The sequence below is a fragment of the Benincasa hispida genome, chromosome 2, assembly GCF_027475165.1.
Source record: "Benincasa hispida cultivar pf3 chromosome 2, pf3_genome.v1.1, whole genome shotgun sequence".
In the NCBI taxonomy this organism is placed as follows: Eukaryota; Viridiplantae; Streptophyta; class Magnoliopsida; order Cucurbitales; family Cucurbitaceae; genus Benincasa; species Benincasa hispida.
The window spans coordinates 9,133,204-9,205,292 of NC_143479.1; the positions used below are offsets into that span (position 1 = coordinate 9,133,204).

Genomic DNA, 72,089 nt, shown 5'->3' on the forward strand with positions numbered 1-72,089 from the left:
GTCCTTCTCCTACATAGCCAATGCATGGGGCTCAATTTGCATGCCCTCATGTGCAACCACCTCGTTTGCTTAAGGCTTAAGGTTTCCTCCCAAGAAGCCACATGTTTGATGATGTCTTCCATATGAGCTCATCCTTTATATGTGTCCACAACCCTTAGATGTTCAATGCATAGTATGCCATCAACACATACTAGGTCATCAATGCATAGTAACCCAACTCAGTCACCGCAAGTCTTAACCATCGCAAGAGCCATCCATCACCAATGCATAGAATGGCCGCTCGTCCTCGACACACAGCTCGCTCGGCATCACCGCAAGGCTCGCTCGGCATCAGCACTAGTCACCGACGCATGGGAGTGTGGCATGGGCTCATGGTAGGGGCGTTTGGCATGGGCGCTCGACGCATGGGCATTGTGCATCGACGCATGCCACCCTCCAGCGCATGCCTTGCCCACATCCTCGCCTACCCTTGCGTCTGCATGCCTTTTGCATCGCCGACCCTCATGCCATCCAACCTTCCAACGCATCACTTTAACTTTCTTCCTTCAGCCGCATACCACCCTTCCAACGCATCCATCACAACCCTTCCAACGCATCCATCGCAACCCTTCCAACGCATCCACCACATAGTTTTATACTTTTTTCCAAGTTTTTTCTCAAAAGTCAAGCTTCCAAATTTCCTCTTTTCTTCTAATTTTTCACCATTTTCTCTACCATTACACACTAGTTTCCACATCAACCTACTCACCATACTGGTCTAGGGAACATATTTAAGTAGAGAAATTAGGATTCAGGGTTCACATTTACCTCCCCCTTATGAAAATTTCGTCCTCGAAATTTTGCTACAAGTCCGTCAATTAAACAACTGCGGATACTTGTTTCTGATTTGCTCTTCGGCTTCCCACGTTGATTCTTTCGTGCTATGGTTTCGCCATAGTACCTTTACCAATGGGATTGTCTTATTCCTTAAAACTTATTCCTTTCTGTCAAGAATCTCCACTGGTTCTTCTTCGTAAGACAAATTTTCTCTCAATTGTACTGGTTGCTCAGGCAACACATGGGTAGGATCTGGTACATACTTTCTAAGCATTACCACATGAAATACGTCATGAATACGAGATAATTCTGGAGGTAAATCTAATCTATATGCCATTGGGCCAACTTTTTCTATTATCTCGTAAGGTCCAATATATCTCGGGCTTAATTTCCCTTTCCTACCAAACCTAAGTATTCCTTTCCACGGAGATAACTTAAGAAATACTTTATCACCAACTTCAAACTCCAATTATCTTCTCCGCTTATTGGCATAACTCTTTTTCCTGTCTCGAGCCATCTTAAGATTATCTCTTATAATCTTAATACTGTATGATGTTTGTTGCACAAGTTCTAGACCTAGTAATTTTCTCTCACCGACTTCATTCCAATATATCGGAGTTCTACATGGCCCTCCGTATAGTGCCTCATACGGTGCCATTCCGATACTCGAATGGTAACTGTTGTATATGCAAATTCAATCAACGATAGATGCGTATCCCAACTACCTTTGAATTGCAATACACGTGCTCTCAACATGTCTTCTAATGTCTGGATTGTTCGCTCAGACTGACCATCCATCTGTGGATGAAAAGAGGTACTAAAATATAACTTGGTTCCCATAGCTTTCTGCAAACTAGGCCAAAACTTCGATGTAAACTTGGAGTCTCGATCCTTCTTTTAATAGCACTTTGTCCGTTCTTAGTTGGTAGTCCATCCCCAATCCTTTACCTAATTCTTCAGCTAACTTCTGAAGATCGGAATCCTTTAATTGTTCACGTAGGATATCTTCTACGAGAGTAGGACGCACTTAGAATGAAGCTAGTAAACCACATGTTTCCCAACTGATAATGCTGCCCTAGCATTATACAACTCATGAATCAATGCACCTTTCACTGAATTGATACTAGCTCTAACTAATCTGGTTTTTCGACTTAAAGCATCAGCTACCACATTTGCTTTACCTGGGTGATAATCAATTGTACAGTCATAATCTTTGATCAACTCTATCCATCTTCTCTGTCTCAAGTTCAACTTCTTTTGATCAAAGATATACTTCAAACTTTTATGATCCGTGAATATATGACAATGCTCACCAAACAGATAATGTCTCCACAACTTTAGAGCTAACACAACTGCTGCTAACTTTAAATCGTGCGTAGGGTAGTTACATTCATGCTTCTTTAACTGTCGAGATGCATAAGCTATACCTTTCCTTCCCGCATCAGCACACATCCTAACCCTTGTTGGGATGCATCACAATAAACCTCAAACTCTTTACCTGGTGTAGGTAGAGTTAATACTGGTGCTGACATTAACTTCTGTTTCAACACTTGAAAACTGTGCTTGCATTCTGGCGACCACTCAAACTTTGCATCTTTTCTGGTCAGGTTTGTCAACGGCAAAGCTATCTTAGAAAAACCCTCCATGAATCTCCTATAATAACCTGCCAAACCCAAAAAACTGCGTACCTCTATTACATTCAGGGGTCATTCCCAGTTGACGATTGCTTCTATCTTTTGGGAATCTACGCTAACTCTGTCAGCTGAAACTATATGCCCAAGGAATACGACTTGGTTTAACCAAAAATCACACTTACTAAAATTGGCATATAACTTCTTTTCCCTTAGCATCTGCAACACCATCCTTAGATGTTCTTTGTGCTTCTCTGCACTACTAGAATATACTAGTATATCATCCATCAAAGCTATCACAAACTGATCTAGATAAAGATGAAATATCTGCCCGCCGGAAAGTTCGCGAACAAAAATTGGGCCGTGGGGCACCCCCGCCGGGCTCGATAGCCGTTTGGGACACCAAACGAGCTTCGTTCCCAAAATCGTCTGCACGCACAACTTTTTCTCATCGTTCTAAACCCCTGGGTCCGTTTTCAAATTTTTGCCAGCTGAAAAGTTCGCGCACAAAAATTGGAACCTAAGGCACCCCCGTCGGGACCGATAGCTGTTTGAGGCACCAAACGAGCTCCGTTTTAAAAATCGTCTGCACACACGGCTTTTTCTCATCGTTTTGAACCCCTGGGTCCGTTTTTAGATTTTCACCCGGCAAAAAGTTCGCGCACAAAAATTGGGCCTCGGGGCACCTCAGTCGGGCTCGATAGCCGTTTCGGGCACCAAACGAGCTTCGTTCCCAAAATCTTCTGCACAACAACTTTTTCTCTTCGTTCTAAACCCCTGCGTTTTCATATTTTCGCCCGCCAAAAAGTTCGCGCATGGCTTTTTCTCATCGTTCTGAACCCCTAGGTTCATTTTTAGATTTTCGCCTGCTGGAAAGTTCGCGCATAAAAATTGGGCCTTGAGGCACCCCGGCCGAGCCCGATAGCCATTTGGGGTACCAAACGAGCTCTATTCCTAAAACCGTCTGCGCACACGACTTTTTCTCATCGTTTTGGACCCCTAGGTCCGTTTTCAAATTTTCGCCCGCCGGAAAGTTCGCGCACAAAAATTGGGCCCTAGGGCACCTTGCTGGGCTCGATAGCCATTTGGGCACCAAACGAGCTCCATTCCCAAAACCGTTTGCACGCATGATTTTTTCTCATTTTTCTGAACCTTTGGTCCATTTTCATATTTTCGCCAGCCGGAAAGTTCGCGCACAAAAATTGGTCCCCGGAGCACCCTCGTCGGGCCCTATAGCGGTTTCGGGCACCAAACGAGCTCCGTTCCAAAAATCGTCTACACGCACGACTTTTTCTCATCGTTCTGAACCCCTGGGTCCATTTTCATATTTTCGCTCGCCGGAAAGTTCGCGCACAAAAATTGGTCCCCGGGCACCCCTATCGGGCCCGACAGCCGTTTGAGGTACCAAACGAGCTCTGTTCCCAAAATCGTCTGCGCAACGGCTTTTTCTTTTCGTTCTAAACCCTTGAGTTCGTTTTCAGATTTTCATCCGCCAAAAAGTTTGCACACAAAAATTGGGCTCCAGGGCACCCCCGTCAGACCCAATAACCATTTGGGACACCAAACGAGCTCTGTTCCTAAAACTATTTCCGATGCACCCGGGTGATAATATCGCATCAGTGAGCTCTAATTTTTCAAATTTGTGCCAAATCAATTATGGTTGCTATTTCCTTGGTCAAAGTTGTTATTCCATGCCTAAAATGATGAGCAAACAGTCAACCATGGTTTTAGGTCATCCTTCAACCAATTTTGGCCTATATAAAGGAGGGAAGTCTCTTATTTCATCGTTCAACTCTTCATCCATAAATCCATCATAACTTACTCTTATTTTATGTCATTTTCATCATTTTCCCTTGGGTTTCTTCTCAAATTCTCAAGTCAGTAGCCTTAAGAACAAAAGTTTCTCTAAGGCGTAGCGGTTCTAGGTCATCTTATCCCGTGGAAGCATGTGGTGATAGGAATCAACCTAGGGAAAGTCTGAGAGTTTGAGAAATTGTCCCAAGGCATCTTTGAATTGTATTTATTTAATTTATTTCCCTGTAATTCTATATTTTATTTGTTTACCCATTGAACATCATATTGTAGCTATGATTTTTGTTTTTATAAAGTTCATTATTTTATCATTTATCATGAGTTAAATTCTCTAAGGGATTTAGTTATGTGAATACCCTAGGGTTTTGTGGCTTGAGCAATGCTTATGCTTCATACATCTTTGACTTTTGCATTTTCTTTGTTGAGTTTATGGATAAATATTGTTAAGTTAAAATGATCACTTAATTTAGCAATCTAGTGGAGTTCTAATACTAAGAAGGTTAAGATATAAACTGATGTCACAAAGGAATATGGGACTAAGAGCCTAGGAATCGGAGAACTAGTCGCCTTAGGAATAAAAGACACCGTAGGATAAAGAATCGAAACATGAATTAGTTTAGGATTCAGCTAATCATGGGAACATTAGGCATTAGTTGCTTAAATCTCCTAAAGGAACTAAACAATAGATCGAATAGGAGTAGTTTTCTGTTCATGCATATTTCACTGCCTTTGTGTGATGCGGTCGCATCACTTTTGGCATAGAACCCAAAAGGTTGAAACGTAACTGTATGCCTTTTCAACATTCCTAGTTATTACTTTTATAAATACTAAACCTCAAATCAATCATTTAATGGTTACCCTTGGTTTGCATAAAAAAAACTCTTTCTTATAAAGATTGAATTGCATAAATAGTCTGTGGGATTTGACTCTTAGAATACTTCAAGATTTATTACTTCATCGATAGTAAATGCACTTAAACCATATTTATTCTCATTTTATCATTCGTACACATGTGGTCAGTTTCTGTCGCCGTTTCCGGAAACTATTTCAAATTCTTTTTCTTTCTTTTTTTTTAAGAAATTGTGATTAGATGGCAACCACATTGTCTCTTTCTCTTAAAATATTAACTTGGCTTGCTTTTATTTTGTAGGTTGAGCTTAGTACATAAGAAAATAGCTTATCATTTTTTAATTAGATTTATTGTTCAAAATGATCCATAATGGATTCATATTTCATTCCAACGTTGACTGTACAATTTGCAGAATTGACCAACATGTTTAAAAATCTATATAGGAGAAAGAATACCTCCATTGCTTTTAAATACAAACTTTCTGACAATTTTTGTTTTGATTGTTGCGAAGATCATGGTGGAAGATGTCTATATTTATCTATGTCTTACGTTTATTGTAGAGGAAAACATGTATTTGACGATTGTCCTTATAATCTCAAATCTTTGTTTTATGTAAGGCAAGAAGGTAGTCAAAGCATGTTGAATCCTTTTCCGAATGAGCATAAGTAAGGATGGAGGGAGTACCCTAAGACTTCATGAGAACCCCAACTAGATGTTGATAGCTTTGAATCAATGCTTAAATTGCATCATAAATATGTCCCGCAAGAGGCACAAGTTTCAACAAGTATTGAAGATATTTGTAAGGAATATAAGGCAAATATGGGTGTCAAGATTGAAAGTGAAGCAACATCTCAATAAAATTTGGAGAGCCAAACAAAAGATTGTGCAAATGAATTGAAGATCAACCCACAAGGAACCTTGCTCAACAACATAGAAATTTTGCATGAAGAAGAAAAAGAGCAAGGTGAAGTGATGACTAAAATTAGGTGAATGCAATACATGTCTTAAGTTATGCGTTGGTTCTCATGCGTCTGTGGTCATTCATTGGGATAGAATGTATGCGTTAATCTTATATGCAATGACCATGCGCTCCTGTCACAATTTTTCTTGCGCTCTCGCCAAGTATAACGAGAACGCAAGTTTCTCGGGTGATCCGAGGTCGAACTCAGGGACTTGTAGCTAAAGGGTATGTGGTAATGTGTTTACGGTGGATAAATAAAAGAATGATGGGGGTTATAAGCTATAAACTACTCCTAATCCTAACTAACAGATTAAGTTGTGGGAATATGACTGAGAGGTAGAGACACGACAACTGTTGACGCGTAATAAAATGCATGAAAAAAATAGACAAAAAGGCGAGGATGTCCTCATCGCAACCCTAAGCTTGACCGTAAGGGTAACCCCAGCCAATGCTAACTTATGTGATCATGCTACACACACCTGAGGAAGACGCACACGATGTGTAATAGCAAATAAAACTTATTCCTAAGTCTCCATTCTTGCTTATGCGATCTTAATCTAGCTCTCTCAAGCCTCGATTCTAACCTAGCTCTCTCAAGTCTTAGGTTCTTTCTTTAGACTCTCTCTCAACTAGCTCTAAAGGTAATTACATAAGCCTAGCTGACGTAAGATTATTCCTATCTCTAGTGAACACTTGTTTACATTGCTTAATGCGATCAACTACTTACCCTCTCGGGCAGTTAGTTGCTGCTGATTCTACTCATAGACGAGCATTGCATCCGCTTATAAACAAGCATTGCTACAGCTTCACACTAAGCAAATAAGATTTTCTCATAACACTCGTGCAACGCACACCTCCCGGTGGTTTGCTACATGCTTCATATCCCTAATCTGCATGATTAAGTATGTGATACTCTAGAAATCTTACTAAGTGATGCAATGAAAGTAAAGGATACTAAGTAAATGAAGATGGAGATGGAATCGAAGGAAATATAGAAATGCATTGATCACAAAATCTATTAATTCCTTAAGCCAAAATGTAATGCAATACAAGGAAAGAAGAGAAATGGAAGGACTAGCTGAAAGCAATGTCTTGCTTCTAGCAGATGTGTGTCAAGGTTGCCGGTGGTGCCATGGATGGGCGGTGGAGCAGACTCTCTCGAGCTCTAACTCCAGCGAAGGCTCCGGTCGTCACTCGAAATGATTGAAGAAGATGAAGAACTCTCAAGCTATCTTCTCACGCTTTGGTAGATCACAAGGATCTGCCCTAAGGCAGAGAACCTCAAGTGGAAAACCCTAGATGATTTGAAATTCTGCTCATCGGCTTCTATTTATAGAGCTTGTTTTCCGACAGCATTAATGGATCTGCTCTGAATCTGACACTCGCGGCGTGATGGTCCTTTTCTGAATCTCTACTGCTAAAGGCGTGGTAGGTGAAATGTCAACATCACCTTTTGATAATCCTAATGTATGTGTTCATGCTTTCATTCCACCAATCTTGTGATCTCCCTTCTATTATGGTTATCATTATGTAGCCGCAATCTCTCTGCGATGACCGCATTCGCTTGACGGCCGCAACTTCTATGTGATGGATGTATTCGGATGATGGCCGCAACATCTATGCGATGGACGCATGCGGTTGATGGCCGCAACATCCATGCGTCAAACGTATGAAATAGCACATGTGATCGTCTCCGCGATAACCTGGATCCCGCGTATGCGATCAATTTCTACGTTGCTATAAAAAATAAACAATTGAACGCATAATAATGCATAATAGTGGGTTAGCCGAGATTCGTAATGCCGATAGGCGCAAACTCGTTTTCTCATGAATTTCTAACATATTCACCGCATATTCTACTTAACAACCCTCATAATTCTAAATAAAAGGCTTATAATGACGTGCATTTTTTCCCGTCATCATGAAGCAATCAATTAAAAGTAGATTAGAAAAGGAATCTATAGTGCTCTTAGATGATGTAAGAAGTGCTTTGACAATTGGCAGCATTAAGAATCTAGAGGAAAAAGAATAGATTATAGAAAACTCACCAAGAAAAACAAATAAAGAGAAGGAACAAGAAATAAAGTTGCAGTGGGCCATGCGGTTGTAACTTCACAGTAAGCAACATTCGATGTGCCCTTGGCATCAAAATACCCTGAGGGAAGGAGAGAATATTATGTTTGTAGACTAATTAATACTTTTACTTATGGCTTGCAGGAAACATTGAAAAGACTCAGAGAAGGAGTATAAAAGACAGTCATGGAGGATGAGCATACACAATATGAAACTACGAAGCCTTCCATGATTAAAGCACCTCAACTAAGACTTAAATCACATCCATCATTAAAGCCTAGGTACAAAATGGAGGAACAAAACCTCTGTCTCGCTACTGGAATTCTAATAAGTTAACATTCTTAAAAAAGAAAATAAAAAACAGAAAAATGAAAAAAATGAAAATGAAAAAAAAAATAGAGAACTCAATAGTTTTTGTATATCAACTAGCAATATAATGCAAAGGAACTCTATCTAGGTTGGTTCTGACTAAAAGGTATTTAAGCTGACCAGTGGAAACATCTCGACCTAAGAGCCTACCTGGGAGTTGAAGTAATTAGATTTCTAAAACTGATACAAAATAGAGAAAAAAAAAACTTTGCTTATGGAATATCTGAACTTTTTAACCATTTACTCTAAGTTTTTATGTACAAAAGAGAAGCAAGGAAAAATAACACACCGGAGGTTCCTATTTTAGTGGGTAAAAACCATTACCTCCACAACCCAATCTAGCACCAAGGGATGCAACTAAGTCAGAGTCGCAATATAACCTACTGAAGCTATGTTGAAGTCAACAATAAGGCATTCAAGAGGATTGGACGCTCGATGCGTCTTGGATATTACCCAATCGTGCTTCCTTCCCCAAATCATATCCTTCGTGACCCTCCTGCTGATGAAGATAATGAAGTTTCCAAAGCTCATAAGGGAGTTATCTGCTCTTTTTTATCCCTTTCATTATATTTTTGCATATGTTTTTTTCTTTTTCTTTTTCTTTTTCTTTTTCTTTTTCTTTTCTTTTTGTTTTTCTTTTTGTTTTGTTTTTTATTTTTTTATTTTTTTTTTATTTTTTTTTTATTTTGTTTTTAGGTTAGAGTTAGGTAGATTTAAAGTGCTTTTAATTCGAGAGTCTGGAAAAGGGAAACAATCAAATAAAAATGTAGATGAGCATGCTAGTCTTTTATTTTGAAAAGTAGTCTTTGATGATGATAATTAGACCATATCTCATTCCAACATGACTTGCTTTCAATCCTAAAGTGTACAAAACTAGGAGCATCATTTGTCTTTATGTGCAAAACCTCCTTAGACTAGTCTTCCACACGTTTACACAATTTAGGACACTAGGAGTACCTAGTCCTTTGTTTTGTAGTCTATCTAAAGTTACTACCTTGTCTTTGTACTCTTTCTCATATTATAGTCAATGAGAACATTGCCTTCCTTAAGTTTGGGGGGAGAGCTTACCCATTTCAACTTTTATTATCAGTTTTGTGGATGTTATCCATGAAATGTTATGTAAATGTGCTAAACCTTGAAAAAGAAATGAAAAAAATGAAAAAAAAAATAAGTGAGGATGATACTCTTCCTTTTTTGAGTTGACCAAAGTAGCCAGAGGTGAGCATGACACGTGCTTTCTTCTGTAGCAAAACAGTTAATGAGGGAAATGAGTGTTTGCCTCAAGTGTGGACCTTGCTCGTAGTCAGATGTCTCGCATGATACTCGTGTGGGCAAGCTGGAATGAAGGTGAGGGTGACAATAAGGATCTTTCCTAGGAAAAAGCAAGAAAAGAAAAGAAAAGTATAAATGCTTGTAAAATGTGAGCCTTAAAGCCTAACAAAAGCATAAGTTTGTGAGGGATGCACTTCATATTTAAGTATCGAGCTATGGTGAACCTGTAACTCATCAGGGATTTCACTAGGTTCCATGACTGATAGCTAGGTTAGTTTCGCATGTTGGTTAGATAGTTGAGGGAAGTTGAGCCTATTCTGAAACTCTAGTAAGGGCCTTTTTGAAATTGAACAAGTAAGGCATCAAGATTGAGACCTCTTCTGAAAGACGTCTACTTTGCATTTACTTTTGACTAAGCATGTTAATTCACTTTTACTATCTAATATATTTTTTGTTTGCTTGAGGATAGGCAAAGATTTAAGTTTGGGGATGTGATTGATGTCAAAATGTGCATGTTTTTACCATCTATTTTAGTTTTTTTTATAGTAAAAAGACATTTTTTGTGATATTTTGATCTCGGGATGCCTTAAATTAGATAAAATAAGCAAATACATGTGTTTGAATTGTTTAAAGTTGATTTGGAATGATTTAGACTGGTTTTATAAGCTTTTACTAAGGTTTTTGGCTATTTTACAAAAATTTGTCTTGACGCGACCGTAGTGACTTGGGTGATGCGCCCGGGTGATGCAGCCGCATCAGTGAGCTCTAATTTTCATATTCATGTCCAGTCAATTTTGGTTGCTATTTCCTCGGTCAAGCTGTTATTCCACACCTAAAACGATGGAAAAATAGCCAGGCATGATTTTAGGCCATCCCTCAACCAATCCTGGCCTATATAAAGGATGGGAAGCCTCCCATTTCATCATTCAACTCTCCGTCCACAAATCCATCACAATTTACTCTCATTTTCTTCCATTTTCATCATTCCGCTTGGGCTTCTTCTCAAATTCTCAAGTTAGTAGCCTTAAGAATGGAGGTTCCTCAAAGTCGTAGAGGTTCTAGGCCATCTCATCCTGGTGAGAGGAATCAACCTAGGGAAAGACTAAGAATTTGAGAAATTGCTCCAAGACATCTTTGAGTTGTATTTATTTAATTTATTTTCTTATAATTCTATCTTTTCTTTGTTTACCCGTTGAACATTGTATTCTAGTCATGATTCTTCCTTTAATAAAGCTTATTATTTTATCATTTATCATAAGTTAAATTCTCTAAGGAGTTCAGGTATGTAAATACCCTAGAGTTTTATAGCTTGAGCAATTCTTATGCTTCATACATCGTTGACTTTTGCATTCTTTTTATTGAGTTTATGGATAAATATTGTTAAGTTAAACTACTCACTTAATTTAGCAATCTAGTGGAGTCTTAGTACTGAGAATTTTAGGATATAAACAGATGTCACAAAGGAATACGAGACTAGGAGCCTAGGAATAGGATTGTCAGACGCCTTAGGAATAAAAGACACTATAGGATAAAGAATTTGAACTTGAATTAATCTAGTATTCAACTAACCATGGGAACATTAGGCATTAGCTGCTTAGATCTTCTAAAGGAACTGGATACCAGATCAAATAGGAGTAGTTTTCTATTCATTCATATTTTATTATCCTAGTGTGATGCGGCCGCATCACTTTTGGTATAGAACTTGAAATGTTGAAACATAATTGTATCCCTTTTCAACATTCCTATTTACTGCTTTTATAAAGATTAAACCTCAAAATAACTTATTTACTGGTTACCCTTTGGTTTGCATCGAAAAAACTATTTCTTATAAAGATTGAATTGCATAAATAGTCTCGTAGGATTCAATTCTTGGAATACTTCAAAATTTATTACTTCATCGACATTGTATGCTTGCACTTAGACCATATTTATTCTCATCTTATCATTCATACACATTTGATTGATCACTTTCCCCTGATCTCCCTTATTCTTCTTCCACTTTCTGGTGCCAAAAGAAGATGGTACACACTTAGTTCTAGAGGTCAAGCTTGTGAAGAATTTCTTTAAGGATAAGGCAACATTTGCCTCTCCCTTCTACTCCTTGACTTTCATCAAGGACTGTTAAGTATGTAATTCATTTAGGAGGGTGGTCAGGTTATAGTCAAACTTTTTCATAATATCATTGCTATGGAATTTGAGGACACTCTCAGGTAAAGTCTCTAGAATGAACTTAACCTGACTGGCTTCGTAATGACAGATCCATTCATCTCAACTACGTTAAAATGGACCATCATATTGAGGACATGTTCTCAAACAGCGGCTCCTTATTTCATAGGACATTGAAGATGTATATCAAAGAGTCATGTTGGAGTTGTGTGGACGGTTGTCCAAACATCTCCCTCAACGAATCCATGATCTCGTGTGCAGTGACCATGTTTCGTGCTTCTTGGCCAAGCCTTCAGATAAGCTTGCCAAATGTACGTTCAAGCCTTTTCTTTTACTTGACCCATCTATCATATGCATCTTGAATATTTTGAGATGCTCCAGTAGTAAATACTTGAGGACATTCCTCAAAAAGGAAAAACCTCAAGTCATTGATTATAAGCACAATGTTTATCGTGTCTTTTTAACTAGTATAATTGTCGCCATTCAGTTTGTCAGCACTTAGTAGGTTTAATGTAGCGCTAGTCATTTTCGAAGATTGATCAAACTACAAATTATTATTTCTATCAATTATTAAAGCATTACCCATGAAGCACCAATAAAATTTAGCAAAATTCTAATGAATCCTATGTGACATCTAATTTTGCAATGATGCTTCAGTGAGTCAGGATAAAAGTCACCATAAGATAGTCAGTTACTCCTTCACTGAATTGAGACAATCTCAACCAATCATTATACAAGAATAACTCTTATCGCTATAATGATTAGTTACCATTGATTGGTCTAAAAATTATTAACTTACTTAACAATTTCTTTGTAAATGTAACTCTTCATTTTAGACTCTAGAGTTCCGCTCCAATGAGCTAACCATAGAGAAATACCGATTGGGGCAAAAACTAAAATAATCCTATCCATTTATGGAGTTTGAGTAAATTTTCATGCAAATACCATCCGTAGGGGTATACAAGAAAAGGTGTCTCAAGGCTGAGCATGAAATTTTACTACAAACTAATGAAGGAGACCATGGTATGTGTTGACACACGTCTCTCTCCCATTTACTATAAACACTCTCTCCATTTACCGTGGTATTAACCTATGCAAACACCATCCGTAGGGGGCACAAGCAAAGGTGCCTTGAGGCCAAGCATGGTTCTTACGGTGTGAACTATTTAGGGGGAAACATGAAAGGAAATTGACATATCATATACATCATTTTTCTCCCACTAAGTGTTTTAAACCTAGGGTTTATTAACTTAGAAAAATCTAATTAATAATCTAACTAAGCGATTGTTAAATTTTCCCAATATAACTCTTATATTGGATAGTTTAACAATAATGATTCTTATTTAATAAGCACTTAATAAACCTAATCATTTATTATATACTTATAATATATTTGTCTAATTCACCTTCCAGGTAGGGGTTTTCCATTTCCTTCAACTTAAACATCCCAGCCTAGACAGAACTTTCTTCAGACAAAGGTCCCTACATACAATTATGTTATAAATCTGATATTTTATTTAATCCAATTCAATCATATTAAAAGGGAATTAAAAGACTAAACCTATTTCTAACCACACTAGAAATATTATTAACAAAGGTCTAGGTGAAATCAATTTTAAACCATTTAAAATTAATTTAACTTATGTTTGCATGCAACTCTTAATTATAGATTTCAATTCTAATTTCATTATCTTATAACACTTATTAAGAATAATGAAATAATTAAAACCTATACAAGCATCTAACGACATACTTAAAAAATATTTTCTAAAGTAATATCATGCTTCATGCATCTCCATTTTTATTACCTAACATAACATTTATATTATAAAGTAATTAAAATAATAACGTACATCCATTATCTAAACTATATATTATAATGATTATGATATAAAATGATGCATAGACATGTTATAAATACATGCAATCATATAATCTAACAATTATATTAAATATGATGCATGAGCATGCTTAATTAAATCATGTAACTATATAATATAACAATTATATTAAAAAAAAATTATACATGTATAATATTTATTCTATGGTGGAATTTTATACTGTGTGGCATACATTATGCAATATAATAAATTAAACTATACATCATATGTATAAAATAATAAAAACAAGATTGGACCAAAAATTGGCATCCTAAATAATTAATTAAATCAATATAACTCTTACATTAATCTAATTAAGTAAAAAAAATTTAATATTAATTAATATTATAAATTAACACAAAAATTAGCAGCTCGATCCCACGTTTTCGAACTGCCTGACACACGCTTTAACCATCATTGGAGCAGAACGATACTTGGCGCCAGTGTCGTTACGCTGGCTTTTACTTTATCATAGTATAGCCTTACGCTCCATGCAATGATGCTACGCTCCGCATCACGTTGCAATGTTGTTGTTGAGCATAGCTACGATGGGCATTCTATCTTACAGCATAACGCGCAGCGTAATTACGCTGTGCCATATGCTCCAAGGCAGAATACTCTACTCTGCTTCGATCTCCAGACTGTTCTTGCTCCAATGGCCACCAAACTCTTCAGCAACCCTAGAAAATACATAGATATGGACTTACAAACTCGATAGCAAAAAATAAATGCCCAAAACATCGGGCCTTTACAACTTTAAACTCTTTAAAAACAGTAAATCTATGCCAATTTCGAAACATCTATGTGCAAACCATCATACCTTCACAATGCAGAATGAACAAAATAACCACTAGTAACTCTGAAATTAAGTTAGAAAATGAATTTCAAAGGCACAACTTGACTCTGATACCAATTGAAGGGATTGAAATTCCCAGAATGAAAGCAAACAATGCCTTGTGTCTCAAATTTCATTTCACAAAACTTGAAATTACAAAGGCGACAAAAAAAAGTATAAACAAAAAATTTCTAAAGCATGCTTCTACCACAAAATTAGAGAGGAAAGGAAAACCAAAACTAACCCTTGGAGAACTAATTTTTTGTGTTTCCTCTCCGGTGAGTAGATCATGAACCGATCTGTCACTTCTCCAGTTCTCAGCACCATGAACAAAGAAACACAATAGGAACTCAAACACCATAATGAGGATACCATCATAATGTCTTCCTCGCTATTCTTAAGGAGAGAATCATAGAGAGTTATAAACTTCTGTGGATTAATTTTGGTATTAAGAAAGGAGTGAGATTTTCTTTGAGAGCAATGCAGAAGAGGAGAAGATTGAGTGCTGAGAGGTCACCCTGTGAAAACCAATTTCACGTTATACAATCAATCCCTCTACCATAAACATATGAGAGATTAGGGAAAATAACTCCCCACTTGAAATATAACTCCCAATGAGTTATAAATTTGATTTCAAAATTCAAATTAAATTAAATTATATTAAACTAATTTAATATAACTAAATGCATACTATATATTATATCTCATATAACATATAATCTATAGTTTATTATATTGCATATAATATAACCTATAGTATTAATATGAATCTTATTCATATTAATTTTAATCTATAGTTTTTATATGAATCAAATTCATATAATTAAATTTGAATCATATTCAAATATTTAGTTCTCTCATTAAAACTTTATGTTATAATGTATCACATAAGATATTAATTGCATCATATATAATTAATTCTCTTTAATTAATTTGAACAAGTCAAATTAATCCAAATTTAATTTGATTCTCATTAATCTTTATTGAGCTAACAAGGGGGCCTTGTGGACCTATAGATTGAAACTCTAATGATACGAGATTAATTAATTAAATTCTTTAATTAAATTAATCTCCTTTCATTAACTGTCAGTCACTTTAATAAAGAACCACAGCTACACTCTTCGTATTGTGATATATTTCTATGTCCATTGGATATAACCAACTAACAATGCGTTGACTCTTCACAAATTGCTCGTAAGTCAGCTGGGTCAAAATTACCGTTTTGCCTCTATAGTTACATCTAAATCCTTAAGTACCATTTATCCATCTAATGAACAATCAGTCATAGTCCATCTATAACTGAACCCCTCTTGGGCCAAGAGAAGGTGTGATGCCACATTGTTCAAAACCCGGAATCAGTTCTTAAGGGAGCAATTTATCTACTTATCCCAACATTCAAGAATGAGCAAATTCCTTCTTATGTAACTGTGTTCCTAGCTCCCCACTCGGACAAATTCCTAAAATGGTAGGCATATTGAGTCAGCAAATCTGGTCACTCTCACCCATGCAGATAAAAGGACCATCCTCATAGGCAAGAGTTCACAACTCACTTGGATTAAGATCAAGTCACCTATGGTCATCCTGGTGAAATATAAGTTTTTTCTAGCAGCAATGTTATAAAGAGAGACTATTCATTTCGTGGTCCGGTCTTATACAAACTCTTTGTATAAGATACTCCGCTCACATGTCTCCATATGAATGATCAGGACCAGATCATTTGTAACACTTTACAACAATTCTAACAATTACAAAACGGGTCGTATCTGTAGTGTCACTAGGATAAGGTACCCAGCCTTATCCATCTATTGCAGACTGTTCAGGTTGTTACTAAAACATGATCCACTTGTATATCTCCACATATATGTTTAAGTTTCATCAAATAACCTTGGATCTTAGTTTACTGATTTTGGGTTAATGCAACTAAATGTCTAATAAAATAACACTTATTTTATTAAATAAATAATTTGTTTGTACGAATATAGTTTACAAACTACAAGACCACGAGATTTAGGACATCAACCTCAAAAAGTGGGTGAAGGTAAATTTAATTATATCATCTGACACTCCCTTCCACTTGTGGGCTTGAAATATGTAGAAGAGCCAAACAAGTGAAAATCAAATTAATCGGGGAGGAATAAACAATGCAGGGGTTTGAACACAGAATCTCCTGAACCAACCTGCCCTGATACCATCTTAAATCATTAAGTGACCCAAAAGCTTAAGCCAATAGGTGAAGGTAGATTTAATCACATAATAAAAAATAAAAATATAATTGAGTAACCAGGTTCACAACTATGGAGGATGAGGAGGGAGAACAACAACATTTAGCAACTATTTAACTAATTTGGAATTTTTAAATATAATTAGGGGTTTTTTTTGGTAGTTTCTCTCGTATATTTGGGTCTTGGATAGAGAAACGGGAGAACAAGAGAAAAAAAAGAAGAGAGAAAGAAAAGAAGGAAAAAATAAAAATATAATTTTTGCCAAGTCATGTTGCCACATCAACCTATCTAGTCAACTTTTTTAAAACATTTAATAATTCTTTAACTAGAAGGACCTTTTAAACCTTCTTGAAAACTCTTGGACTAAAATGATTAATTTGAAACATAAAAAACCAAATGCATTTATGCTTCAAAACTTACGAACCAAAGATGTATCTTTTCCATTGATTTATTATCAACTGTGAATCCAAATATTGGGATCTATGCTTTAAAGCCTCATAATTTATTAAATAATCAAATTAATTATCAAGATTAGTTTATCCATTAGCTGAAAAAATCCAAGATTATTATATGTAGTCTTGAACAGTATGTAGCTGACATACAAGATAGATCATGCTCAATAAATAACTTAAAGGTCTATAGTATATGGATAAGGTTGGGTGTCTTATCCCTGTAACACTATGGATACGACTCACTTTATAATAGTTACAAATGGTTTGATCCAAACCGTTCATGTGAAGACATGTGAGTGGAGGCATCCTATACAATGAGTTTGTATAAGATCGGACCGTGAGATATTTAATCTCTCATTGTAAATCCGTTAATTGATGATATTAATATTTCATAGGATGATCATGGAGATCTTAATCCTGAGTGATGTATGAACTCCCATCTGTGAGGTCAGTCCTTTGATTTGCACGAGTGAGAGTGTCCCAAGTTGTTGACTCAATAAGCCTACCATTTTGGGGACTTGACTAAATGGGGAGCTGGGAACATAACTTCATAAGATGGAATACACTCCTTCTCGCATAGAGTAAGTAGATGAGTAGTTCCCCTAAGTGTTGATTTTGAGTCTTGAACAAAGAACACTACCCTCTCACTAGCCTAACAGGGACTTATTTTATGGTTGGATCATAAACAAATTGTTCATTAGAGGAACCAGTGATACTTAAGAAAAAGATGTAATTACAAGGGTAAAACGGATATTTGGCCCAATTGTAATTATGAACAACTCGTGAAAGATCGTTTTGCCTATACTGATTATATCCATGGACACAACTTGTCCTATAGTGCATAAGAGTTCAACCATGGATCTATAGTGATTTGCCCTATAGTTAATGAATGAAGGTTAATTTAATTAATTAATCTTGGATCTTTGGAGCTTATAATCTATAGGTCCATAAGGTCCCCTTGCTAGTTTACCACATACCAACAAGGATCAACTATGTTGGAAAAAAAATTGAAATGTTCAAATTTATGAGGGAAAATATTAATTGTATTAGATACAATTGATTACATGATTTATTATAAAGTTTATTTGAATGAGATTCGAATTATAACTTTATAATATGGAGAATTATAATATCTGAATATGATTCAAATAGTTAATTATTTATTTAAATGAGATCTATATAAATAAATAAATGATTTAATTTGAATAAGATTCAAATTAAATAGATAATGGAAGAATTAATTTATTTGAATTAGATTCAAATAATTAATTATTTATTTGGATGAGATCCATATAAATAGGTTATTTAATTTAAATAAAAATTGAACTAAATAATTAGATGGAGAATTAAATAATATATTTAAATTAGATTCAAAAAATTAATTATTTGATTTGGATGAAATTTAAATTAAAGATCCTGCAAGAGATAAATATTTGAATATGATTTAAATATTTCAAACTATTTAATATGAGATATAATTTGGGCAGATATTTATTAATATTTGATAATATTAAATATTTAATTCAAAAACTCTTGCATGATGGTTATTTTAATAGGATTGGGAGTAACCATAGAGTTCTGTAAATTAGACCCTTGGGAGCCCTTATAGAATACACTCTCTACAAGATTAATCTCTATGATTACTCTAAACCTCTTCCTCTAATATTTCTCCCAATTTTCTTAGAAAAGTTTTAAGAAAATTCTTCTTCCCATTCTCTTTATTCTTTTAAGAAGCGATTCTCATAAATTGGATCCTTACGAGAGTCATAGCAAGGAAAATCTTGTGGAATTTGAAGAATTCAAGGAGACAACCAATTTCAAGAGGCGATTTTGCTGCAATTGTGGATCGACAAAGGTATGGTGCTTAACTTTCTTCACGCTTTTTATTTTTAATTCTTTCGAGAAATCAAAGAACGCGATCACATGCTTCAGTCGGGATTCAATTCCCTTAACAAATTGGATTTATTATCAACAAACAGGTCAATCATAAAATCGTGAGAGTGCTCAACTGTGGTTGGGGGGAAATGGGGTTTGACTTTCTTTATTTTTTTTATTTTATCATTCCCTGAATCTTAGAAAAATGCTCAACCTTGGTTTTTTTTTTTTTTTTTTATGACAACATCTCGCAGGTATCTTCCAACATCCAAACTTGATATGTCTAATTTCAAATCATTTTTTATATGTATTTTAGGTGATTTAGGGTAGATAAGTACATAGATGTTTTTTAGGTGATGTTTTTTTAGCTCGCAACTATTTCGCATTTCACAACATCTCACAAATAGCTTCCAACATCCAAACTTGAAATTTCTAATTTCAAATCACTTTATGCATATTTTAGGTGATTTAGAGTAGGTAAGTACATGTTTTAGAATGCTTTTTAGATACTGTTTATTATCTTGCAAAGATCTCGCAACTATCTCGCAATTTCCTAACTTCAAATGTGACCCCAAATAAAATTTATATTTGTTTTAGGTGATTTATAAGTGATGTAGGGTGGTTTTGCATATATTTTAGCAAGTATCTTGCAACCATCTCGTAATTATCTCATAACATTTTGCAACATCTCACAATTATCTCACAACTATCTTTCAACTCTCAAACTTGAAACGACTAACTCTAAAAAAAAAAACATACTTGTTTTAAGTGATTTAGGGTGAGAAGAAACATGTTTTAGCAAGCTTTTTAGCTACTGTCTTTTTTATCTCGCATCCATCTCACAATTATTTTCCAACTTCTAAACTTAAAAGATCCAACACCAAATCATTTTTATACTAGTTTTTAAGTCATAAAAGGTAGCTAGGAACATATTTTAGCAAGTTTTTTTTTTATCTCGCAACAATCTCGGAATTATCTCACAACATCTCGCAAGTATCTTCCAAATTATTATTGAATTCTTCAAATAATATATACATAAATTAAAAGTCTCAATACATCGAGCTATTGGTCATATTTTTTTCCTCTCATCCCATACTCCACCATAATATAGATTGTCCTTAATTATCGAGAAGTTCTTATTTCTAGCAAAATTTAAAAGAAAAAAAATAAATTTGGGTTCCGAAATAATTGCAAGATAATAATAATGATTAAAAAAAACAAGACCTAAGAAACATGCTGAAACATGTGTAAAATCATCCTAAATCGCCTTTAAATCACCTATGACCAATATAAAATTGATTTGCGGTTAGAAATTTCAAGTTTGGAAGTTGTGAGATGTTTGTGAGATTAAAAAAAATAATACCTAAAAACATGCTAAAACATGTGTAAAACCACCATAAATCACCTCTAAATTAGCTCAAACAAGTAAAAAATCAATTTGGGTTAGATATTTTAAGTTTGGAAGTTTTGAGATGGTTGCGAGATAAAAAATAATAGCTAAAAAACTCTCTAAAACATGTGCAAAATCACCTTAAATCACCTAAAACAAGTATATAATTGATCTGGGATTGAGTATTTGAAATTTGGGAGTTGCCAGATGTTTACGAGATGTTTGTAAAGATGTTGCAAAATAAAAAACAGTAGCTAAAAAATTCTCTAAAGCATAGGTAAAACCACCATAAAACACCTAAAACAAGTATTTAATTGATTAGGGATTGGGCAATTGCAGTTTGGGAGTTGAGAGATGTTTGCAAGATGTTCCGAGTTAAAAAATAGTAGCTAAAAAAAGTACCTAAAATATGTGTAAAACCACCCTAAATCACCTAAAACAAGTATATAATTGGTTTGAAATTGGAAAATTGAAGTTTGGGAGTTGTGAGACGTTTGTGAGATGTTGCAAGATAAAAAACATAAGCTAAAAAAATACCTAAAACATGTGTAAAATCACCCAAAACAAGTATATAAATGATTTAGGATTGGACATTTGAAGTCGGGAAGATGCGAAATGTTTTGCAAAATGTTGTGAGATAAAAAAAGTAAATAAAAAAAATGACTAAAATATGTGCAAAACCACCTTAAATCACTTAAAACAAGTATAAAATTATGTTGGGGTTATATGTTTCAGGATTGGAAGTTGCACCAAGAGAAGAAAAAAATTAACCTAACTCAACCCAACATCAATGTAAACATAAAAGTAAAGGACCAAGAAATCTATAACAATAATAAAAAAAAAATCATAAAGTTAACTTACCACAAATATATTGAAAGTTGAGACAATGTTCAAAAGTGGCTCCTAGCCCATTGCAAGGAAACTTGAGGGAAAAGAAGTTAGAGAGAAGTTAGAGAAAAATGAGAGAAAATGTGGGAGAAGAAGACTAAAATAACTTAATTTAGTAAAAAATGGGATAAGATGATTTTTTTTTTTTCATTTAAGTATAATGTGGTCAATTTGTTGAGGTTGATGCCCTAAAGTCTCGTGTCCTATAGTTTGTAAATAGTTTGTATGAATGCTTGTGATGTATAATATATGATATTTACTTCACTTCTTGATTTTGCTCATCTGAGTGTTTTATTTTCTTTACCACAAACTAATAAACTAAAATCCCTGGTTATCTTTATGTAACTTAAGCATGTATGTGGTGACATACAAATGGATCATGTCTTAAGTGATAACCAAAATGATCTATAGTATATGGATATAGGAGGGAAACCTTATCCTGGTAACACTACGGATGCAGCCCGCTTTGTGAAATAGTTACAAATGTTGTGACTTATCACAGATGGTCTGATCAGGATCATTCGTGTAGGGGACATGCGAGCGGGGGCGTCCTATACAAAGAGTTAGTATAAGACCTGACCACGAAGTGTTAACGTCTCATTATATAACACCGTTCGTGACAGAGACTTCACTTCACTAAAATGACCATAGGTAACATGATCTCATTCCGGAGTGAGTTGGAAACTTCTGCCATTGAGGGCGGTCCTTTGATTTTCTTGGGTGCGAGTGGTCAGGCCACCGATTCCAACTTACCACTTTGGGATTCGTCTGATTTGGGAACTAGGAACTCAGCTACACAAGATGGAATTCACTTCTTCCCCGAAGTAGGGGCAAGTAGATAGGTGGCTCCCTTAAGGGTTAATTCCAGGGCTTGAACGATGTAGCGCCACATACCTTCTCATGGCCTGAGAAGTGTTCACACATACTTGGTCTATGTTGTATTGTTCATTAGAGGGATCAGTAGTACTTAAGCAGTGAGATGTAACTACAGGGGCAAAACGGTAAATTGGCTCAATTGTACTTACGAGCATCTGTGAAGGGTTATCGTACTCATGATTGGTTATATCTGATGGACACATAAATATATCTGTGGTAAGAAGAATTCAGCTGTTGGACTTTAGTGGAATGCCTGTCAGTTAACAGATGGTGGATCTCGTGGTAAAAGAGTTTAGTTAGCTATTTACGTACCGTTAGAGCTTCGAGCCATAGGTCCATAAGTGATACGCTGAAAATGGTCTTTAAGCATGTGATAACAGTGGAATGTGGATGAATGAACAAGTCCATGTTGCCATAAACTTGGTGACATAAAAATGGAATGTTATGTTGTGTTATTGCTTATGCACACTACTTCTAAATATGTGTTGTTAATGCTATGTTTGTAGTATGCGATAGAGTAATGCGTGTCACAAATTTCCTTGCGCTAAAACCAAGTATAATTCCAATGCAAGTTTCTCAGAAGAATCCTAGGTCGAACACAGGGATTGTTTTCATTAATGCATTACTTTTGTGATACATGCGACCGATTTTTTACAATTAATAAAGAATTGGGTTTGTACAGGAATCTAAAGTGCGATAAAATAAATTACGTTGATAAAGTAAAATTGCGTTGAAAATAAAATCCTAAACTAATATGATACAAGATACAAGTGACATGATATACGATACTGAGTTTAAAACTAACTGTGAAGTTATACAAAGGATCGTGGTATGCAATGGCAAGTCTTTATGGATGAATCAAAAATAGAAGGAATAATTAGTAAAAACATCGCCAATTTGTTAATAGGGTTAAAGATATAACTAAGGTTCCGCTTTCCTTTGGCGTACACCTCTCAGTGATCGGCTGCATTCCCATATCTCTATGGTGAAACAGGAATGAACGTGATGAAAGCAAGGTTGCTTCCATCTCTAGAAGTACTTCTCACTTTAGTTAACACATTCTTCCAACCCTCTCTCGATAGGTGAAATAGCATCTTCACTTCTGTTCTCACAGGTGAAGATGCCATTGAGCATGCTTTGACTAAACATAATTATTTCCTTAACACAAATTAATTTACTTGCTTAATTCTTGCTAATTACCCAAGGAATTAGGAAAACATCGTGGAGAAAGTGAATTATGGATGAATGGAAGTAGACAGAGAGATGATAATGGAAATTATCATAACATTTAATACTAAGATTAAGTGTACGATACATGGTGTGAATGAAAGATTAAGAAGATGATTACATATGATGAAAAAGAGATAGAAACAAATACAGAAAAGTGTCGACGTCTTGACACAGATCCTGGACGGAGGTTTTGCTTGCCGATGTGTGGTAGTGATGGAGAGGAGAGCTTCCCTCTCAGGCTTGCTCTTCTAGTAGAAGTGACCTTCGTACAGAGCTTCAACAGTGGGGATTGAAAGGATTCTTTGCCCGGAGACTCACCTCTCAGCCTTGTCTCTTGGTTCTTCCCGGATCTACTCTGAAAGTCGCTCAGACCAGTCTCTCTCTCTCATATTAGTATATACACGTTTCTATGTATTCAAGTATATCTTTCAGTGATTTTTCATAAGCTATTTATAAACGAACCTCGACTCTCTAACTTGTGGTCCCCATTTTATTGTTAAGGCAGTTCCTGAGATGGCGGAGTAAATATTCCTTCTATTACACAATCATTCCGTGAGAAATGCACAACGATCAGCTGTACACTTGTCAGACTTCTCCGCAAATGCGTTGCTCTTTACATCCTTGATCGTTCACCCGCATGCGGTGTTGTTTTTTTATTACCACATGCGGTTGAATTTGCGTTGATCGCTAAGTTCTTGATCGATTTTCGCATGCACCATCATTACGTTGATCATCTCTTCATTCCTGAATGATGGGTGCAATGCGACGTAGATGCGTTGTTCATTTTATCTTTTAGCCATGAATGTATGCGGTGACTGATTTCCTGCAAAACAGAAGCAGAAACATTCTATTCTACATCGCAATAGTGTTAGTGGGTGTATTGACGACAATTTATAATTCTCGCATTTCTTAGCCAATTTCTATACTATCAACGCAACTTTTCTTTCTTTTAGCCGCAATATATAAATAGAACAGTATAAATAACTTGTATTTCTACAAGTTATCACACCCCAAATTTAGATATATGCTTGTCCTCAAGCATATCTTCTACTAAGGCAATACTGCTCAATTTCTACCCTTATTTTGTGTCGATTGACTACTCCGAATGCTCCACCCTAGCAACATTACTTAACAACGCAATTTCCTTCTATCCTTCATAATTTATAACAAGGTCCTACTTTATTCTTCTATACAACAAATCTCTGCTAAAAAATTCCCTTCTAGTTTAAAAAAGAATGCTTACCTCTTCTTGCAAAACAACTTGATGCATCCGGATGCGGTGGTCTGATTTGCGTTGTTTTATTAGAGACTGTTGATCATGGTTACACCCTTCGTTTTGGCTTGTTCCCATGGGTGTCATGCGAACATCCAACTACAGTTGTGTGCCAATTTCATCTTCAACTCTTGATGTTCAGCTAAGTTTAACTTTTGCTGGTCAGAGGAGTTGTCTCTCATATTCTTTTTTTTTCCTTTCATTTTTTTCTTTTATTTTTCATATTGCGTTGTTCTTGGAAACCCACCTTTGTTTTGGCTTGCTCCCACGGGTATCATACGAACATCCAACTACGAGCAGGTTCCTTTCACAACTTAACTCTTATCAAGTTGGGATTGTTTTTTAGTTTTCCCTTACGCTGACATTGGAGTTTATATTATTATTATTATTTTTTTTAAAATGAATGCATTTTTCTTAATAACCGCATCATTTGCTCGCATCTGCTCAAACCTTCCCCACCCTGAAATTTAGAGATGCACAAGGTCCTCATTGCATTGTTTTGGACAGAATAGACAAACACTTAGTTAAAATTTTGAAAAGAAGGTTTGAGCAGAATTTTGAAGAATAAAAGGTAAAGCAGTGCTATTATTATGAATTATCTAAGTGTTAGTCATAAAATATAGAGTGTGGGAAATGTTACTAAGTGTGTGCATATAAGTCATCATGGCAGTGCAATAAATAATGCAAAGGAAAAGATAAAGAACATCACAATAATTGACAAAGGATGATAAAGAAGAGGATATCGCATATGAAAGGAATTGTTACTCAGTTGTATTAAAAATTAATCAAGTATACAAGGAATTACAAATAACACAATACAAAATTTGGCATGTATAAAGAATCAAGTAATTAGCTTCTATACATAGAAAAATAAAGAATGAAGTAAAAATAAAAGAATGACCGCAATAAAAAAGTGTAAAGTTATTGAGGAGGAGGTTCGGGAGGAGGGTTCTGATGAGAGACTCGAGAAGCTTCTTTGAAATTCAGATTCTGCTCCAAATGCGGAGACACTATGGAACCATGAAGATATGTTGTCAAGAAGTTGAAGTACTCATGGTTGCGCTCTGTTAATTGCCTTTGGTTCAGGTGGATCGTGTAAATATTGCGTTAAATATTGATCATCACCTGCCTTGTCATAGCAGCACTGCGTTGTAAATCTTCTACTCGCTCGTTTACCTCATTTATTCTCTGGCAAAAAAATTCATATTGGTGAGAAAGAAGAGATCGCATATCGGCAAGTTCAACAGCTAAGGAGACAATGGTAGGTTGTGCCTGCGATGTTTCGCCATCAACATTTTGGGGTTGGGCAGAAGTGCCTTCACCCAAATCACGTGGGTCATCAACATGCGGCGATGGAGGGGAAAATTGCGGTGATGATGATGAAGAGGAGGATGGAGCTACTGGATATGCGGTGGGGGAATCAGAAGTAAGGAGAAGGTTGGTAAAATGTTCGGGGAGTGGGGAAAAAGGTTCTGCAGGAGGGCTTGGAGGGCAAATTATCAAAGGTAAAGGGTTCAAAGGTTCTTGATCTTGCAGTGATAATTCTTGGACTTTTTCCTTTCCTTTGTCGTCCTTGCGCTGTTTCTTTGGCTTTGGTTGTTGCGGCGCATTTAAATCGATGATGGGCCTCTTCAATGGGAGCTCGGGGCAGTGTGGGGAATCTTTGAAGAGCATCCTCAAAATCTTGATGTTTATGAGGCCATGAACTTCTGGCATTGGTTCTTCCTCAATACCTACACCCAATGATAGGCATAAGCTTGAAACAGTCCAAGGGAAGAAATATTGACCTCTTATATGCCCCACCAAAGCTCGAAGTTGTCTTGCGATCAACTGGCCCACATTGATTGGAATGTCGCGTGCGATGCAATATGCGGCCATGACTCTATCCCTTGAGACTGTTTTGTAATGGGAAGTTAAGATGAGTCGCCGTTTAACCAAATATACCCAAAGCCGCGCCTCTGGAAGCAGTGTCTTGGATGCTAGGGTTCTGATGCCTTTTAAGGAGACCGACACCAAGTGCCCGATTGCGTTAATGTCTTTAGCGCATCTTCCATCTACTCTTCTATGGAATCATCAATGATTTTATTACCCGGTGCATCTAGGATGTCCTTCATCTGATACAATTTATTGATGTCCTTTGTGCTGAACGACACCACTTCCCCTTTCATGGTCATCGTATCTTTGGTGCCATAGAGTCATCCATTGTAGAAGTCTCGCACTACCGAAGGGATGGCGATGGATGGGCACTGACAAAATGTTTCCCATCCATGTTCTAGGACAACACTTGTGATCAGATCCGGTAGTGGCGTTGGCACAGGGAAGAATCCCATCTCCATCATCATATCGTCATTTTCTTTCTTCCTTGATGGACGTTCCTTGGCCAACGTGGACTCACTACTTTCCACTACTGCTTTTCCCTTCTCTTTCTTCAACGCAAGCCGGGATTTTTGCTTTTGTTTCCTTTCCCTTTCCTTGTGTTGTTCTTCCTTCTCCCACTCGGAAATTTCCTTGCCCTTCTTCTCTTTTATGCGCTGAACATTTGTTCGACGCCTCTTCTCCTTCTCTTTCTTCTTCTTCTTCATTTCTTCCTCTTTCTCTTCTCTTATTTCTCTTTCGAATTATTTTTCAAACTACTCTAAGGTCAGCAAAATGCGTTGTTCTTCCTCGAGCCTTATTCTTTCTTCTTCTGCCGAAATTGCGTTGTTGCGAGCGCATCTCCTCATCTTGTAATTTTCTTCTTCGACTACCTTCTGCGATGCTTAGTTGTGCCCACAACATTTTCTCTTGCTTTTCTTCCTCCTCTTTTCTTCTAACGCGTCTTGCAAAATTGGCGGGTCGATTGACCCTTGCGGTGCATTCTCCTTACGACATCGCATCAAAGGGGTGATATCTGCATCTTCTCCATCAACAGTCGCAACCAATTGCATTGTTTCCTCTTCAGATTGCGCTGATTCCCTCAGTTGCACTGACACCCCCTTATCCCCCCTTACGGAGGTGGATTCTCCGTCCAGTTTTGGGCTCTCAACCCTTCTTCTCTTCTCTTTCTTCTTCTTTAGGTGTCTCTCCTCCCACCTGCATTCCCTTTTCTCACTCGTCCTCCTTTATTTCTTCTTGATTGGATGGGCTTCCTCATCTTCTTCCGCCCTCTTCTCTTTGATCTTCTTCTTCTTCTTCTTCTCCTCAGCCCCTTCAAGCTGCTTCTCCGCCACTACTTCCTCAAAAGAAACCCTGGAAGGTCCCTCATAGGATTCTACGTGAGTAGTTTCTTAGGATCCAAGATTGCCAGAGCACTTCTTCTTGATGCTTCCTCCATCTCCTCCTCCGAAGGCAATGGCTGGTTCAGAACCCCAGCTTCGGGCAGTCCTCTTTCTTTCTCCATGTTACTGAGTATACTCCCAAACACCTCTCTATCGTCCCTTTTCTTCTTTTCACTTTCAGAGGACAATGTTGAGAGTGGGGCACTCTCCGAGCTCTGCCCCCTTTTAAACTGGAGTGGTCTGACTGCTAAGGGCTTTCGCTGAGGTTTTCCAGTGACTCGGGGGATGGATTGTGACTGGGCGGCGAGACGGTGGCTTGTCGCAAGGATTGCCACCTCTCATGCGGTGATTTGGGCTAACGAGGGTGATGAGGGTAAAGAAGATGGTTGGGAAGACTGGTCGGCCATGGATGAACTTAGTGAAAAAGTCGGGAAACTCTTTAGGGTTTAGGAAGAAGAAAGTCTAGTATGCAGAGGCGATGCTACGGTTTCTGTTTGCAAAAGATTCAAATAGGCTCTCAGACGGAGGAAGTGAAAATTTATAGGTTGGGCCTTGATGGGCCCAACACAAATTCCGTGGTGGCAGGCCTCGTGGTACTCAAAAAGCCTGCCACCACGCTCCTCTCATTTATGAATTTGCAGAGACGTATGTCCTTTCAACTGTGGATTCATCATGTCTTTGGAAGCTGAAGCGATTGGACTACTCAATTTGAAAAAAGAATTTGTCTTTGGTGTTTTATTCGGATGGGCGCAAGGTTAAGAATTAACACAATGAATCCCTCAATGCAAATGCATCTTTGCAGAGGATGGGCAACAACGCATGTATCATCGCAACACACCCCTTAACTCAACGCATTTCTGGAGGACGGGCGCACTGTATTTCTACTGACGCAACACTACCTCAACATAGTGCATTTTTGCAAAGGACGGGCGAAAAATACATATGAGCGCAACACACCCCTCAGCGCAATGCATTTGGGTCGGATGAACGCAAAGTGTATCTTGTTATCATAAGATGCACCCATCATCGCAATGCATACGGGCTGTGTTTTATTATTATTAAAAAAATCTTTTTTTTTTCCATCAACGCAAGTCACTAGGACTTGCGGTAATCAATTTCTGTTAACTAATCATTCACCAAAATTTAGGAATAATGCATTTAATACAGAAAAGTAAGGAAATTAAAGAGAGCATGGAAATTAACGCAAGTGAATTAAATGAGAAATAATTTCATAAAGCATTAAAAGCAAGTTTAAGGAATCAATAAATAACAAAATTCATGAAGCAATAAATACGGTAATTAAGAAAGCAGGTAAACATAGAATTTAGAGATATGGACCGGAAGACAATTTTCTCATGATGAACGCAATCCACACCTCCGCAGGCGATCAAACTTGCCTGCACAATACCATCACGGAAATTGCTCCTTCCCTTGAGATCCAGGGGCTTCGGAATTGTTTGGCAGTGTTCCAGGTGTTCTATTGTGGAGTTCAACTATCAGCTGCCCTACTTGAATCTCCAAGTTTCTCTAGGGACATCTAGAGTTGATCGTGGTTCTTGAGAGTCAACCTCCTTTTTTACCTTTTTCACCTCTTCAGGTGTAAACTTTTCTGGCTTCTTTTTTTTTTCGACAGTCAGGGCATTCAGTTCTTCCTGTAATTAGATTCTAAGTTAGTGACTATGGTGTTTTAAGTGTGTCAATATTTGATAATCAGTTGTACCTTGTTTTGAGTGACCTCTTCTTTGTTTCCAACCGTTCAACATCAGCTCGTAACTCAATGGGAGAAGTCAGGTCGAAGTGGGTCCACACACTGAATGGTTGTTCAGGAAGTTGACATTGATGAACTATCGGTCCAATTGATGGTTCGTTAAGGATCTGTGCAACTGAGGGTTCATCAACTTTACGTTCTTTGGTTGTCATACTTTCAACAACTATGGATGGTTCATCAATGGTTTATCCCAATTGATGGTTTATCGACCGTACGTTCTTCATCAATTGTTTGGCCCTCAACAACTACGTTCATGTGCATTGGTTGCATCGACGGTTTAATAGGAATGGATTGATCGTGAAGGGGGGGAGGGGTTATCCAATATCTCCACCATCAGTTGTTTGGTCATCAACAATTTAATCACCATCAACTGTTTGGTGACCCACATCACCATGATCATAGTGTCAATCCCTTCATCACTATCTCCTTCATCATCTCAGTCACCATGGTCGCGATCATTGGGGTTATCATGTAGAAATAAATGAAATATGATCATTCAGATAAAGATACAAGATCGTTCAAATAAAGATACATGATCGTCTATCTGAATCTAAACGATTGTATAGATAAAGCTAAATGGTCGTGTAGATAAATCAAAACGATTGTTTGTAGTTTAGTACACATCTTTTAGATAAATATAAATGATCTTGAATCAAATAGCACAACAGACAATTATTACCTTCCCTAAATTCTGGACACAGAGATTGCAAAAATTAGTTAGCTCCTCACCCAATCGACGAACCATGCTAGTTAAGTTCGCCAATGTGTTGTGAATTTCTTATAATTCCTCACGTATGACTCTATATGATTTGTTTTTCTTATGTTTTCATGAGGATTTGGTGTGCTTCTCTGCATGTTAAACTTGCCTCTTATTGCGTGCGTCAGGCTGCTCTATATGAGATAGACGAATTTGGGGGGAGTTGATTATCTGGTGCTCATCATGATCACCATGTCCTACAATTGCCTCATCGTGACCAAACTCCTCAAATTCATCATTTGGAGGAGTTAGTCAGAGGAATGTTGATCAACCTCAATATCACCACCTTCGGATATATCCCGATCCTCCATTCTTATTTCTTCAAGCACTTGGGTCACATCAAGCCTTGGTAGTCGACCCTATTTAATTTGCATTTCATCCGTCGTCAATATAAGTTTTGATATAACAATAGTTTTTATATAAAAGCAGTTAAAATTAGCATGACATATTACTCAGGTACACAATCACACAGTGTAAGATAGATGATCGTATACTTAAAGTTATACTATCGTTTAGTTTAGGTTAAACGATCGTTTATAATAAGATAAACAATCGTGTAGTATGAGTTAAACGATCTTATAGATATAATTACATGATCTAGTAGTATAAGTTAAATGATATAGTAGTATACAGAAACACATTCTTACTTTTTTGGGTTGGAAGACATCCCTTTCCAGCAACTTCAAGGATGGCGCTATCGAACATGTCCACTTCAAGATACATGAGATTGCATTCTTGCTAACTTTGGTAGCTATGAACTTACTAGATAAGGACAAAAATTCATAAGTCCATACCTACATGATTAAATAAACAACAATATTAGTATACGACATATAAATCAATTGATATTTAAATAAATTGAAACAATACGTACCTGAAATGCATGTGCAAATCCCTTTACGCAGTAACACGTGACGTGTTTGGGATTTGATTGTCTTCTTAATTCGTGTACCTCATTTTTTCCACGCAAAATGTTCTTCATCAATATTCATTTATATATGATCGAGGACCAGTCATAACGTCTGAAGACTTCAGTGTCATCGACGATCCCAAATGTCTTCAAATCGAATTGGGTTTTCTTGTCTTTCTCCATCGTCACCATTTCTATGAATAATGCCAATGCAACCTTCACAACATCTTCATCGTTCGAAAATTTGAAATTTTTAAATGCAGCCTCTACATCCTTATAGAGAATTGGTTTTCTATCATCCTTGAGTCCGAGGATGAGATTTCATAGCCTCTCACAGCTGGTATCCTTTTCCAATCTTTCCTCTGTCGGCTACAACCCAGTAATCAAATTAAAATCATCTTGTATGAATGTTACCTTCTTCCCCATGATGTTGAAGCATACGACATCTGGATTATGATCGGTGACCTCCCTTAGAAGAAAATGATGCACAAGCTGACCAATGAATACAAGGTCGACATCCAATGGTGGACCAAAACATGTTTTCTAGAACATGTTCATATGTGTATTTGTTAGTTTCTTCTTAACAATGCATTCGTCTTACCAATATGGGCCAAGCAAGTTATGATAGCAGGAAAATATTTCTCAATTGGGATTGAGTGTCTCATCTACAATATAGAAAACATATATGATTAGGTATTATAATATATGAGTTTGAGTATGAAAGGCTAAATGACCATATAGCAAAAGCTAAACACTCATATAGCAAAGGCTAAACGATCGTATAGAGTTTACTACATGATCATTTAGAGTTTACTACATGATCGTGTAGATAAACCTATACGATGGGGTCTATAAATCTATACGATCGTTTAGCATATACTATATGACCTTTTATATAAATTTGTGTGACCTAGTATGTGAATCTATGCGATCTAATATTAAAAGCTATACGATCGATTATTTAAAGTCAAGTGATCGGTTATATAGAGCTATACGATCAATTATATAGTCATTCGAATGGTCATATAAAATTATACGATCGGTTATATAAAACCATGTGATCAATTATATAGAGCAATATAATTGGTTATATAGAGTTATACGATCAGTTATACTCAGTTATGTGATCTATATCCATGTACTAACGAACCTTAAACCCCAATCAAACCTATGTACTGAACGATTTCAAACAACGACAGACGAGAGTATCGTACCTTTCAGGTTACTGGAACGGTGTAGAAGAAGTTCAAACGAAAGCGAAAATGAGTTGATACGACCGACGAGTAGCAAACGACGTCGAAGACGAAGAGAAACGTTGAGAGAAAACTGAGAGGAGTACTCGAATGCTAATAGCTGGCTTGTAAATGAATATGGAATAGGCGCTTGTTTGGTTTTAAAAAGTAAGGGTATATTTGGTATTTCACATGTGAAAAAGGTCGACCATATAAAAGTTTTTAGAAAGAGGTCATCCATAAAAAAGATGTTGCTTTTTGGGTTATTTTACAAAATTTTCCTTAAGAAAGTCCTATTTTCAATTCCTTCTACAACAACTCATAAGTAAACAAAAGTTAGAAATTTTTTTAAGTATACATAAATTAAAAGTATAAGCAGGTTCACTTAATTAAACGTTTATAGCTCAAGTGAGTAGCTAAATGATAATTGACATGACTTTCTTCTCTTGAGATCAAATGTTTGATCTCCACCGTTGTAATTGCTGTACAAGGCTTTCCTTCCTCGAGGTTGAATGTTTAATCTCCACTCTTGTAATTGTTGTACAAACTTCTAATCTTATAGGAAATTGTGCTTCCTAACATGAAATGGACGAAGCATTAACAAAAACAATAGTTTTCTAAGAAATCAACATCAAAATATTTTAAAAAGTTTAAATAATCAAAATAGAACTTAAGCCAAATATAAGATAAGAAATTGAAATAGTTAAATTATAAATTTAATCTCTAAGTTTTAGGATTTTTGTCAATTTGGTTTTTTTTAAAAAAAAGATAATTTTCTTAGAAAATTCTAATTTTTTAAAATCTTTGATTTATTAAATATAAATTTGACTTGTATACCTAATAGAATCATAGACATTTAAAAGTTCAAGAATTGTTTGGAAAAAAAAAAAGATGACAAAAATCTCGACATAGAAAGACTAAATTTATAATTTAATTAAGGCACATTGAAAAACCAAATAATTAATTAAGTTCAAAACTAAATTTATAATTTAATTAAGGGACATGAAAAACCAAATAATTATACCCTCAAACTTTCTAGTTTTTAGGTCATTTAACTATGAAAATTTCTACATGTGTTAAAATTGAACTTTCAAATTTATACCATCTTTATAATTTCTATAATTATGTAAGTTGAGAGTCTAATTTTAACACTTGTAAAAATTTGGAACTCAATTTTTATAATAAAAGTTCGAGGATATTATTGCAACTATTCATATTTTATGCGTTAGTTTTGTAATTTGCTCATTTAATTAATTTAAATATAAGCCCACAATGGAAAAGGAAAAATATAAAAGAAAACTTGAAGAGGGAAGAAAGCAAAGTTCAGCCCATTGACTGACACTCCCCCGACTCCGACGTTCCTTCCTTCATCCCTTCATTTCACTATCTACGATTCGCCGGTAATTTTATTGAAGGTCCACCGGCGGGAGCATCTTCCTGCAATGGCTCAGCCGGAGAGATCCACTTTAAAGGTCTCAAACGTTCCGGAATCCGCTATAGCTCAAGACCTTTGGACCTTTCTCAGCTCCAAATTAGGCCCCGACTCCATCTTCGCCATCGAAATCTTCACCGAGCGGAAGAACTGGAAATCGCGGGGTTCTGGTCGCGTACAGTTCACCACGCTCGAGACCAAATCCAAAGCTCAATCCCTCTCTGTCCAGAACAACCTCGTCTTCAACTCCCACAACCTTAGATTCTCCGAGATCAACGATGACATTGTTGTGAGACCAGTACACGCCAGAAACAGGGCTGAGAATGGGGTTTTGCATGTGGGTTTTATGCTGAAAGAGGATCGAATGTGTGTTTTGGAGTCTTGGGATGGTGTGAAAGCTTGGATTATGCCGGAGAGGAGGAGGGTTGAATTCTGGATATGGCATGAAAAGGAGTGTTATAAGCTTGAAGTTATGTTTGAGGAAATTCTTGAAACTACTGGGTTTTGTTTGGGACATGAGAAATTGAATGCACTTCTCCTAAAGGTAATTTTCGACCATGCCTAAGCTGATTATTTGATTTGTGTGTTCTTTTTTTTTTATAGTTTCATCGATAGAGTGTTTCGGGGTGTGGATAGGAAGTCTAGCAAGGTTTGGTCCTTGTGAGATTCCATGTTTCTCCGTCAGGCAACTTCTTACTTGGTTAAAAATCCTCTCTAGTGAGGGTTTTTCGGTGGGCTGGATTCTTTTGTATTCCCTTGTATTCTTTCCCTCGAATTCTCACCTTAGTTGAAAATTGAATGCACTTCTCCATGAGGTAAATTTCGACAATGCCTATGGTGATGATTAGATTTATGTGCTTGTGTTTTATTGTTCCATCAAAAGGGATTTTGTCTATTGAATGAAGGAGAAGAGAGAAATAAGTGAGGAATGAAAGAAACTTTTGAATGAAAGCTTATCGTTCTAAACTTGCTAGCTCAGATATTGTCAGAAAATATCTTATGCTGAATCTAATTGTTGTCTTCTCTTGCAGCTCAAATATGCGCCAAGAATATATAAAAAGATTTCTGGATCAAATATGGCGTCCAGATTCAGTAGTACTCGCTACCGTCTTTGCAGAGAAGATTACGACTATCTTTGGGTTCGGACAACAGAGTTTTCTGCTATGAGGTCAGTTGGTCAGTCAACTTCCTTTTGTTGGGAAGTTGAAGAAGATTTGCTGGCTTCAAATATCTTTCTGAGTTTTCCATTTTACAGAGAAACTCAGAAAGATATTGTTTTAGAGGATGGTGAGGAATTTGGCACTAGCTCAGAGATTGTTCCTCTGATAAAATTTGGATTAGGTTCTAATCTAGTATATGAGGTTCAATATCAGCTCAATTCTTTAGTTCATATGCAGAAAATTAGCCTTGCTGCAGCCAATGATGATCTGATTAACTTTCTTAGCACTTTAGATGTTGATACTGCTTTGAATGTACTTCAAAGATTACACCAGCTGAAGTTCATTTGTTATGATCCCTTGTCGTTTCTAAAGACCCAATTACATGTTCTGAAAAGGAACTGCAAAAATCTTTCTTTATCATCTCAAAAGAGGTTGTCGAATAACGTGATGAATTGTTATAGAGTCCTTGTCACCCCATCAAGAATTTATTGTTTGGGACCTGAGCTTGAAACTTCAAATTATGTCGTAAAAAACTTTGCATCATATGCTTCAGATTTTATGAGGGTTACTTTTGTTGAAGAGGATTGGAGTAAGCTTCCTGCAGGTGCCGTTACCACGAGCATACAGCGAGGCATACTCTCAAAACCCTATAGAACCGAAATCTATCATCGAATAATGAATATTCTTCGAGATGGAATTGTTATTGGAGCCAAAAGGTTTGAGTTCTTGGCCTTCTCAGCTAGTCAACTCCGATCAAATTCTGTTTGGATGTTTGCTTCCAGTAACAATTTGAAAGCAGAAGAAATTAGACAGTGGATGGGCTGCTTTGAAAAGATTCGTAGTATCTCCAAATGTGCAGCTAGGATGGGTCAATTGTTCAGTTCTTCCACTCAAACTCTTGTTGTTCCTACACAAGATGTTGAGATTATACCTGATATTGAAGTGAATTCTGACGGTATTGACTACTGCTTCTCGGATGGTATCGGAAAGATTTCACTTTCATTCGCAAGGCAAGTAGCTGATAAGTGTGGAGTGAATCACATTCCTTCAGCATTTCAAATTCGATATGGTGGATACAAAGGTGTCATTGCTGTTGATCGTAATTCCTTCCGTAAACTATCTTTGCGTGATAGCATGCTTAAGTTTGAATCAAAAAACAAGATGCTCAATGTTACCAAGTGGAGCGATTCCATGCCCTGCTATTTAAATCGAGAGATCGTTACTCTTTTGTCAACTTTGGGAGTGCAGGACGAAAGCTTTGAGGCATTGCAGCAAGAACAACTACATCTTCTAGGGAGAATGCTGACTGATAAAGTCGTTGCTTTGAACGTCTTGGAAAATTTGCACGGGGCTGATTCTAATAACATTCTGGTGCAGATGTTAAACCACGGTTACGAGCCAAATATCGAACCTTATCTCTCTATGATGATTCAAGCACACTACTGGAACCTGTTTTCTGATTTAAGAAGCAGATGTAGAATATTTGTTCCAAAGGGCAGGATCCTCCTTGGCTGCTTGGATGAAACTGGGATTTTAAATTATGGCCAAGTGTATGCCTGCATAACCTTAACAAAATCAGAGCTTCAGGACAGGAATCAGAAATACTTCCATAAGATAGACGAGACAAAATCGATACTGCTCGGGAAGGTAGTTGTTACAAAAAATCCATGTCTTCATCCAGGAGATGTAAGGGTTCTTGAAGCTATTTTCCATGTAGAACTAGAGGAGAAGGGATTGGTGGACTGTCTTATATTTCCTCAGAAAGGAGAAAGGTATGCTTCTGTAGACCGAAGTTGTTGTCTAGTTCATTTTGTGGACTATCTCTATAGATATTGTCTTCTATAAGTATAGAATGATATGTGGGCAGTTGATTAGTATAACTTGCAAACTCCTTTTCTTTAATAATGACCCATCTTAATGCCATCCCTTTCAGATCAAAGGTTCAAATCCCTATGCCCCACTTTTTATGTTCTAAAAAAAAGTTGTGTCGTGTTTAATCCTTCGGATCATGTGCTCATATGCATTTTTGTTTCTCGTAGTTAATAGTTACTTCTCTAAGTGAATGACCAGCTTGGTGCAAGTGTTCAAAATGTTTAATCCTTCTTTAAAGTTTAAAGTATGTTTGGATTTTTTCACTTATTTTAATCCAAACGAATCCTAAATGTATGTCCTACTCGATAGGATCATAACTGATTGTTTTTCAAATAGTTTCGATATTTTAGAAACCAGTGGAAGTCTTAAAGCTAAAGCATTAGCCAAGACTGGAATTTTATTCAATACCCAAGTTTGTTGCAGGCCACATACAAATGAATGTTCAGGCGGTGATCTTGATGGAGATTTATATTTCATAAGTTGGGATGAGAATCTGATTCCTCCCAGAACTGAAGCACCTATGGACTATACAGGACGGAGACCACGTATAATGGATCACGATGTAACACTAGAGGTATGTTTAACTATCAAATGTTCAAAGTATACCCTTTGAAACTTGAAAAAATGCGATTAACATTTATCTTCCCGGTTCATTCGATCATTGAAATTTGCAGGAAATTCAGAAGTTCTTTGTTGATTATATGATCAATGACACATTAGGTGCCATTTCTACTGCACATTTAGTTCATGCTGACCGTGAACCGAAAAAAGCCCTAAGCTCGAAATGCTTAGAGCTTGCAGCGCTGCATTCCATGGCAGTCGATTTTGCAAAAACTGGAGCCCCAGCAGAGATGCCTCGAGTTTTAAAACCAAGGGAGTTTCCAGATTTCATGGAGAGATTTGATAAACCAATGTACATATCCAATAATGTATTAGGTAAACTCTACAGGGCTGCCGTTAAGTCAATTGAGCAAGAAAGGTCAAGATTAGTATGGTCAGAGGAGGCTGCTAGAGCTGTTTATGATCATGATCTCGAAGTAGACGGCTTCGAAGCTTTCCTTGAAATGGCTGAAAGTTACAAAGATCTGTACATTGAAAAAATGAGCATTTTGATGAACTACTACGGAGCAGAGTATGAAGACGAGATATTAATGGGCGATCTTCGAAGTCGAGCATCTTATCTGCAACGTGACAATCGCAAGTACGGCGATATGAAGGATCGGATTTTGCTTTCGATGAAGAACCTCCGCAAGGAAGTCAAAGAATGGTTTGAGAATAGCTGTGCCCCACACGAACACAAGATGATGGCTTCTGCATGGTATCATGTAACTTATCACCCTTCCTACTTCAAAGAAGACATGTTCTACTTTAGCTTCCCATGGACTGTATCTGATGTTTTGCTCAACATAAAGGCAATGAACTCCAAAAGACATCAAGCATAAAAGAACTGCTAGCTTTAGCTATTTTGCTGTTTGTTGTTGGCCAAACATGTCATTAATTCCTTTACCTGTTTTAACTCTGACTAACACAATCATAATCCATAGTACAACTAGCCATTTTCAAGTTTCTTTATGTGAAGGTTTAAAAATATCTTGAATCCAACAGCAATTGTTAGGTTTTTCATATATATACACATATATATTTGTGATTGTTTAGTGTGTTTGACCCTTTAACATTTACTCATGAGGTATTAAATTTTAGATGAGTGACCATTGATTGAACGGAGATCCACTCATGGCTTCTTTTGTCCCCCATTCCCTTCCCATGGAAAAGACTGAAAGGACACAGGCTATATTTAAAGTAACTTTCTCGTATTGTGCCTTCCACAAAAACCCAATCTCATTGCAGAACAGTGAAAAGAAAGAAAAAATATATATATCATAGACCACTTCTCAATTCATATAAAGATAATCTATATACAAACATTATATGGTTTTTTATTACCCCACTTTAAACAGGGAAGTCCCCTAATCAATATTATTAAACTCTATCAGGATATAATTTAATATAAAAGAATATTTTTTTAAAGAAAAAAACACTCTAATCGTATTGTACATTGATCTTGATGTGCCACTGATCCCATTAGGAAGAAGGAGAACGGAAAATCCAAAATGAACTCAAACATGTATTTACTTTTGACTTGAAAAAAGAAAAGGGGAAAAATCTAACGGACGAGGTGACGGCGGCGGCGGTGATGTCAGCCATCCCAATGTGTGGACAATAACAGCACAAAACAACGGCGAATTTTAGTAGACACAGCGCACCTTTACGCGACGGAAGAAACATCCTTGATTATGGTTCCTCCAGTCTTCAATGGCGCCGGAATCGAAGCGTAACGAGCAGAGAAGTTCCGATAACCATTGAAATCGTCGATATCATCGTCCAATTCCCCAATCTGCCTCGAACCTTCATCGAAATTCATAGCATAACTCAAAGGATCGTATTGAAATTTCCCAGCCCTAACACCACCTCCACCTCCACCACTCCGATTCCGATTAAATCGACGAATGAAAGTCTTCCATCTCGGTCCAGCAACGATCTCCGACCATTCTCGGAGCTTCAAAAGAACCCTAACGCCTCGAGCCCACCAGCGCCCCTCGCTATGAACTTGCGATGCCCTAAGCCGCTCCCACCACGATGGTCCGACGGTGGCTACACGGCGAGATCCAAAGCACGATAACCGGAAACAACCGCACCTGGCGGTCGGCAACAAAGAATTGGATTTATCGGCTTCGCAAGGAGACTCTTCTTCTACATCAGTAAACGCCATTGTCGGACTTCACGATGAGTTTTTATCAGCAGTTTATATAAACCATAAAGCAAAATGAAACTGAAACCAGCTCTGACCTGTGTGACCGGCTACTTCCGGTTGCCAAAACGAATTTGAAGCGATAATCGATCCAAATCCCACCGGGAGTTACCGGTCATTCGAGTTTATCAACTGACGTAAGACGTTCGAGCTGTTGTTTGGAGGGAAGCGGGGGGGATTATGATCCGGTGTTCCGGAAGTAGAATAAAGGTGGGACCTGTGATTCGCTGTAACCAATCACTAAATTAAAATGGGTCCCATTTTTTAAATCCAAAGCGTTGATTGACTCTTGATCAAATCCAATTTCCGTACGTTGAAATTGAGATTTTAAATGCCGACATGTCGTTCTTTGTAGGCGGTAGCTTGTATTAATTATTTTGAGCGACAAGACGTTTTGTGCTATTGTATATTTCTCTCTTGATTTTCAAACATTTTGTATAATTAGAAGAAAATATCCATTTATATCCTTAAACTTTAAGAATTATATCCATTTAAATCTTGAATTTTATAAGTATACAATTTACACTTTCCAATATCATATGAAATTTATAATTTGAGTCAATTAAATTTTTAAATTTTTATAAGTTAAACAATTTAGACTAATCGTTATGATTACTTTAAAAATCATCTTTGTATTATATCTTTAAATGTATAGACCTCTTCAAATATCGATTTTACGAAATGGACGATTAGAGTAGATGCATGAATACTTATCAAAAGAAAGTATGAATAAGAGTATGATTCATTAATGAAAGTTTATGTGTTTAATTGATACATTTAAAAAAAAAAAACTTAATTGATACAATTACAATTTTTACACAAAGCTTTTGAAATAAAATATAATTGAAGGTATAAATCGATATACTTACAAAAGTTTAAGATTTAAATAGGCACAATTATTAGTTCATGGTTCAAATTGATATATAAATGAATTTGTTTTTGTTTACATTATGAAATTATGGATTATACGTTGAACTTATATTTTAAAATATAAACTTGAATGCTTTATTTTTAAAATATTTTCAAGAATAAACTTTCACTTTGGCATCTTAAAGATAAAAATGATAATCAAATGTATTTAACACATTTAAAATGCTGAGGTATCCTTTCAAAAAGAAATGTTGTGTCATCTTTACTTCTTTTCAGAAAAATGTCATAAAAACAAGTTGAGTCAAGATGATTGGAGTAGAAATTTCATTGATATTTTTCAAAAGTTTAAAGGTACAAAGCCAAATAGTAAATCTTCTCATTTTATAATTATTTGATTTTTTTTCTATTTTTAAAAATAAATTTATAAATGCTATTTCTATTTATTCATTTCATAACTAAATGTTATCTACGTTTTAAAAATATCTCCTTCAGGTCAAAGTTTGAAAATTATATTATATTATATATATATAATTTTTTAAAATTTTAAAAAAACTTCTCTCGCTTTAATATTTAACTAAGAATTCAGATGTTTTCGATGTGAAAGACATTACAAAAATAATTGTGAGAAAATAATTATAGATTTCAAAAACCTAAAACAAAAAAAAAAAATTATCAAACCAAACTTCAAAAACGAGTTTTAAAAGAATTTCGAAAAGAAAAAAAAAAACCAATTGGAATGAGTAACCTCACGATTTATTTTTGGAACTAACGGATTATGTGCAAACAAATCCAAAAAAGTAATTGAAGTAAATTACAAGTTTTGTCCTAGAAGTTTCAAAATAGTCATTCATTAAAGTCATAAACTTTCAATCTTTTATTTCGAAGACAAAATTTTAAAACAATATCTAATAACTTTATAAAATCCAATTCAAGTATAATAAGTTTCGTAACTTGAATTTAACCAATTCTCAAACTCTTGATGTCGTGATGATGTATAAATCTTTGAACTTTAAAAAGTAATTTAACGTAACGCATCTTGAATTTTCTCTATTTAAATTCTAGAAGTGATTGAAATTTTATTTTTAGAAACTTCTAAATGAACCTTCAAAGTAGTGATAAATTTTGTAATAAGAAAAAAAAAAAAAAAAAAGATAAAGAAAACAAAACAAAGGTGAGAAACTTACTCAAAGTATCACCAACTTTGGAAGATCCATAGGCAGGCCTTGTGTTGGGTTGAAGTTTTGAAGCAAACAACAATAAGGAAAACACCTTCAACTAACAAATCATTACATTCTTATTATAATTCAAACACATTTATTATTTTTAATTTTGTTCATTTCCATCATATAATGATGATCACAAAGACAATAATGCACTTGAATTATGAAGCAAATTGGTGGTTGTTAGGAATGTGAATCTCACTCCCACAACTACTTTTATGAACCAAAAATATCTTATCTTATCTTCAAAGACACTTCTCATATTTGAGCTTCAAAGAAAAATAAAATTCTATCTCCCTATTTGATTTGCTTTGATGTGGCTTCCGACAACGATCAAACAATGAAACATCCAAATGTAGCTGTAGCGAAAGAAAATTTCTAAAGCTTAACTTTATGATGAACATTGGATGAAATTTTCATACTACAGTAGTATTATATATTTTCTGCTTTAGTAGATGTTCATACTTATTCAACGAAACAATTCATACACAATGATGAGTTTGTGGATGCTTTTTAGAGTTGTGCTTTCATCGAATCTGGCATCGATTCATATTTTCAACAAAAAACAGGGCGATCAGAAATGCAACGATGAGATTGAACAACCAAGCAATGCTTCAAACAAAATGAGGAATCAAAATTCTTCAATCTGGTTAACAAATCCAATCAAACAACGATGTTCATACCTCGGATACAAAAGCCATCTTGTTGTTCATCAATGGCAGGTGAGTGCAGATATTGATGCTCTGTTATTCTCTCGGAGAAGCGAAAACAGAAAACAAGAGCCCTAGAATGATTTTCCCTAAAAACTACTACTGTCATCAAGAACACGGAGACACAGCTAAATCAATGGAAAATGAGATACAGAGAGGAAGAGATGAACTAACTGAATTCGATTTCCAAGGGTTTCGACTGGCGGCAAAGGAATTCCTTGAGCGTTTATTGCTAAGGATCATAGTGCAATCGTGAAGAAATCAATGGAGAGGGAAAAGCAAACGCCATTGAACAAAAATGAACAAGAATTTCTTATATAGTGTTGCTTTCATAAAGGTAACTGGGAATTTTTTGGTCTAAACTTTGAATTGAAAATAGAAAGAATGGTAATCCTTCAAGAATAATGAATCCTTAATAGAACTAAAGAAAGCATTTGTAAGAACATGAACACCTGTGTAAAAAGAATGGTTATCCTGTAAGAACTAAACGAGTTCAATTGTACAAACCTATGTGTCTAATTGTAATTTGTATCTAAAACCTGTTCACTATATCTGTCAAAAAAAAAGAGAGAAAAAAAGAAACTAGAAACAAGAACAAAAAGAAAAAAGAAAAAACAACTTTATACCATTCCTAGGTTCCAATGGATCTTGTTCTGCTACTCTCGAATCCGGGAGAAGCGAAGAACGAGTGTCGTGAAAGGAGTTATTTACACCACCAAACCAACTTACTCTAGTCAAGCAATTATCTTCCTGAATTCAATCCATTGGCAACAGTGACTGTGGGAAAGAATCGGGTAATCGAGACAATCCCGACTCGGTAAAGGTTCGTTCTCTGGTCTAATCTTTTGAAGTGAAGGATGGAATAACGGAATCAATTGAAACAATCATTCCCATCATGAAAACACTTGCTCAATGCAAGTGCAATGACAGATCAGATCTTCTGCATCAAACATCATCCTCGAACAAAACACGAGTTTCAAAACACGGCCTTGGTTTACGGGTAGAAGTGGTGGCCAGGCTTTGAAGCAAGGTCAAAACATCGGTGGTATCGTCTAAATAGTATTTGGCTTTGCTAGGCTTTTGCCCCACAGTACAGGCAAATATCTTTGGGGGGCTAGCAAGCGATGAGCTATAGCTTCTGCTAGATATGCTCTCAAACATGTCTTCGTCAGATCGATCATCTCCAATGCACAAGACAAAGTCAGGTGCTTTATTAGAGTTGATCATGGTAGAAAGGACTCTTTCAGCAACTAATCCTTTAGTCACACCCTGCAAACAATAACATAGTATGACCATTGATCGGCTTCCACAAGAATCAAAATGAAAAAAGCCAAAGAAGTGAGCAGAAGCAGTAAATACCTGTGGTTTTACTTCGACGATTTGCTGGCCTCTTTTAACGACTACAGGTTCATTTGCAAGGACATTTTCAAGGTGGTCCAGAAGCTCCATGGCCTGACATGAACCAAAATAAGGGTCAGCGTATTGATGGTGCCATACCAACGCACTGTCCTTGGTCTCTATGTATGAGCCATCGGTTGCCTCAGTATAGAGTTTCATCACTGGTTCTGCAATCCTTTTCCAACAAAAGTTTTCAGCTAATGGACTAACTTCCCAATCAGAATCCTTATTCCACCTACAAATCAATAAAGAATGCATGAGAATAGAACCTATTTGATTTGACAATATCATATGGATTATATATCTAGGAAAGTAATTGGTAATTTTAAGTTTGATACCTCAAGTAATATCCATGTTCAGCTGCAATACCTAGATTCTTACACGAGTTGAACCATGAACCGAGAGAATCTTTCCCCCTGCCACTAACTATAAACACGGTGTTTTTTGAATCCATGCAGAGGTTGTTGATGATAGAAATGACTTCAGGTGATGGAGATTTAACCAAGGAAGTTTCAGAAACCACAGTCCCGTCATAATCCAAAAATATTGCCCTCCTAGAGGCGCTCCTATATGCAGAGCCAATGTGTTCAATGGAAAGCTTCCTGAAACTTGGAGAAAGTGACAAAATTCTGAAACCTAAACCAAAACCAATGCCCCAGCAACGTTTACTGTAGTGTTCTCGGCATGCTCGTTCCAAATCTTGCAAGAAACTGCGAGCCCAGTAAGCAACATCGTGAGAGCTAACGTATCGGTAATGCTTTTCGTGCCTCAGTTGTTTCTCTAAAGCAGGCATGGTGACAGCTGCATAAAGTGCATCAGCTACAGCATCAAAATCCCAGGGGTTTACCCTGACTGCACCACTTAAAGATGGTGAACAACCTATAAATTCCGATACAACAATCGTGCTGGTATGAGGTGAATTCGGGGAGACTTCCAAGACTTCATCCATTTTTGAAGTTCCCTGTCGACAAACAATGTACTCATATGGAATTAAGTTCATACCATCCCTTAGAGCATTTACAATGCAGCACTCTGCTAATACATAATATGCAATCTTCTCGTGAGGAGGAATAGGATGATCAATCAAGATTACAGGTTCATATCCCGGACAACTGAAAACCTTGTTAATCCTTTTGGTTATCTCATAAGTTTCCCGTTTCGCTTCCTGGACATCATTCCCATTGCTCCGTGCCGGATTTAGAATTTGCACGAGAACAACATTTCCCCTTAAATCTGGATGCTGGTTCAAGAGTTGTTCCATGGCTAATAACTTCAGACCAATACCTTTAAATATGTCCATGTCATCAACACCAAGAATAAGTTTCTTTCCTTTGAGATTTTCTTTGATTTCCTTGACCTTGATTGAAGTCTGTGATTGACTTAGTGCAGATTCAAGTCGACCCATATGAATTCCAACAGGCAAAATCTTGATGTATATTGTACGGCCAAAATACTCGAGCGTGAGATATCCGCGTTTAGATTCATACTCCAAACCAAGCAGTCTACTACAACAAGACAGAAAGTGGCGAGCATAATCGAACGTATGGAAACCGATAAGGTCTGCATTAAGTAATGCTCTCAAAATCTCATCTCTAACAGGGAGGGTTCGATAGATTTCCGATGAGGGAAACAGACTATGAAGGAAGAATCCGAGCTTAATTCGACTGTAGCGTTTTCGCAAAAAAGTAGGGAGAACCATAAGGTGGTAATCATGAATCCATACATAATCTTCTTCCAGATTGATTACCTCCATTACTTTATCTGCAAACCTTTTGTTGGCTGAAAGATACGCTTGCCAAAGATGTCGATCAAAGCGAGATCCATGATAAGGGGAAATTGGCATCATGTAATGAAAAAGTGGCCACAAATGTTGCTTGCAGAATCCATGATAGAACTGTTTCTGAAGGTATGAAGGAATGAAAGTCGGTGCGCAGTTGAATTCCTCCAGTAGTTTCTGAGAAACCTCATCTTGTTCCCGGATATCGACATCGACCTTTAACGATCCAACATATATAACATCTACATCAGGTGAGAAGCCATCCTTTAACTGAAGCAAAAGTGAATCCTCATCAAAACTGAAGTTCCATTTTCCTGAATCAGGATCCTTCTTAGCATGAAGAGGGAGAAAATTTGCCACTATAATTTTTCTCCCTCGACATTTAGACGAGGAAACTTCCGAATCTCTATCCTTATCTGAAAATATTCCTGAAGCAGTCATCACCCGTGGAACCGTTCTAGGTGTAGGAGGAAAATCCAACATATCCGTAGATGATAACTCTAACAAACTCAAGCAAGAACTTGACAACATGACAGTAAACAATCAGATAGTTCCTACTTTTCGATTATCGATCAATGGTACAAACACAGAATAATGGAACAAATTACTCCTTTCCCACTGTACAACAGAAGAACAGAACCAAAAGCCTGAATGAAAATCAAAATGTAGGAAAAACTCAATCCTCTATGTTTCTCTTATAACTATGATTATTACAAACAAGTCTTCTATAACTACTCATAACCACAGCCAGGCAACTTTAAAGATTAGTCTATACAATGTCTCTCATTCAAGTTTTTAATCAATTGTTGAAACAAGATATCAACAACTTAACAACAACAAGCGTTGGCTTCCAATACAATATATTTACTCTAAACAACTCAACTAAACAGAAGATATTAATGGTAATCCCCTTGATATATGAAGGACTAATTTAAAACTCAGTAGGATTCAATCTTCAAAAGAGCCAATTGGAATGCAAGAAGATCCAGAGAAAAGGAAAAGAAATAAAAATATATATAAAAAAAAAAAAAAAATGGTCGTTATCTGATCAACTTTTTATAAATCTATACCGACAAGATGAATTTAAAATTCAAACACAAGATAAGGACAAATGTCAAATGGTTATGCACTTATCCTTATCTTTAAGTTACTGAAATCTTCACTCAACAAAAGTGTATAATAATTGCAATTCACTTTTTTTCCCTCACTTTTTATCTTAAACAATAAACAAATCTTGTTCTTGGATTTCCAGATCATTCATTCTCGACCCGACCCAACCCAACCCAACCCAACCCAACCCATCTGTTTGTTTCCTTAGAAAATAACAACAGAGAAGAAAAAAGAGAAATCCACAGGCACAGCCCTTCAGCAAGCTAAAAAAAACCCAAAACACTTCAAAAAAAAATGGAAAGAGATAACAAAACAGAACAAACAAACAAACAAAGCTACCTGAAATGAGATTATCCTCAAATCAAATCAAATCAACTCTGTTTTGGTTCATCTGGGAATGCTCTGATTATCCTGAAGAGAAAACGAAAACGTAGAAAACAAGTTAAGACCCAGAAAAGAAAAGGGAAAAGGGTATTCGTAACTCGAGTTAATAAAGGGAATGGAAGAACACAAACTTGAATCTAATTTGGTGGTCTTTCTGGGAAGGCAAAGAGACCCAAAAGAGGCGGCATTACAGAGAAGGAAGGAATAAGGAGGAAGGCGAGTTTGGAAAGTGAAATTCATGAGAGGGTTAGGTTGGAAAGTAGGAGAAGATTTGAGAGAGATTTTGTGGGTAAGAAAAAAAAAGGGGGGGGTTGGATTAAATGGAAATGGGAAATGGATAAAAGGGAATTTAATTAGAAAAATGGGGCAAAGTTTTTTTTTTTAAGGGATTTTTGTCAAAATGTGTTTGTTTGTTCGACGAAGGAAGGTGGGTTTAAAGGATTAAGAATGAGACCCACAAAGTCAAAAAGGAGAGAGAGAAACGGAAGGAAGAAGAAGATGAAGCGGAAGGGACAGTTGGATTGCAACCAGGGCTTGGTCGTACGTTATGGACTCCCCCCTTTCGTTATTTATTGTTCGATCATATAACCTTATTTTCAATTTTAATTACTATTTTGTCCTTTTTCTATTTATTACTTTAATACCCCATTAAGAGATCCAACCATTAACCCTTAAAATACAATTTTATATTTTAAATTTTTTGTTTTTCGTTTTTGGAGAATATTCAAGTTTTAGAAAATTAAGAGTTTTTTTTTTCATCTTTTGCCTGTGTTATCATACGGTAAAATCATTATAATAATTCTTCAAAACACGCATGATAGTCCTTGATGTTCAATACTCAGTTCTTGCAGCTCACTCTCATTCATCTAGATACTCGTTCTCACTATCAACCTCGATGATTGGACACTTACTCTCGCTTTTGTTGCTGATTTGTGATTCTTGCTATGTGATAAATAAAGTTTAAATAAAGAATAAATGAGACTTGTGTGTTTGTTCAAATTTAAAATAGTAAATATTGAGAACATGTAACGAGAGCGAGAGCGGAAACAAACGCAAATGTCTTGTTAATGAATTGAGTATTGAAATAAGCAATAGTAAGTAATGAGAAGCAAGCATCAAGAGCCACAACATGTGTTAGTAATTTCGCTATATGATGACATAAACAAAAGATTGATAAAAAAAGAAAAAACTTTTTTTTTTTTTTTTTTTTGAAAATTTAACATTTTTTCTTTTAGGCTCCTAAAAGGGATAATCCATATAAGATTTTATTTATTTTCATTTTATCATCGTACTCTCATAATGTAAATTTAAAATTACATTTTGGTCCTTATATTTTTTAAAAATTGTGACTATTTTATTTTGTTTTGTTTTTAAATCTATGATTACTAATTACTTGGCAGTACAATCCAAATATTTAGATGGATATTTATCCAACACAGATGACAATTTATATTTAAGAGAAAAAATACCTAAAAAAACTAAGTGGGTTGGGAGATTGGATTAGGATTGTTTCTATCAAGATGAAGAAAAATATGTTTGTCCAAATCAAGGGGGCAACAAGTTGGTGAGTTTGGTTTAGGTCTTTGTAACTTTAAAAATCAACATGTTGACTTAAATAATAAAGTCACTGTGAAAAAACTATATTCTAAAATTGTATTGATTGTCTAAAAATATTTAAATTATTATTATTTAGATGATAATTTCTTTAAATAAATAAATTCTATGATGAATAATCACGTAAACCAAGGTAAAACATTTTATTTTTTAATGATAAAATTGCCACCAAATCAACATTAAGAAGATTCACAGTGAAAGGGTATGCTATAAATTTTTAAGTACTTGAGTAATTTAATGTCATGTCTTATTTTATGTATTTTTCATAGAAAAATAATGTCTCACAAGAAAAAACGTGAATAAATTGGGGTTATAAACTTTATTATATATATATTTTGGAGAATACTATATATGTATATAAAGTTTGCGTTTAAACTTGTTTTCTTAAATATTCAATGGATTTAAATTTATTAAATCGAGGTAAAATCACATGAATTTACAATCAATTTGACCTAAATAATTTTTAAATTGAGTTTATTGAACTTTTCTAGTCACCATATATATATATTTTAAATACATACCGCTACTGAATAACAATTTTTATTGATGTACATATTTGAACAAATTTTAGTAAATTGAAATTAATTTTTTCTCGAAATTGGTTAATAATAATAATAAGTAAATACTATATTTGAATATGTTTTCAAATTTTTTAGTAAAAAAGTGAGTGGATAACAATTTTTTAAAAAAAGCAACACTAAATCGAGAGGAAAAACTAAATTTAAGATTTATTAAAAGTAAAATAAACTAAAATTGAATAAATCTCGGAAATAAAATAACATTTTAATCTTTATTTATTTATGCATTCCTTGTTATTATTATTTTGCTCGTGCAATAATCAAGATCTAAAGCGTGGAAATTATGTGAAATCAATTAAGTTCTACGAGATTTTAAGATATAAATATTTTACAAATAATAATGTTTTACATTAAAAAATGAATATCCCGTTCGAAACATTTTTACGACACTCAAGCAATAATTATTAATTAGCATAACATAATAGAAGGGACGCACCAACTGTATTTTTCTATTATTAATTAAAATTAATTGAACCGAATTTTACTTCAAATTAAGTATACTCTGAGATCGAATAAGAAAATAAATAAATTCGCTTTTCTACATTAATTTAAAGGTTGTTTTCTAATATAAGAAAATAAGTAAACGTATTTATAAATATAACTTATCTATTAATGTCTATCACTTGCATCAATAGATGTTAGACATTTATAGATGTTTATCAATATCTATCACTATTTATTGATGAATAGATTGACATTTTATTATATTTGATAATATTTTTAATAGTTTTGTCATTTAAAACAAATATTCTTTAAGTAATAAGTTTTTTTTTTAAAAAAGAAATTACCACATTTAAAAGCTGGATATTTAACTCTTTAATCTACAAATATTAACATTAAACATACGACATGTTTTTTTTTTAATCGAAATACAATGTATGTAAATTTCTGACTAAAATTTACTTAATCTCCGTATATGAATTCATACATTAGTTAATATGGGAATATAAGACCTAAAAAAATATAATTAATTTTGTAAAAAAATTAAAATATCAATTTAGTTTATGTAATTTGAAATTTGTTCCGTTTTAATTCATATACTTAAAAAAAATATTAGTTTATTTTTTATTTCTTTAAAATACAAGAACTAAAAAATTGTTTTTTTTTAAAAAAAAAGAAAAAATTAATTTATTGCAACTAAAACAATATTCGAGATTTAATGTAACATGAATGATGAATCCATTCGGCAAATCTAAAGAAGAAACATTATTATTATTATTTATTAAAAAAAAAGTCAAAAATCGTGTGAAAATGCGTTCACATTGTGAACGAAGATGCCGGGGAAAAGGGGAAATCAATGACCGAAATGAGTCCCTTTTAATTTTTCCAATAAAGTTTGAATTTCCCCTTTTTCCCATTTTTTAAATTAATCAAAGTTTTTTTAAAAAAGGAAAACTAATTAATTAATTTAAAATAAACAATATTATCTTTCTCCTAGGATTTTTTTTAAAATTTCTCTGATCCTATCCTTCAAATGCTTGACCCCTGTTTGTTTCCCAAGAAAATAATATGGAAACTATTTTATTCAAACTTTCAAACAAAGACCTCACCTAATCTTAATCCTCCCTTTACATTGACCAAGACTCTTCTTTAATTCTACCTTCTTTTTTTTTTTCTTCTAATTTATTTATTAATCTCTATCTTTATCTTTCAACCACATTTTTTTAATAATAATTATCATTATACATTTAGATACGTTTGATTTAATATGTTATTTATTTTTCAATGTTCGTAAGGCTTCTTTTTTTAATGGATTTACAATTTTTTATTTTGTCATTTATGTATTGATCAAGTAGTGTTGTTCATAAATTTATAGACTTCTTGATGAAAGAATTTGTTTTTAAGAGAGAAATTTAATGGATAATAATTGATTAAGTGGAATATATTTTGTATTTTAAATTAATGAATTCAACATGCTTATCCCAAAAAAAAAAAAAAAGTTTGAATCTATTGCGAATCCATATTTTTTATTTTATTTTAATAAATTCATAAAATAGAAATGTTTATCAAAATTGAGTTTTACTATTAAATGTGTGGTGAAGATTGAGATTTGTATTGAGAGTGAAGAAGAAGAAAAGTGAAGAAAGGTGAAAATACTCTAATAAATTATTTGGTAATTTCTGTTGTATTATTCACCCAGCACATAGGTGTAATATATACACTTTCAAATGAATAATATTGTTACAAATACAATACGTGTCAACCAATAATATGTACACATTTTTCTGTATAAAAATCAAATTTGTTCTTCTGATACAGCCTTAAGTTTGGGTAACACGCACACCCATAAATCCTTAGTGAGGAGATGTCCATAGGTCGGTAATATAGCAATTTAATTGGTGTGGAACCATGTAAAGATGAAGAAGGTAAACCATTAATAAGAGGAGTAGTAGTTTGAAAAGCATACCACCAGAATTTGAGGGGCATTGCAGCCTGAGCAAGAAGAGTGAGACCAATTTCAACCACATGACGGTGCTTTTGTTCAGTACGACCATTTTGGGCAGATGTGTAAGGGCAAAAAAATACGAGTTTGAATACCGAGCTGACTGCAAATAGATAATATTGGTTTATATTCATCTCCCTCGTCAAGTTATAACATTTTAGTAATAGTGCAAACTAATTAGAAATCATGATACAAAAATATTTAAAAGCGTGAACGGTCTCACTCTTCTGTCGGAGAGGATATAACCAAGTGAACCGAGTAAAATCATCAACAAAAAATACATAAAAGCGAAATTCACGAGCAGGCAAAATTGGGGTTGCCCTCCAAACATCTGTATGAACCAAATCAAACGACTAAAAGACACAAGAAACAAAGTTAGGAAAGGGGAATGCATGAATTTTTCCAAACTAACATGTTTTACAAAAAGAAACACTATCATTAGATGAAACTTTCAAATTATAACTTTTGATGATCTTGTCTAATGTTTGGGAGGAAGGATGACCAAGTCTTTTGTGCAAAACTGACTTGGTCACAATTACATTTGTATTAACCAAAGAACTACACAACTCATCAATGAACAAACAGTAAGGAAAATTTAAGGAGACGACCCTTGAAACTTCAGATCTCACAGTAGTAAACACCTTATACTTATTTATATTCTGTCCAGGGGCGATCAGCTAATATAAACCATCTTTAAGCATGCTTGTCACCAACACCTCCTCCGAAGCTTTGTCCTTAATCATATAAGAATCAAAGTGAAATTCAACAACAATGTGATTAATGTAATGAAAATTTTAGCAATGCAAGGAACACATGACACATTATTCAGCTTAGAGAGCCTGATGGAGAGGTTGAAACAGTGTTTCCAACATGAGATATATATATAATGAAGATCCATTTGCTACAATGACCTGATTAGTACCTGTATAGTCGATCTTCTGATTGAGGTAGGATGGGTTGGATGTCACATGGTTTGAGGCTCCGCTTTCGACATACCATGAAGGATCAGTCACTATTTCGAGAGTTGCCATCATAGAGTTGGTCGTAAATGGGTTTTGGGGCAGACAAAATGCCTGATTGCTATAACCATGGTGGAGGGCCAAAGGATTCATGCAGATGAGTTTGATTTGGATTATTAAAGTTCTTGAGAAAACGCATATAGCACACATCTGTTGTATGTCCCACCTTGGTGCAAACTTGGAAAACCGGGCGATTCGAATATCCACTACACCCACAACCTCTTACATGACCACGATAGTTAGGAGGAAACCCTATTTGTTGATTTCGATTGGGGCTAGAGGGATAATTTTGACTAGATGATCGTTTCGTCTGAGTTTCATTAACAAAGGGAGACTGATTAGTACAAGAAGAGGATAAGATCAGAGAGCTTATACCCAATTTCATGGTTGTCTGATACTCTAGATGTTTCTCATAAAAGAGGAAATTTGATTGTAGATCAATCTAGGTTATTCCTCACTTTCCTTGAACTACAACCACCATTGATTTGTACTCTTCATCAAGACCTGAAAGAACTTGAGAGATTAGATCATCATTTGAAATTAGACTACCGACAAGAGTAAAACTGTTAGCGTATTTCTCCATGGTTGTCAAGTATTCTTCCATTTTGAGAGATCATTTTTTTGTTTGTTGAAAAATACGTTTCAAGTAATCCATTTCAACCTTGGATTGGACACCAAAAAGCTCCTGAATAGTATCCCAGAGGCCTTTCGAGGACTAATAATCCATTACTTGGGTGACGATTTAAAGTGATATTGAGTTGTAAAGCCAGTCAAGGAGTAGCTGATCAATAGTTACTCATGTCTCATACTTAGGATTTATAGTCAAATGTTCCTCAATGGTTGTCGAATATGTGCTAGTTCCTTCCCCTTCAGTAGCGATTTCTTTGTTTGCTTCAGTCGATCCACTGATGAATCGATTAGGGCACACCTTTTCACTTATCAGGTAGCCTTCAAGGCGATAGCTCTACAAAATTGGCCAAGCTAGGTTTTGTCATAGCAGGAAGTTAGATCGATCCATTTTAATGGACGAAACTTGGTTGAGTAGTTGGTTTAGGGGAGGCCTAGAAGAACGTCCTTGGCTAGAGTTTGCAAAGGTGAAAAATACTCTAATCAATTATTTAGTATTTTTTTGTTGTATTATTCACTCAGCATGGAGGTGTAATATATACACTTTCAAATGAATAATATTGTTACAAATACAGTATGTGTCAACCAGTGATAGTAAAAATTTGGGGAGAGAATGAGCCAAAAGAGGAGCTCCATGTCATAAACCACGTCAGGGTCCACCATTGGTGACTCGCTATTTGACGTCCTTGTCAGCTGTCTTAACAGTCGGGGTGTATTTGATAGTCAATAGTATTCGTTTGTTGACGACGTCAACTCAAATTAAAAACCAAAATAAGCACTTGTTTTTTAAATTTTTATTTATGAAAATTAAGTTTTTAAATAACACTGCTTCTACTCATCGATTGCTTTATTTCTTTGTCTACTTTTTAGGAGTTTTTCAAAATTGAAGACAATTTTTGAAAACTAAAAAAGTATTTTGAAGAACTTATGTTTTGCTTTGAAGTTTGGATAAAAATTCAAATATTTATTTAAAGACATGAAAATCACGATGAGGAATTTATGAAAAACAAACACAATTTAAGGACTAAAAAAAGGTGGCTATAAAAAGGACTTCGAATTTATTTTTAAAAAATTGAGCTTGATTTCTTCCAATTTTTTTTTTATTATTTTATATTTGATATAAGAAACACTTCAATTTCTAATCAAACTCTAAAGACAAAAACACGTTATTCAAAACTTTTTTATTTTAAGTTTTAGAGATAGAGAATACATGTTAATTAAACATAGTTGAACTAAACTCAATTTAGATATAGAGATGACTATTTAAAAAAACGAAACAGGTAGCAAATTTGTGCATTAAAATTTTTATATTTTTATATTTTCATATACAAATTATCAAGGAAAAAATGTAATTTTTTAATTAGTTTGAATATGTAAAGAATCCACTAGCCACAAAATTAATAATTGAGAAACTAAATTGACATTTTTAAAGTTCAAATACCTATTAGACACAAAATTAAAAGTTCATAGACTTTTTGTACACTTGATAAAGTTTAGTGTTCTATTTGATACAAACATACAAATTTATGGATTAAATTTTAAATAATAATAATAATAATAATAATAATTTAGAAGTTCAAAAGATTTATTATAAAGTCTCCATTACATGAATGTGAATCAAATCCATGTTAGATTTCAAATTGAGACAACACGTTTTTTCTTCCTTTTTGCAATAAATGAAGTAAGAGAAGGATACGCCTAGACGATATAATTTTTTTTAGATGTTGAGTTTCTAAATTTTAAAAATTGTATCATTATCCAATACTCAACTACTTAAAAGATAAAATTAAAAGCTAAAAAACTTACCTTATATTTTTAAACTCCCAAATTTTGGATCAATTCTCTAATTTACATAAATTAATTCTTTAAAAAAATAAAAATAAAAAATTTATTTTAAATGATAAAATTATTGAAAATATTTACAAATATAGTAAAATACTCACGATAGATTATTATATGTATCTATCATGACACAGATTGATACAAATATCAGTCTATCGCATATAACATATAAACAATAAATTTTACCATATCATATAAATATTTCGATTCATTTAATTCAACTAAAATGACTTAGGTACAAATGTGTGTATTATATATTAATTGTTTTTTTTAAAAGAAAAATATAGGATATTGAAAGGGAAAAAATGAGCTGGCAAGCGATGATGATAAGGGAAGGTAGCTGGTGAAATGAGAGCCAAAATTAAAAAATAATAATAATAATAAACAAAATAAAAAAAAAAAGAATTAAAATGGATTTAGGTTGGAGGCAAACAAGTCACATTTTAATTAATTAATTTAATTACTTTCGTTGGAAGGGCGCCGACAAACAATGCACGCGGCCGCTCGACCACGCGCATCCCACGCCATTTTACCAAACTATCCCTTTCATTTTCATTTCTATTTTTTTTTTTCTTTTTTTTCTTTTTCCCCTTTTCATCTTCTCCTTGTCTCCCTAATTGATGCCTCTCCCCTTCACTTTTTTAATATATATATAAACTTTTTCTTTTTTGTTTTCCATCTTATCATAAACTCCTTTTTTCCTTTTAATTCTAGAAACTTGGTGTTGTTGTTCATTTGTGGTTGGTAACCTAACTCAAAGCTAATCCCCTTCTCTATGAATTCCATCACAAGAAATGATCAAGACTTATAGGCCACTCCCTAGTCCTACTAGCAAAAAAAAAAAAATCTTCAACAATATCAATCCATTACTCGATATTTGAGCCACATCAGAGCCAATATTGAACGAGTACTAGATAGACATGAAATTTCAATTCAAAAGCACCTTACGATAAAATGAATGGTTCATGTATACCTTTTAAAAATTGTGAGATTGCTTTGTTTTTTCCATCATTTTTGGACTTTATGAGCTATGATACTATAATTGGAAACGGGACGTGCAGATATATATCTTATAAAGAGTGTAAGGTCTCTTTATTGTTCTAATAGGAACAATATACGTATTTTGGGAGAATGATCATTGCTCTATTTATTATGTCTACTATGTTGGAAATAGCTAGTGATATGGAGTTTAAATACATATATAGGTTAACAATGTCATATTTGTTATATATTTATCTACACTGTTTATGTTGGCATAAATAATCTTCCATCTTAAAACGGATAAATCGCAAGTCCTACTGAGGCTACTACTTCAATAAAAAGGTACCATCTATTTGGTTGGACATGTGATAAGCACAAAACTTGGTAAATCTCTATGCATCTTTTCGGCCGCTCACATATAACTTGTTTTTTAAGTCTAGTCGTGTTAATTCTACCTTACACATTTTATTGAGAAAAATGTATCTCTTCACTAATTAAAGAAATATTTATATATATTTTTATGTTATTTTGACGTATTGTATGTATCTTAATACATCAACGAGTTTTGATAAGTAAAATTAAACCGGATTAATTTTAGATTTTTTTAATTATAATACACATAACAATTAATTATAACGTCATATACCTATAATAAAATGTTTTTAAAGATGATATAAATAATCAATCTTCTACTTTTGAATGATATATAAAATGAAATGTCACCGACAATTTAGAATACATTGTCAAGTGTTTAATTTAAAAAATGAGTTATTTTGGAAGAAATTGAAGTGTTTGATAACCACTCAAAATAGTTTTTCAAGTGTATTTTAATCATTTTTCTTATTAAAAATATTTAAATAACAATGAATTTTTTGAAAAACCTTTTTTTTAAGTCAATCCAAATGAATCTTAAAAGTATTATATTAAAGATACTCAAAATTAAAGTATTCATAAACGACATTAAATGCTTGGAAATGAGTAAAACACATGCAAGAAGCTAAGAGGGTTTTCTTCTTCCACCATGTTAGAGGTAGTGCAACCTAGAAATCGTCGAAACAATTTCTTAAATTTTGCTAATGTTTGACTTGAAAGTTGAAACATATGCATGAACATTTGAAATTTTAGGTTGTCCTTTTTGGCAATGAAATTAGTTAACTACTTAATTTTCTATTGAAGATAACACATGGGAGAAGATGATTGAATCATTTTATTAACTCCTAGAAGTACATACTTATAGTGAGTAATGCATAACAAAATTAATAAAATACAAAGATATTTCTCTCTAATATTTTTCATTTATTTTTTTTTATGTACATGAATGTTGAGGTTTCAATTTTATATGAATGTTTATACGAAAATTTATAAAATATGTGAATATTTTAGATAAATTATTAAATAATTTAAAAGAATTTTAATAAATGAATTAGCATATTTTGCTTTTAAAATATGTTGGTATGTCTGTTATTTATATTATGCTAACATTTTATTGTTTATATGTTACATAATTTTGTTTTTTTTAAGAGAAATATCCCTTTTGTCCTTAGATTTTGGGCTTAGTTTCTATTTGAGTCTTAGGACGTTTCAAAATGTTACACATTTAGTTCTTAAATTTTGAGTTTGGTTTCAATTTAGTCCATAAACTAGATTTCATAATGTTACAATTTTACCTTTGACATTTGAGTTTTGTTTCAATTTGATTCACATATTTTGTGATTTCCACTTTTAACCTCGATTTTTTCACTAAATACTTATTTTCTGGTTTTACTATTAATGTATATTAATAAACTTAAAATAGTTATAATTAATTAAGTTTCACTATTTTTTGTAACTTTCAAAATTAAATTTAAAATATTAATTATAATTATTTTAAATAAATTAAGAGACATTGATGTCAGTAATTGAAAGTGAATAATTGATAAAAAAAAGATAAAAAATGTTAAATTGTAAACTTAGGGACCAAATTGATACAAAACTCAAATCTAAAAGGTAAAATTGTAACATTTTGAAACTTAAGGACTAAATTGAAATGAAACTCAAAACTTAGAAACTAAATATGTAACATTTTGAAACCTACGAACCAAATAGAAACTACACCAAAAAACCTAGGGATCAAAAATGTACTTTTTCCTTTTTATGATATAATTAAAATATCAATCCACCTTTTTATGTCATGTGGATTGCCAAAAAAACGATGATAATATCTACATGTCACGAAAATTTAATACTAGATATTTATAATTGGTTAATTAAAACTCACTTTTGGTCCCAAAAATTTTATTAAAATAAAATTTTAGTCTTTAAACTTTAATTAGTAACCATTTAATCTATGTACCTTCAAAATTATAACAATTTTAGTCATTAAACTCTAATAAGTAACAATTTAATACATAGATTTTAAAAACGGTAACAATTTAATCCATAACATGAAAAAGCCTATAAAATTAAATATTAATTTTTATTATGTAACGACTTAATCTTTATAGTTTATATAAAAAAATGTTCATATGTTTAATGAACTGATCTTAAGAATATTTTTCACAATAATGACTAATTCGTTATAAATTGTAAAGTGTATAAATTAAATTATTAAAATTCAAGAACATTGTTACTCGCTTTAATAGTATAGGAATTAAATCGTTACAAGTTAAGTCTAGGGATGAAAAAGTAATTTAGAATATTTATGATTTATGTAATAATTAATGGGAAGGATTTGATGTATGAAAGAGAGTGGCAGAAAATGTAAATAAAAGGAAAAGAGGGGTGGATTATGGAAAAAAGAATGAGGAAATGGATGAGGATAGAATGTAAAGGCCATGGGGACAACGATCTTCAATGCCTTTTTCCCTCACCCTTCTCTTTCTTTGGAAATGTGAGATTATAATCTCGTACGTCTTTTTACACGCAACCAATTTTCATAATTTTTTCTTTTTTTAAATAAATAATAATAAAATAAAACACCATTATCCTATCTCTATCTTTAAAGGTCCCCCCACGTGGACCCACTCCCTCCTATACACGTAATTCTCCACGTCATTCCCATTTCCTTTGCCTCCCATTTGCCACGTCATCCTCTCTCTTCCCTCCACCCTCTTATTTTTTGTATCTCTATGTTCATATTTATTGCTTCACATTTCTCACCACATTTCAAAAGAAGTGTATATATGAGAATCTTATATACTCTTTTTGTCTCTCTCTCTCTCTATACATATTTGTAAGTTTCTATCTTGTCATTTATCGAGTGGATGCGATATTTCGAATTTGAGTGTTTGTTTGAAAGACAATTGTGTTGGTATATAAAATAAATTTATATTTTTAAAAATTTAAATTTATAGTCGAATATGTACAATTGATGTTGGCAGGACGTGAATCCTCGAGATGAGTTGGGAGATTGAAACTGAAAATTTGTCCAAAACAACCTTTTTAGGTTTCACCTTTAACAATTGTACTCTTTTTGAAATTTCATTAAAATATTTTTTCTCGGTTTTTCTCGGCTGAGATCAAGACCAAAATTCAAATAAAAAAATAACTTTTTCTATTTTATATCAAACTATCAATTTTTTGGGCTTTCTTGGTACAATTTTACCTGAGTTAAACACCAAGATCAAGCTTTCTTGGTGAAATATTTTGCATGGGATGAACACTGAAATCCACATAATTTTCTTTCAAATATTGTGCAATCTTTCCAAATCTTACACCAACTCTTACACCCAATTTATGTTTCCATAAATTTTCAAATTGATTTACCGATTATCTTTTTAAATTTCTCCAAATTTTGTAATATTTAGCAGGGTTATTTTAAAATTTTGGAAAGATAAAATAAAATTAAGTAAGATTTGGAAAAATTATGTGAACCTCGATTATCAAGATTCTCATCCTAGGCAGATTCCACTAAAAAAGCCCAAAAGAATCGATTGTTTGAATATAAATTGTAAAAGCAACCGTTCATACAAATCTCGGTGGTCGATCTTAGATGAGAAGCACAAAAAAAAAATATTTTAAAGAATTTTTAAAAAACGTGGTAGTTATGAAAGGTAAGATTTAAAAATGGTTCTCAACTACGTAAAATTCAATATCCTACAGAATTTATTAACCTATGTCATTATACCTTTTAATTGTATTTTGCTTATGAGCTTTTAATTTATTCAATACATCAACTCTTAAAAAGAAAAAAGAAAATCACTTCAATCTTTCATTTTAATTTATTCAATGCATCAACTTTAAAAAAGAAAAAAAATCACTTCAATCTTTCATTTTATTATTATTAAAGTTAACATTCGTACTTCTAATATTTGCCTCAAGCCTACTTATATGACTCAATGTACACTTGTGTCATGATTTATTAGTAATGTATTCTAAATAAGGTAGGTATGTTATCTATTTATTAAAATTTTAAATACAAATTGACGAGAATAATCAAAATGATTGTTCACTAAAAAAAAGAACACATCAATATCCTTTAAATTTAGTCGAGTTGTATATAAGTTGGCCCGAACATCGCGGATGTAGAAAAAATGATGTATTAAACGTTTTGATTGATGATATAGATTGATGTATGCTTAAAAAAAAAAAAAGGGAAGAAGGTAAATATGAATCATTTTAAATTTTAGAGATTCAAATGTGAAATGATTTTAAAAATTAAGAAGGTAAATATTTGAAAGCCTATAGAATATGTAGAATTAAATGAATATGTAAATTACTGTATATATATATTTTAAAATCATAAGAACAAAAATGAAAATATTTACATATTCAAGCACTAAAAACAAAAATTTAAAATGTTTATAAAATTAAAATAAAATGACCCTACTTTTTCTTAAGATTCAATAAACTTAAAATTTCACTAAATGACTACCTTTCAAAGGGGAAAAAAACATTTATTTTATTAACCAGTTTTTTTTGAGTTTCTAATCACATCCAATATTTTTTTACCTTTTTCTTTTTTTACACTATTTGAAGTGAAATAATCACATTTATCATTTTGAAGTTGATAGTATAATTTTTTTTACGTTGAATTAGCAATTGGCTCTTCTCACCCTATTTTAAAAGAAATATGTATACCTATACTATATATAAGATGGGCTAAGGGAGAAAAAAAATCTTTATATACTCCTTTTATTCTTATATTTTTAGTAAATTTCTATGTTGCTCAATGTTGAATGGTGTGATATTTTGAAAATAGGTGTTCATTTGAAAAACAATGGAGGCAAACTTTCCAAATTTTAGTATACAAAATAAATTTATATTTTAAAAATTAAAATTTAAGATCGAATAGATGCAATTGATGTTGATGGGATGTGACTTTTTTAGATGATATATGACTCTTCCATAGTAGTTTAATGTTGAACTCAATAGATGAAATTGGTGCCAATTGGATGGTCTTTTTTGAGTGGAGGTGGTTAGATATCGAACGGGTGCATCGACTCTTCCACTATACACGTAAGAAGCATATGTAAAAGAAAAACAAAATAATACTAATGTTTACATTCCTAATTAAAAAAAATTCATGCAATCCAAATTTATTAAAAACAAAAAAAATTAGTACAAAAAATTAGAGATTTTAATCCAATGAGAATGGTGATACGGTGAAACAATCTATACATTCGTATATGAGAATAACTTCAACAAGTACATAAACATAAAAGAATATATAAAAAATTAAAAAAAAAATGGTTGTGTAATCTATTTTTCAATAATAACGTATTAACGTATTTATTTGATAAATTTAATTACTAACACGATTATATAAAAACATGAAAATAAAAATGTTTACATAATCTAACTTTAAAATGTGACAACAAAACTATAAAAGATTTAGTTATTATAGGTTAAAAAAACCCTATTATAAAATTAAATCAAACAACAAGATTTTACGTGCATTGCATTACACGTAATTCTTTTACTAGTATATAAAAGTTGAATAAAGATATATTATAAGATCCATTTAATAATAAGTTCGTTTATTAAAATTTATAACGGTTTTTTTTTTTAAAATTTTGTTTATTATGATTTTTACCTATACTAAAAAAAAACAAATAGATTTTTATATTTAATAATCAAAGAGAATTTAAATCAACCGTATTTAGGATTTTATTTACTCAATCGTTACAAAATATAATTGAAAAAGATGATTTTTCATTTATTGAAAAAGAAAGTCGAGAAAATGGGTGTTCAGAAAATTTGATGACCCGAAAAAAATCAATCAACCCAATCTATGTAGTTTGGGTTGGGTTATCAATTCTTTTGGTTTGAATTGAGTTCAAATAAATGAAAATTTTATAGATTGGATCGATTCATCTAAAATAACATGAACCAACCAAAACTTATTATTAACTTTAAATTTTATAACTTTTTATTTATGATATAGTCATATATACACATATATTTATTTTAATTTTATTTAATTTCATTATTTTCGGGTAACTTAATCTTTAAAAACTCTTATAAAAAGTTGTTTTAGCACCCTGGAAAAAAAAATTTCATTATATAAATTGAAATTGAGTTGTTAATCTTAAATCAATATATAAAAATAATTAAATCATTTTTCTATGTATTAACATTTTACATAGTTTTATAATAAAAATTTAAATAAATGACTCGATTAATCCGAATCAACTAAACTCAAATGTTTTATGACGGGATAAGATCCATTTTTTTCTAATAAATGTTATTTAGATTGAAGAGATTTATACCATAGATAATTGGTCCAATCCACGAACATCCCAACGTACGTGATGCTATTCGACCCTAACTAATATCTCTAAATTAATTGAGAAAAAAAGATGAGGGAGAGATTGTATTTCCGAGTGATTGAAAAAAAAATATTTTTTTATTGAGAGGCAATAAAGCACGTGAAACGTGGAGCCCGTGTCATCCGGGAACGCTGTCGCGCGTGAGATGATTCGAAAGAAGCAAAGCGCGTGGGATAAACAGTAAAAACATTAATAGCATTTTCAATTTATATTAAATTAATTTGACTTAATCGGATTGCGAAGAATCAATGGTTTTATTAAAAAAATAATAATAATAATAAAATAATAAAATAAAAATGGAATTTTTGAGTGAAATTAGGTATTCGGTCCTTATCCGTTAAAAGCAAAGAAAGTGGGGCCCATCACTTTTTGATTTGATGGGATAATCGAATGTTCCTCTCTTATCCTTTCTTCCCACGACGTTTTATTTATTTATTTATTTTATTTTTATTTTTATTTTTTTAATTTCTCTTTTTACATTTTTCATTTCCGTTCCTTTGTAAACCGTTATAATTAATAATTACTTTTAAAATTAAAAGTCGTCAAAATAAGTTTAACTTGACGTGATTGTACCAATAAGAACTTAGCTCAATTGACATCTACATGTACTGAGAATCAAAAGATCGGAAGTTCAATTTTTCGTCTTCATCTATGTAATTAATGTATTAAAAAAAGTAGAATGAAAAAATTTGTTCATCTAATCTTTTGGTTGATGACATATATATTTTTATAAGTTTAGTTATACTAATGTTGACACATGTTTAGTTTCTTAATTTTATAATTGTGTCTAATAGCTAACATTTACATAACTCAACTGACTAAAATATGCTTTGATCAAGATATTAGAGGTTTGTATATATCCTATTGTCTCTAAATAGTGTGTAGTAAAAAAAAAAAAAAAAAGAAAGAAAAAGGTTTGACTAAGAGTTTTTTTCGCCTTTACAATATTTTATATGTTCATAGTATTCAATTTTATATTTGGTCGATGTGGACTTTTGTATGGTTCATATCATCATATATTCAAATAGTGTGTTGAAGTTTAGAAAAATGTATGACTAAAAGATTTTTTTTGGCTTTTACAAATACATAATAGGTTCTTAAGAATCAATTTTTTGTATTTAGTTGATATGAATTTTCAATTCTTCACATAATTTACATCCTCCCGTCTCTAAATAATGTAGCGAAGTAAAAAAAAGTGTGACAAATAGATTTTTTTTGCTTCTATAAAATACTTAATAGATTTATAAAATTTCAATTTTGTATTTAATCAATATAAAACCTTCACATCCTCCGTATCCTCTTATCTTTAAATAGTGTATTGAAGTTAAAAAAAAAAAGTATAAGTAGTTAATCAAATATAATCAAATATAAATTTCAATCTTATGTCAAATAAATCATTTATTTATTAATTTCTTTTAAAGGTTTATGAATCTATTAAAAAAACATAAAAGAGAAAAAAAAATCTATTAGGAATAATATTCAATTTTATATTTAACATGTTTGTAAATTAAAAAAGAGAAAAAAGTCGAATAGGTCTTAAACTATTTTTAAAAAAGTGTACTCAAGTTTTAGAAATATAATTTATATTTTTAACAATCAAATTTATAATTTGACGAAGTTTATATATTTAGTTTAATTAACACATGGGTTGTATTTTTTTAAAAGTAGAACAAAAAGAATTCCAAGTATATATAGTGGTTGGTGATTGTGACATAAAAAGAAAGCTTTTCAAATTCTTTACGTGCAATTTTTGGCTACTCTTTCCTTGGTTGATCAAATCCATTTTGTATTTCTTAATACTATATATTTGAGAGTGATTTTATACATTAGGTTAAATTATAAGTTTAGTCTATAAATATAAATAATTTATATTTATATTTAGTTAGTTTATAAATTTTAAAAAAATATATTTAATAAGTTCGAGTTTAATAATCATGTCAACCGAACAGACAATTTGGCCCTTTAGCATATGTAATCTTTTGGGGAATGTGCACTCATAAAGTTTTTCATCGGGATATTGAATTTGGCTTAATTTGTCATTTTAGTACAAACAATTGACTCAAGTGTAAGGTATGAAGAGGAGCCTAGTGAGCTGATATTTATCATATTTGGAGAGAGCATAACCTGTAACGACCAAACTCCCTAGGATTTAAACTAGATTGTTACTATAGACATGCGTGCATACAATTCAAATTGACATATTTTCATTACTTAATAAAACCAAATAAATAATTAACTTTATTGAAACTAAATAACTTAAATTCATTTAGCAGGATATCTTTAAAATCATAAAACAAAACTAGAAAATTCTTTTAAAAAGTCTAAAGCGCAAATACCAAGACTTCGAGTTCAAACATCAAAACTAGAAATTTTAAAACATAAAATCCTAAAAACATGAGCGGAAGCATATGATTGGTCCCAGTGGCTCGATCACAGATTTCCCTTGTTAGTTGCCGGCGTGTTCTTACCCCTACCTGAAAAGTAAACACGAGAAAGAATGAGTATACTCAGTAAGTAACCCCACTATCGGGGTCAGGCTAAGTATCTATGTCCTTTAGATGCCACTCTCTAGTGGGACGTGCATAAACCTCTACTTTCTATGGGATGGCTAACTAGTGGTTAGTTGAAACCATTCTACCGTAGATTAGGTGTACCCAAAAACCTCTGGTGAATCCTGAAGGAGATACAAATCTCTGGTGAAGTCCTGAAGGAGATCACATCCTCTAGTGAATTCCGAAGGAAACCCAAACCTCTAGTGAAATTCCGAAGGAGATCACCACCTCTGATGAATCCCGAAGGAAACACAAACCTCTTGTGAAATCCCGAAGGAGATCACCACCTCTGATGGGTGTCTAATTACGGGTAAGGATAACTATCACAATCATAAACATAACATGCATCACAAAACATAATCCCACAAATATGCAAATATATATCATCATGCTCAATGTTCATATGGCAAATCATATAAACAAAATAATTTAGTTCATGCTTGCATTCATATCATGCTTCAGAACACAATGAAGATCAGCCTATTTATCCTCAGGCATCTTGATGCAAACAATCTTGGAATTCTCAAAATTAATCTTAAATTTATCGCCTAGCACAAATGAGGTTCCAGTAGTAAAATTACTTACCGAAAATGTGACTTGGTCCAAAATTAGTTCCAAATTAAAATTGAAGTATAGCCCAAATTCTCCTCAAATTAAATTTAAATTACAACTTCTACATTGAAGCAAATTTTAAAATTGAATTATCCTTGCACAATAATTCAATTTAACTTCGAAATTAAAAATAACTCTGAAATATTTTAAGATAAATAAATTTAAATTACCTAAAAAAAATTGGGATGTCACATTCTTCCCTCCTTAAGAAACTTTCGTCCTTGGAAGTTTATTCCTGAAAAAGCTCTAGGTACTGGGCTCTCATCTCATTTTCTCGTTCCATGTTGCCTTCTTGAACTGGTGATTCTGTCACAAAACTTTCACTAGAGTTATCTCACTCTTGCGTAAAGTCTTAACCTCCCTGGCAAGAATTTGAACAGGCTTCTCCTCTTAACTTAAGCTTTCATTCAATTGTAATGGTTCAAAGTGCACCACATGGGACGAATCTGTCACATAATTCCTCAACATCGAGACATGAAAAACATTGTGAACTGAAGATAGAGATGGTGGCAATGCCAACCGGTAAGTTACAGGGTCAATTCGTTCCAAGACCTCAAAAGGCCCAATAAATCGTGGACTTAGCTTCCCTTTTCTTCCAAACCTTAGAACACCTTTCTTAGGTGCAACCTTCAGGAACACCTTGTTACCAGTTTAAAACTTTAGGTCTTTACACCTAACATTGACGTAACTTTTCTGTCTACTCTGAGTTATTTGCTTGCGTGCTCTAATATTCTGTATTGCCTCATTCGTAGTTTGCACTAGCTTAGATCCTAACAACTTCCTCTCACTAACCGCATCCCAACATATAGAAGTCATGCAACTCTTTCCATATAGGGCATCAAATGGCGACATGCCAATGGTAGCCTGATAACTGTTACTATATGCAAATTCCATAAAATCTATATCATCATGCTCAATGTTCATATGGCAAATCATATAAACAAAATAATTTAGTTCATGCTTGCATTCATATCATGCTTCAGAACACAATGAAGATCAGCCTATTTATCCTCATGCATCTTGATGCAAACAATCTTGGAATTCTCAAAATTAATCTTAAATTTATCGCCTAGCACAAATGCGGTTCCAGTAGTAAGATTACTTACCGAAAATGTGACTTGGTCCAAAATTAGTTCCAAATTAAAATTGAAGTATAGCCCAAATTCTCCGCAAATTAAATTTAAATTATGACTTCTACATCGAAGAAAATTTTAAAATTGAATTATCCTTGTACAATAATTCAATTTAACTTCGAAATTAAAAATAACTCCGAAATATTTTAAGATAGATAAATTTAAATTACCTAAAAAAAAAAAATGGGATGTCACATTCTTCCCTCTTCAAGAAACTTTTGTCCTTGGAAGTTTATTTCTGAAAAAGCTCTAGGTACTGGGCTCTCATCTCATCCTCTCGTTCCATGTTGCCTTCTTGAACAGATGATTCTGTCACAAAAATTTCACTAGAGTTATCTCACTCTTGCGTAAAGTCTTAACCTCCCTGGCAAGAATTTGAATAGGCTTCTCCTCATAACTTAAGCTTTCATTCAATTGTAATGGTTCAAAGTGCACCACATGGGACGAATCTGTCACATAATTCCTCAACATCGAGACATGAAAAACATTGTGAACTGAAGATAGAGATGGTGGCAATGCCAACCGGTAAGTTACAGGGTCAATTCGTTCCAAGACCTCAAAAGGCCCAATAAATCGTGGACTTAGCTTCCCTTTTCTTCCAAACCTTAGAACACCTTTCTTAGGTGCAACCTTCAGGAACACCTTGTTACCAGTTTCAAACTTTAGGTCTTTACGCCTAACATTGACGTAACTTTTCTGTCTACTCTGAGCTATTTGCTTGCGTGCTCTAATATTCTGTATTGCCTCATTCGTAGTTTGCACTAGCTTAGATCCTAACAACTTCCTCTCACCAACCGCATCCCAACATATAGAAGTCATGCAACTCTTTCCATATAGGGCATCAAATGGCGACATGCCAATGGTAGCCTGATAACTGTTACTATATGCAAATTCCATCAAATGCAGATGAGAGTCCCAACTCCCTGAAAACTCTAATGCACAAGCGTGCAACATATCCTCCAACATCTAGTTCAGACGCTCTGTCTTACCATCAATCTGTGTGTGAAATGCTATACTAAAATCCAAACGAGTACCCAAAGCTATCTGAAGAATTTTCAAAAAATTAGATGTAAAATGAGGGTCTTTGTCTGACACAATAGACACAGGTACCCCATGCAATCTCACCACCTCTTTCATGTATAACTATGCCCACTTATTCACTGAAAAGGTAGACTTCCCTGGAAAGAAATGTGTTAGCTTAGTGAGCTAGTCTACTACAACCTAAATTACAGTAAAGCCCTTCGCTCTTTGGGACAACCACACAATGAAATCCATAGACACATTCTCCCACTTCCATTCTGGTACACTTAAGGGCTGCAACAAGCCTATTGGTTTATGCCTCGGGGCTTTCACTTGCTGATACACTAAGTACTTATTGATGAACTCTGGTATCTCTCTTTTCATGTCATTCCACTAGTAACAACGCTTTAAATTCTGGTACATCTTGGTGCTACCAGAATGTATCGAAAATGGAGAACTATTTAACTTCCAACAACAATTCGTTCTTAAGGTCACTGTTTGCTGATACATATAAATGTCATTGATAGAGAAGACCATTATCTGCAGATACAAAGAACTCACCACCCTATCCTAACTCCACCTTGCAATCTTTCTCAACCAGGTAAGGATCACTCCGTTGAGCATCAATAATTCTCTATCTCAAGCTCGATTGCACCAAAAACTGTGCCAACTATGCAGTGACTTCTCCCACTATTACAACAATCTCAACCCATTCAAGGTCCTTGCATAGATGATTCTATCTGGTAATCAAGACTGCTGAATGGGCTACCTTCCTACTTAGAGCATTTGCCACGACATATGACTTTTCTGGATGGTACAAAATCTCACAATCATAATCCTTCACTAACTCTAACCACCCGCACCTTCTCATTTTAACTCTTTCTAGGTGAAGAAGTATTTTAAACACTTGTGATCGATAAAAAATTATATCTTCTCTCCATATAAATAATGGCTCCAAATCTTTAAGGAAAAAACTACTGCTACCAATTCGAAATCATGTGTAGGATAGTTCCATTCATGGTTCTTTAACTGATGAGAGGTATAAGCAACTACCTTACCCTGTTGCATTAACACACACCCCAATCCTTTCTTGGAGACGTCACTGTAAATAACGAAACCACTCATTCCATTTGGTACTGTAAGAATTGGAGCAGTGACCAACTTTTGTTTAAGACTCTGAAAACTATCTTCACAAGCCTTACTCTAAACAAAGGAAGCTCATTTTCTAGTCAAGGGAGTGGTGATGCGAGAAAAATACATCATAAATCATCGATAGTAGCATGCTAACCCAGGAAACTGTGCACCTCACTGACTGTGGTTGGATGAGGCCAACTTGTAACTGCCCCAATCTTTGCGGGTCAACAGATACTCCTTCTTTTGACACCATATGTCCTAAAAAGGACACATGCCTCAACCAAAAGTCACATTTAGAAAATTTAACATATAACTTATTCGCCCTTAAAATAAATGCTTCTCGTGTTCTGTCTCTGTCTTGGAATAAACCAAAATATCATCTATGAAAACTATCACAAAAGTGTCAAGGAATTCCTTGAACACCCTATTCATCAGGTCCATAAATATTTTAGGAGATTTCGTCAAGCCGAATGACATTACGATGAACTCATAATGCCTATACCTCGAATGAAAAGCTATCTTGGGTACATCACTATCCTTTATCCTCAACGGACCGAAGATCAATCTTGGAGAACATTGTAGCTCCTTGCAACTGGTCGAACAAGTCACCAATCCTGGAAAATGGATACTTATTTTTTATAGTCACTTTATTCAATTCCTCGTAGACAATGTAGAGACACAACGATCCATCTTTCTTTTTCACAAAATGTACTAGTGCACCCACGGTGACACTAGGGTGGATGAAACCCTTATTCAACAACTCTTGCAACTAAATCTTAAGCGTTTTCAATTATGCTGATGCCATTCTGTATGGAGCTTTCGAGATAGGAACTATCTCTGGCTCTAACTCGATAGCAAAATCTCTCTCTATGTGGTGGTAAACCTGGGAGATCATCTAGAAAAAAACATCAAGGTAATCTCTTACTATTGGCTTTGAAGTCAAGGAAACCTCAGCCTTTCTAGTGTTAACAACATTGGCCAAGATACTCTAGGCACCTTGGTTAAGCAATCTCTTGGTTTTCATAGCTAAAATTACTTTGGGCAGGACCACGGTCCCAACCCCTTTACACTTAAAGCTAATTTCCATAGGTGGGTTAAAAATCACCTCCTTATGGGAGCAATCTATACTAGCATGATTAGCAACTAGCCAATCCATGCCCAATATCACATCAAAATCACGCATGTTCAAAACTATTAAGGTCACGTCTAACGTATGATTTGCTATTTCTACTTGACACACTTTTATCTTTTCAATAGCTAACATGATTTCTCCCGACAGAGTAGAAACTGATAAAACATATTGTATGAGTTATAATTCTAACATGGCATGTTTTACAAATGCTGAAGATGTGAACGAGTAAGATGAACCAGAGTCAAACAAAATCAATGCATAGTGTCCCAAGATTGGGAGCATACCTGTCACAACAATGCCAGACTTCTCGGCCTCCTACCAAGTGGTGGAATACACTCTACCCTGCTGGTTCTGGCGGCTTGAACCATCTTGATTCGAGCTCGTAGGCTGGCCCCTGTTATCAGGTACATTCCTCTTGGGGCACTTCTCCGACATGTACCCTCTCTGGCCACACTAAAAACAAACTCCAGTATCGATCATACATTGTCCTTATGATGTCTACCACACATCAAAGAGACTGGCTTATCCTTCTTAACAGCTACAGATTGGGAGCCCTATTGCCTCCACTGCTGTGGAGTTCTATCTGTGCTCTGACTCTTTTGTGGAGGCTCTGGAGGCCTTTAATCTGCCTTCTTCTTTTGACTTGAAGAGGATTCCGCTCTTTGTGATCTCATGTTCCCCCCTCCTACAATGGAATCTATTGTAGCTACTATATGCAACATTGTCGCATAACTGATGGGTTCATGGACCAGTACATGACCTCTTAGCTCATCCCTCATACCCCGAATGAATCTCTCTATCCTATCCTCCTATGTGGCCACCAATTTGAGAGCAAAATGAGACAGCTTGGTGAATTCTCGTTCGTACTTCGCCACAGACAAGACCCCTTTCTTTAGATTTATAACTCCGCCTACTTATTATACCTCGTGTCGACAGAAAAGTATAGCTCGTAGAACTACTCCTTAAACTGGTTCCAGGTAACCGACCCTTCGCTGGTGTCAATAAAATTCTCAGCCGACTGCCACCAAATCTCAGCATCATCAGTCAACATAAAATACTGCACACTAAAATTTTTGGTCCTTCGAGCATTTCATATAGCGGAAAATAGTCTCAGTG

The 72,089-nt window shown here is 34.1% G+C and overlaps 3 protein-coding genes across 8 annotated transcripts; 1 reads left to right on the top strand and 2 right to left on the bottom strand.

Annotated features, from left to right (window-relative positions):
• The first annotated feature begins 34,073 nt into the window (after positions 1–34,073).
• Positions 34,074–38,732, top strand: LOC120071010 (RNA-dependent RNA polymerase 2). Its single transcript, XM_039022992.2, has 4 exons — positions 34,074–34,771; positions 35,259–37,159; positions 37,683–37,833; positions 37,934–38,732. The coding sequence occupies exons 1-4, from the start codon at positions 34,238–34,240 to the stop codon at positions 38,699–38,701; spliced, it is 3,354 nt and encodes a 1,117-aa protein (XP_038878920.1). The 5' UTR covers positions 34,074–34,237; the 3' UTR covers positions 38,702–38,732.
• Positions 38,733–39,174: 442 nt separating this feature from the next.
• On the bottom strand, positions 39,175–40,072 carry LOC150037635 (uncharacterized). The gene has a single exon (XM_090311296.1). It carries the CDS (start codon positions 40,027–40,029, stop codon positions 39,526–39,528), a length of 504 nt encoding a protein of 167 aa, XP_090167422.1. The 5' UTR covers positions 40,030–40,072; the 3' UTR covers positions 39,175–39,525.
• LOC120071011 (putative alpha,alpha-trehalose-phosphate synthase [UDP-forming] 10) lies at positions 39,175–48,018 on the bottom strand. 6 transcript variants are annotated; one of them, XR_016527926.1, is made up of 8 exons: positions 47,669–48,018; positions 47,493–47,564; positions 44,605–46,690; positions 44,228–44,501; positions 42,842–44,137; positions 42,123–42,207; positions 40,107–40,285; positions 39,175–40,010 (listed from the first exon to the last, which is right to left on the bottom strand). XR_016527926.1 is itself a non-coding variant. In XM_039022995.2 (5 exons), the coding sequence occupies exons 3-5, from the start codon at positions 46,524–46,526 to the stop codon at positions 43,814–43,816; spliced, it is 2,520 nt and encodes an 839-aa protein (XP_038878923.1). In that variant the 5' UTR covers positions 46,527–46,563; positions 47,493–47,564; positions 47,669–48,018; the 3' UTR covers positions 43,326–43,813. The 6 variants fall into 6 exon arrangements, 2 of the variants coding, with proteins under 2 accessions (XP_038878923.1, XP_038878922.1); XR_016527924.1 differs by having other exon boundaries at positions 40,107–40,295; XR_016527925.1 differs by having other exon boundaries at positions 42,123–42,213.
• Positions 48,019–72,089: the final 24,071 nt, after the last annotated feature.

Bases quoted from the DNA above. Each gene is read 5' to 3' on its own strand.
- LOC120071010 (XM_039022992.2), top strand. From the start codon at position 34,238: ATGGCTCAGCCGGAGAGATCCACTTTAAAGGTCTCAAACGTTCCGGAA. The intron at 37,160-37,682 runs GTATGCTTCTGT...AGTTTGTTGCAG, and splicing joins TTTCCTCAGAAAGGAGAAAG to GCCACATACAAATGAATGTT. The intron at 37,834-37,933 runs GTATGTTTAACT...TGAAATTTGCAG, and splicing joins ATCACGATGTAACACTAGAG to GAAATTCAGAAGTTCTTTGT.
- LOC120071011 (XM_039022994.2), bottom strand. From the start codon at position 46,574: ATGTTGTCAAGTTCTTGCTTGAGTTTGTTAGAGTTATCATCTACGGAT. The intron at 44,502-44,604 runs GTATCAAACTTA...ATTGATTTGTAG, and splicing joins GAACATGGATATTACTTGAG to GTGGAATAAGGATTCTGATT. The intron at 44,138-44,227 runs GTATTTACTGCT...TATTGTTTGCAG, and splicing joins TCGTCGAAGTAAAACCACAG to GGTGTGACTAAAGGATTAGT.
- LOC150037635 (XM_090311296.1), bottom strand. From the start codon at position 40,029: ATGGCGTTTACTGATGTAGAAGAAGAGTCTCCTTGCGAAGCCGATAAA.